At 34.4% G+C, this 65,559-nt stretch overlaps 1 protein-coding gene across 1 annotated transcript; it reads left to right on the top strand.

The window, feature by feature from the left end:
- Positions 1-22,379: 22,379 nt before the first annotated feature.
- Positions 22,380-48,713, top strand: LOC136040776 (glutathione peroxidase 7-like). Its single transcript, XM_065725101.1, has 4 exons — positions 22,380-22,407; positions 40,384-40,542; positions 43,259-43,523; positions 47,803-48,713. Exons 2-4 carry the CDS (start codon positions 40,405-40,407, stop codon positions 48,090-48,092), a joined length of 693 nt encoding a protein of 230 aa, XP_065581173.1. The 5' UTR covers positions 22,380-22,407; positions 40,384-40,404; the 3' UTR covers positions 48,093-48,713.
- The last annotated feature ends 16,846 nt before the right edge of the window (positions 48,714-65,559 follow it).

Below are 65,559 nucleotides of genomic sequence, written 5' to 3'. Positions count from 1 at the left end.
CTTCTGGCAAAACAATTCTATGGACTTTTAGGGCGTGTTTCCCCCTTTTTTCCAAAATAAGACAAATTTTCTCAGGCTCTTATCTTCTGATGGGTAGGACTAAATTTAATTAAAATCCGATTCTTTTGACGTATTTATTAGTATCAAAATTTCGTTTTTAGACTTTCGTTTACTATTGAGCCGGGTCGCTGTTTTGTTTTTCTATGGTTCTTTTCATTTTTTTTTAGAAAGGTGCTGCTTGGAGAACAAGATAAAGATAATTTGTCAAATGGATCGAAAATTTCAGAAGAATTTTCAGCAAATCCTCTCATAGACGATTCAAATAAATTGGGAAACGGTAGTGGTTCTTACGGTGTTGATTGCCCCGATACGAATACTGAGATAGACTTATCTGGAATTCCAGATGGAAACTGCATTGTGAATCTAAAGTATTTCCTTGCTGAAGTAATTTCAGCATTCAGACACAAAATCAGTTGCGATCACGGAAAATTGATTATAAAGCAATTAGAAAAGAAAGGCCTGAAAACTGAACTGAAAGTTAAGTGTAATAAGTGTAACTGGGAAAAGAGGATTAAAGGTGAACCAGAATGTCCAGCAACAAGCGTAAAAGAATATCTTTCAAGTTTTACGGACCAGACACAGGTTGCTTTTTCCGAAAAAAAATCAAGTCTTAAAGGCTGCTTGAATTCGAAGGCTGTTTGGGGAGCCATGGGTAGTGGAGGGAGGGTATTCTACACTGTGTGAATTCTTCGGGGTGCTTGGAGTGAAACCAATGTCACGAATAGTTTATTCCCGTATTGAAAGGCAGCTTGGTAATGCTTGGATGAATAGTTTATCGGAAATTTTGCTAGAAAATGGACGAGAGGCCTTAAAATCAGCCATTCATGATGATAGGTATAAGGAGGACTCATACTGGACAAAAGTGATATGTGATGGAGGCTGGAATAAGCGTAGCAAAGGACACGATTATTCGGCCAAAGGATGTGTTGCAGTTATCATAGATGCATTTACGAAAAAAACTGTTATATGTTGGCATAAAAAATAAATACTGTTATATATGTTTTTCTTCTGCAAACGCCAAAGTAATTCCAAAGATCATTTCTGCTTTCTGAATTATAACGGAAATTCAAGGAGCATGGAAACAGATATTCTAGTTGAAGGCTTTCGTTCCAGTGAGGAGATGCACGGATTACAGTTTTTAGAGTTTATCGGTGACGGTGATTCCAGTGTTTTTTATAAGCTAAAACAAAGTGTTTCCTACGGTTCCAACATACGGAAACATGAATGTGCAAATCACGTCACAAAAAACTATACAGCCCATCTATATAATTTGTGCAAAAATAAAAAAGGTTTGTACACAAAATGTCTTCCCCGAGGAATTATCCAGCAACTGACAAAAAATTTAAGGGGTGCGATAAAAATAAATTCTGAAAATAATGGAACAGCAGAAGAATTGAAAATCTTGTTAAAAAGAGGTCCGTACCATGTTTTCGGAAACCACACAAAATGTGATTCTGGATGTCCTAAGATAGCTGAATTGACCGTGAATAGTAAAATAGAAGATCGGTGGCATAATTTTCCCCTGCACGTGTTTGAAGATGTTATGACAGAGGTCGATATTGTGTGTCGAAAAGCAGAGCAGCTTCGAAATGACGCAACTACAAACTTAGCTGAAAGCTACATGTCAGTTGTTGCTAAATTCATCGGAGGAAAGCAAATAAGCCGGTCTAAACGAGGTTCATATCATGCAAGAGTTCATGGAGCAAGTCTTGCTTATAATTCAGGTCCAAAATGGCATCAATTAGCTTGGAAAAATATTTTTGGGCTTAGTCCTTCTAGCGTAACAAAAAAATATTGTAATAAAACGGCTAAACTCCGTGTAATATCTAAACGTAATTTGACCAGTTATTATAGTGCTCTTGGAGGAAAACACGTTGCTAAGTTAAAAATAGAAACTATAACTTTGGTAATCGTGACTATGGACCAAATTGCAATAAGCCAGACATGACTTCTGATGAAATGAATTTGGCCATACAAAAATATACTGACGAGAATTTAAAATTGGATTTTGCCAGTATAGCTTTTTGTTCAACATTACCAAGGGCCAATCCAAAAATGACACTTGGGTTGAAGAAAGATCTAAGAGAATAACTAGTAGTTACTTCCACAGAATTGCAACCAGAAAAAACAGCACCAGAGTTGCCCCAATTGTTAAGCAAATTCGAAACTTGGGACCTAGATTCTGCTCTGCCCTAATGAAAAAGGGCTTAGATTTAGAAGTAGTGGCACTAGAAGCATATGAAAACAAATTCAACTTAAAAGTCGTAAAGGGAGATCAAATAGGACTCAGTGTGCATCCACAGTATCAGTATCTTGCTGCATCTGTAGATGGGCTGCTCCCTAATGGCACACCTATAGAGATAAAAACGGTGCATAATATACCAGAGTTCAAAACCATTTATGATGTGGCCCAGTCAAAAAATTTAGTTAAAGCATTTTTTCTTGAATTATCCAGTGAAGGTCTTCAGCTAAAAAAAAATCACAGGTATTTCGCCCAGATACAAGGCCAACTCGAGATACTGGATAAAATGGTATGCCACTTAATAGTTTATAACTCTATTGAGGATTGGGAAATAATTACAGTTCACCGATCGAAAGACTACTGGGAAAAAATATTTCCGAAGCTTGAAGCCTTCTGGAATGAATCCTTACTTCCTGAAATTTTAGACTCAAGGGTTGCAAGGAATATGGAAATCAGAGAACCTGTGTCTGTAAAATGTACAACAGCCCACCAACCGAAGGACTCAAGCTTGTCTCAAGAAATAAAAAGAGGAAAAAAAAGAAGGTTGAGTCGAGTTGAAGTGAACAGCAAGAAAAAAAACGCACAGAAGGGATCGGGGGAGAACAGTGAATTTACCAGGAACTCAATGCATGAAAACAGTGATTTTGAAGAAATAATTTGGTCTGATTTGGAATAGATAAATCTTCGTGTTTGATAAAAAAAAATGTGTTAAAAAATATTGGCAAGGAAAATTATTTTTTCCTCCATAAATTTCTGTCTCATTCTTCGTCAATGTCCAAAAATAATGAAGTTTCTTATCTGGTCTGAAGTATATTAAATACATTTAATACAAACAATTTTAGTTTTTTTCTTATAAATTTCTTGTATGTTACTTGGGCTTAGTATTTGTGATTTTTATAGTTTTTCCTACAATTATTACGTTTTCTGTACAATTCGTTCATTTTTGGTATTTAATTAAAGCGTCTTTAAGTTTCTTTCCGAAATCTTGTGCATCTCGCCCTAACACAAAATAACGTTAATGCCCTAATCTTATTACAAGGAAAATAGCTTTCATCTTATTAATTCCAAAATACTGACAAAAAAAAAAACACTATAAAAATCAAGGTGACTGGAAAGATATTGAAAATGAACTGAATGTGTAATGTATAATTATTTAGTGTTTAATATACTAATTACAGGAAACATCAACAATTAAGGTTTACAGATTCTATTTAGCGACAATTTTTTATTTTGGTTTACGGTTAGAACGGAACTCTAGTCGAACTCCTATGGGCAGTAATTTGTGTCCTTTTTGGTTTAACTTTAGCACTCATTTTAATTTTTAATCGTTTAGGATTTAATTATTTGTATATAGCAGTACCCATTTCTTTTATGTTTGGTATAATTATTTATTTTTATTTCTCTTCATTTTCAGTCAATTATGCATAGACAGTAATGTTTGACCGTTTCACATTTAGATCATTGAAGGATTTTATTTTCTGTCCGTCTGTTTCAAATGGCTCTTTAATTTTCAATTACTTAACTCACTAGCTTAATTGTATAATGTACATTCCCAGATTGCTATGAAATCACGATCTTGTATCAGACTTAGCAGACATCTGCCATGCTTGGGATACTTATGTCATGCTTGGCACAGATCCTTCACTCTTAGTACTGTTCTCACAGTTCCGCTATGCTTGGCACACTTCTGCCATGCTTGGTACTAGCCACCTGAGGTATATGATTTCTGAGAGTGAAAAACCTCTCAAACATTCATCCTTTTTCTTTGGGTAGTTTACTTTTGCATGTGCGGACTGTTTGTTTTCGTTGTTGTATTTTAATGGGGGCAGATACGATGGACAAGGGTTTTTAAATTCCTTTTGGGAAATCCCAAACTTTTTACTGTTATCGCTTTTCTTCTATTTCAATAAAAATTCTTTTTTATGTGCTTTAACCCGTATGCGCCTGAGAGGCTATATTTCTTCCAAAATAAGTTCATTAGTACGGGTATGCATTGAGTTTTTCGTTTTACACAAACTTTTCCTCTTGTTATCTTCCCAATAAATTAGTTTTATTTCCATCAATTCTGTTTATGTGCTACTTTTTCATAGTAAATTTATGATGGAATGGCGGATTAGTCTTCTTAGTTATTTAGCAGGATGAGATTGAGGAGCACAAAAACACAAACGTACGCAAACACAGGAACAAGTCTACACACACACATCAAATTACCAATTACGCACTTATTGTTTGATGCAAGCTGTGCTAGAGTTTTGTTCGCAGGAATTCTTCAATTCAATTCAATCATATATATTTAAATAAAAACACATAATTCCATGTACATAATCGGCCAGGAAAGCACAAAAGTGCTTGACTAGGGCAGAAACTTCACTAAAGAATAATTAAACAATCAACTAACAGAAACAACGAATCAACTGGATTTATCAAAAAAGAAAAAAAAAGAGAAAAAAGGGGAGTGACGAAGAGAAAGAAAAGAAAAAAAAGAAAATAAAAGAAAAGATCGAAAAGAGGAGGACCGCATGATATTCAAATCTAAACAGTATTTCTGGAACGACCCTTCACTGCTCGCTTGAAGGTAGTAAGGTTATTTGAGTTCCGGATTTCCAAGGGGATTGAATTCCAGATAGCTGGTGCATATCCGTAGAAAGTCCTTTGCGAAAGCCAAGTTGGGTATCGCACAGAAGATTCTACTCCTGGAGGTAATCATACATTCTTTCATGGACTACTTTCTCATAAATCTTCGAAAAAAAGGTAAAATAGAAATGGATCGGTAATTACTCGGTTCATTTTTTGACTTCCCTTTGTGAAGGGGTAGCACTCAGGCTAATTTAAGTCTTTCTGGAAAAGTTCCCTCTTCAAGTGATAAATTAATCAGATGAGTCAAAATAGAAATAACAATTGTTTTTGTTGCTTTAACGATACTTCATCTACTCCACAGGATTGTTATTTCATACACATAATTATTTCATTTTCATCACAATTTGTAAAAAGGAATTCAGAAGTAACATGGCGAGGTTTAAGTTTGGGGGCTGGTGGACTTCGAGAACTGAAGATTAAAAGAAAATAGCCAGGTGGGTGTTTCACCCACCTGGCTAACTGCTTGCAATTCTCAATACCCAAGGGTTCTCCCAATAGCCAAACAATTTTCATTTCCAAACGGACTCGGTCTCGGTTGAGGTTTGGGAGAGTTCACGCTTTACATTTCAAAACAGACACCCATCTCGAAAATAAAAGATTTGTCTACTTTTCGTACAAGTTCTACCATTTGCATTCAATGCACATCGAATCAAAATCTCTGAGCGAAAAAATATAGGATTACCCTTTAAATTGATGTGCAAAAGAAAACACTATTTTTAGCTCAGCAGTGGGTATATTTTCTTTTACATAACCTGTTCATTTAAATTAATCTCCGTAGAATCTAACGTGCTTTTGCTAAACAAACATCTTTTGTTTTTTTCTCCCACTTGTTTATGTTTTTGTCAAGTCTCATAAACGAGTTTGCTATCGAATAGATACTAGCAGTGGCGTTATTAAGATTCTTAGAATCTGTTTCAGAAATTGGGCGGGAACAAAAAAGACCATTAGCCTTAAGATTACATGACCTGCAAAGGGGGGACGAGGGAACTTCGCCACTTGAATTAGGAATCTGATATGAAAATGCCTGAAAATTTAGCCCATTTGAACCTGACCGAATCCTACGATAAATCTTGGAAAGGTGCTTACTTGGGAAAGGTGATGGGGTAGGATTCTTATTAATTATCAGTACCTCTGTAAATCTCCAGCGGTAAATATCTCTAATGGGGATTGGTCTCCCACTTGGCTGGTCAATATTTAAAGCATTTTTGGCTATTTCATCTGCCTTATGGTTACCTATTATACCTGAGTGGCTTGGAATATACTGTATATGAGTTAAAATACCTTTTGAAGCAAAAATATCAATAATCCTAAGACAAAGAAATGTGTCAATATCCATCTTATTTTGAGAAGCTGACGAAAGAAGCTCTAGGCTTGACAAAGAATCAGAATATATTATAATATTATTAATATTAACTTTCATATATTCATTAACCATGAGGAAATCTAGTGCCATGATTATGGCGTTTAGCTCGGCAGACATTACAGATGAATTATCTTGTAATCTCTCTCCTAAAGCGATATTATGGGTTGGGAAGAAAGCTCCGCTTGCCACTTTCTCATTCATTTTGGACCCATCTACAAAAATTTGGAAATAGTTTTTATAAGCAACATTATTTATTTCGGCAATTTTTTTCTGAATAAAAGAAATGGGGGTAAGTTCTTTGGTCCACTTTGAGAAGTCAGTCTTTATTATGGGGGTTGACCAACTCCAAGGGGGGGTTTGGGGGAATGTGGGTGCAATAGATTTTACTGGCACTGGGAACTTCTTCTGGATATTTGCATATTCATTTGCAACGCCTCTAAACATAGATGGATTTCTTAACCAGTTATGCAGGGTATGAGAATCATTGGCTTCAATTTTTGTAAGGTACTTAATTAGTAGAGATCTTCTTCTTTCATTTATTGGTGATAATCCACTCTCAGTAAGCAGAAACTTAGTTTTTGTTGGTTTCCTAAGACCAAATATAAGACGAATTATATCATTTTGTGTCGTTTCGATTTTTTGCATGTGGGTCTTAGCACAAGCACCATACACTATGAGGCCATAATCAATATGGGGTCTTATATATGATTTATAAAATTGGATTAGTGTTTTCTCATTACAGCCCCAAGGTGTGGCTAGTAGCCTTTTAATTATTCTTGTTTTTCTATAGCACTTTTTTATTGTATTTGTGATGTGGAGGTGGAAATTTAGTTTTTGGTCAAGTATGAGCCCTAGGTAATTAATTTGATTGTCCTCTGGGATAAGTATTCCATTTAATGTTAGCCTAGCATCATAATGATTTCGCTTATGGTGGAATTGGATAATTTTTGACTTTGTGGGTGCAGTAGGTAAAATGGACTTTTGGGAGAACTTTTCAAATTAGAAAAGTGCATTTTGCAACTTTGAATGCGTAATCTCGAAGGTATTGCCAGTTGCCCATAATACCAGATCGTCAGCGTACTGTAGATTGGTATGTGGGAGGTTCATGTCCCACAGAAAAAGTGAAAATAGGAGGCAGCTCAGTACTGCACCCTGTGGAAGGCCTTTGGTTATTGAAGTTTTGGGTGAAGAGGCTGAACCTACACAAACAATGAAACTTCGGTTTTCTATAAAGGATTTTATGAAGGATACAAGTTTGGGGGGTAGTCCAAGGTTTGTAAGTTTAACTAATAGAATCTGGTGGTCAACATTATCATAAGCTCCTTCAAAATCTAGGAATGCAGCAGTTAAGACATTATTTTTTGATAGGGATTCATTTATTGCATTTGTTAACACTATGAAAGCATCTGTTGATGAGTGGTGTTTCCTGAAGCCAGTTTGAGTATGAGGTATCAGATTATTCTTCTCAACAAACCAAAGCAGCCGATGGTAAATCATTTTCTCCATTAATTTTCCCAGCACTGGGGTAATCATTATGGGTCTATATGACTGAGGGTCATGTTTAGGTTTATTTTTCTTTAAAATTGGTATGAGAGATGAACATTTCCAGATATTAGGGAATGTGGATGTAGCCCATGCATGGTTATAGCAATTTAGGAGCTCCTGTTTGTACAAAGGGGAAAGATTCTTTATCCATATAGGGTGTATATTATCATAGCTACTTGTAGCATTGGCCTTGATATGCTGAATTGCATTATTCAATTCATGTATCGAGAAGGGATGGTTTATATATTCTGAACCTGGTCGGGGCTGGTAAATAGGATTTGTCATGATTTGTGTGGTGATATTTTGGTTTTTTGATGTTAGCTTTTTTGAGAAAAGGGAGGCAAATAATTTTGCCTTATCAGTGTCGTTATCATAGTGGGAATTCTCATGTATTAGTTCATACATAAGAGGGTTGGAGGATGTTTTTTTCCCACAGATTTTGCTTATAAGTCTATGTATTCTTGGCTCAGATGTTTCTCTGGAAAGATTATTTGCAAAATTATTCCAATAATTATATTTGGCATTAGTTATTGTTCTCTTGAGGTTAGCCTCTGCTTGTAATTTACTTAAATATGTGTCAGGGGATGGTTTTCTTAGGTATGCTCTCCTAGTTGCATTTTTTATTCTCCACATAATTTGGCAATCTTTTGTCCACCATGGTTTAGGGGTGTGTTTAGGGATGGTTTTCCTAGGTGAAGTTCTGGGGATAGCTTGATTAGCTGCATTTGTTAATATTGATGTCATAGCTTCAGCACACGTGTCAGCAGTTACAACTGAGGTATGAGATTTCTGGGTTAAACTTAGGACTTCTTCATTAAGCTTATTTCTAAACATGGTCCAATTTGCTTTGGTGTTGACATATTTAGGGATATGTGGGAGAATGTTGGCTGGTTCATTTAAAGAGGATACTATTGCAAAATGGTCAGTGCATAGATTTTCAATTTTCTTAATATAAATTTTGTTTAGTATATTTATTGAAACAATTTGTAGGTCAATAGTTGAAAATTTACCACTTTTGGGGTTAAAATATGTATTTAGATTAGGAGGGGTAGCAATTGCTAAATCGGCATTATTTGAAATCAATCTTTCAATGAGCTTACCAGCTTTATTTGCTGGCTTATCCCCCCACAGAAGACTGTGGGCATTAAAATCCCCGCAGATGATTATGTTTTTTAGCATATTAGAATTAGTAATATAAGTGAAAAAATCCACGGCATCTGTAGTCTGGCCATTGGGGTTATAAAGACTTAATATGTATGTTTTTGTATTATTTATCCAAACATTGATGCCAATAACATCAACATCATTTGAAAAATCTGGGAAATTAATACCGCAGAATTTAATATTATTATTTAAAATTATAGCTACGCCACCTCCTTTTCTCTGAGAAGACCTATCCTTTCTCAGGATAGTATATCCTGGAAACTTTGTTTGTTGGTTATTAGTCAAATGGGTTTCTTGAAGGCAAGCAATATCAATGGAATTTTTATTCATAAAAGATAAAAGTTCATTTAACTTATTTTCTGAAAGTGATCTTACATTCCACTGAAGTATTGAAATATGCTGCTTTGTTGTTTTAATTTTCATTTTGCTGTGTATCAATCTTTAGCTTTGCTAGGAGCAGAGCAAGATCTTTTTTTGCTTGGATATGCATGTGATTGGGTAGGTACAACTTTGCCAATTCGCTTATTATTTTTGCTTTTTGTGGTTGTTTTAGGTTCATTGACTGTACTGCATTAGAATTTAGTATAAATAGGCACATGTTAGGTGTTAATTCATTTGGATATTCATCTGGCTTACAGAAGCCACACATAAGGTCAGTGACATAGAAGCCACTTCTTCAGCCAAAGAATCATCAATATGTGGAACCAGCTCTCTGAAGAAACAGTTTCTGCTACTTCAACTGACATGTTCAAGTCCCACCTTGATAGGGAATGGCTCTGCCAGGAGTTCCTTTACAATTGGGAAGCTGCAGAGTCCTCCACAAGAGTCTAATCTAACAGCCACAATCTACACCAAACAAATTCTTTTTTCTCATGGAGCATCACAAGGATGGATAATCCTTATATCACTCCAAGCTGCAATTTAAGGTAATTTAAGGTAAAAGGTAAAAAACATCCTCAACTTCTCTGGGGCCTTGGCCATTATTCCACATATAGGTGAAACCACTTTCATCTAGCAGTTTTTTGATCTGGAATGGCTACAAAAGTTTTATATTCAGCTTTACCAATCCATTATATGCAGCACTAACTGGCCTGTGTTCAGGACAAGACAATAAACTGAGAAAGAATTTTACCTTCTGCAATCTTTTCTCAATGGAAGTCATCCAAGGTCCCCATTTATGAGAAGATTAGGTATTGTTTTCTACAGTCCATAAATCTGTTTAAAATGCTAGAACTGAAATCTCCATTGGTTTAGCTCAGTCTTTCCTCCAGATCTCAGCACCATAATGAATGATTGGCATCAGTTTGGATTTGAACACCTGTTTTAGTGTCTTTTGGCTATGAGCTTCCTTTAAATCACTATTTTCATATGCAGTAGTGTTTACATGGCTATTCTGCCTTTTGCAAATTTATGTAGTATATTTTTCCAGGGGCCATTAGTGGGAAAATGAAAATCCAAATAACTTGCTTCTTGTACTCTTCAGATCTCTTTCTCTTTAAAATAAAAATTATGAACCTCTTCATTCATACTTTCTTGTTTACTAAAAACCACAATTTCCATTAATAATGCCAATCCTTCATTGCAGTGCTGAGATCTGGAGGACAGACCTGGCTAAAAAAGTGTTAGGGAAGAGGCCAGTTCCCTAATGTATCCTTTCAAGACAAAAATAAATCCTAGAAGGATTTAAAATGAAAACCAAGGCTCTTGTTTTCAGAAAAGACATACTTTTTATATCTTAGTCCCTTGGATTTTTAAGTCCCATGTCTGACACTCTGGTAGAATTCCTTTAAGAATAAGCCACATAAGTTTTGTTGATAAGAGAAACAGAAATATCACAAAAAAAAGTTTACTCTTAAAAAATATTAAAGGGTTTATTGGAAGTTGCAGAGTGCTTTTATTTATGTAATAACCCAACAAATTGAATTTATAAGGAATAATTAAGTATCAAATCTTTCTCTAGGTGTATCCTATGTTTGAATTGACATGAATGAAAACTTTTTGTAGAAGTGCAGAACTTCCTTTCTTGAGTTTTTTTTTTGGAACACTCTCCCTTCTGAACAAGATAAAAAATCTTAAATAAGTGTGTATGTTTGATATCCTAGTCTATCATTCTTATACAACCTTAAAAAAGTTATTCCGGCTATGCCACTCTCAAGACCATCTTTCTGGGTTTTACTCTATTTAACAATGGCTCTAGATTTTCATACACTTCCATCAAGTTGATTTTAATTCAAAAAGGAAGTAAGCACCTGGAGTTGTTTTTTAACATTGGGAGGTGTATTTTACAAAGGGTTGTGAGCTGTGAATGTAGTGGTTAATGATGTTAATAGTTTTCTCATACCCTTATGTTGCTTCTGTTCTGTTATCTTACCTGGTGGTTCTTCTTCATCATGTGGCATATAAGCTAAAAAAATGCTAAATGTCTATGACCAATTAGGTTTTTCAGAATTATGGCAACTACATCTTTTGAACAGTACTTGGAAAATTTCCAAATATATACATTTTGGAATAATAAATGCCTGCCTTTGAAGTGGTACTTATCTCATAATGGAGATGCAGTTCTGTTCCTCTGGGATTTCCCTTGACTGTTCTGGTAATTGTATATGGCTTCTATGCCAATCATATGTAGGCTATATCTTTGTCTCTGCCAGAACCTGCCCAAGATTATAGGAGGCTGCTTCAAAATGATGCTAATGGAAGCCCCAAGCATGAAATTGCCACATGTATTGCATATGCAGGAAGCTCCTTTGACAAGTTAAGAAATGTTTAGAGAAGTGCCACTTTCTCTTTGAAGCTGAAATTGAGGTTCTCCAGTAGTAATGTCCTGTCAGTACTAATTTATGGTTCTAAAAGCTGGGCACTGACAAGACAGCTAGAGAAAGAGATCCAGAGTTCTGAAAATAATTGTCTTAAACAGATTCTTGGTACCAACTTATTCATTAGAGAGAAGACTAAACAGCCACTCATTATTGATAAACTCATAAGCAGTTGGTGGTGGTATTTGGGAAACAGGGTTAGAGTGAGCAGAAATTGTATGCCTCATGATGTTTGTTGTCCTCCAGGTGTTTAACAGTGGGGGTGACAGAAGGTTACACTTGGACAATGCCTAGAAAAAGATGCAGCACTCAAGAACATCCCTTGATGAGCTTTGGTAAAAGATGCTGGAGATGCATTGTCACCACCATATGTGTGTACTGGTGTAGGAAGTCCTAAGTCTAATCTGCCAATATTCTGGTCCTCTTGGCATATTTGCTGACAATATTATGAAATATTTTTCTTTTTTGAATATCCTACTTTGTTCTTCTGGGGGGAGACTCTTCAGCCCCCTTTAAAAGGTTTTAACAGTGTATGTCCCCTCAACCAGGAAACAGTAGTCCCACCCTTCTATTTTCCAAATCAGATCTGCATCAGTTGCCACATGTTTGTGATTTTTCCCTCTTTAATATGAGTCTTTCTTGGGCCAGTTTTTTCCTTGAAAAATGAAATTCATTTCAAGCCACCAACAAGCCACCTGACATAGAATTTGTTTACTCAGGCAGGAAGGATGGGGTACATAGACAGGGAGTAGGGCTCATGATGAATAAGGAAGCTGCTAAGTCTTGTTTAGGCTGGGAAGGTATTAATAATAGAATTCTAATTGCTCATTTTATGACTAAAAAGTTTAGGGTATCAGTTATAGTAGTATATGCCCCCATTAAACCAACTGATGTGATACTAGTGACTGAGATGAATTTTACTTACAGTTACAGGAGCAAATAGACAGGGTACCAGGTAGAAATATGGTGTTTTTGCTAGGAAATTTTAATGCCCAGGCTGGTAGAAATAGGGATAGATGGTATCCTAGCCTATGTAAATGTGGTGTAGGAAAAGAAAACAGTAATGGCTATAGGCTTTTGCAATTTTGTAGGTATAACAACCTAGTTATAACCAATACAGTGTTTGGTCACAAAATGGCCCATAAGTTGACATGGTATTCATGTGATGGTAAGACAGCAAATGCTTATTGATTATGTTATTGTAAACAGAAGACTAGCAGGATCAATACAAGATACTAGGGTGTATAGGAGTGCTGTTATTGATGTTAAAAGTAAAGATCACCATCTAGTAGTGTCTAAGGTTAATTTAAAGCTGAAATTTCGGAAGGGTAACTCCCTCCCAGAAAGTTATGATGTTGGTAGACTTCAGGATGAAAATTTGAGAAAAAAATTCCAGGAACAGTTGAGTACTAAACTTGAGGGTTTAAAATTTGACAATGTGGAAGATGGATGGAATAATTTCAGAAAAACAATTTGTGAAGTTGCTGATGGTGTCCTAGGGAAGAGTGCTAAGACAGCAACTAGGAATATTAGTGAAAAAGCTTTAGGTTTAATAGAGAGTAGAAGGGGTTTGTATAAGAATTATCTGAGTGATAGGTCGTATGAAAACAAAAGGAATGTAAAGAAAGTGGAGAAAGCATTAAAATATGAACTAAGAAGATGTGAAATGGAGGCGATGGATAAAATTGCTGAGGATCTGGAAGATGCTGCTAGACGGCATAATAGTAAAATATTATACCGGCATGTTAATAAATTGAAAGGGAGTAGCCAATCCGGACTAGTCCCAGTTAAGGATAGAAATGGGGCCACAATTAGTGATAAGGAAAAAGTTAAAGAAAGATGGGTGGAACATTTTGAGAATGTGCTAAACTGAGATACAGTTGCAGGAAAAGATATAGATGAAAATGAAAAAGTTTGTGATACCTTGGATGTGAAGGAAGATTAGTTTAGTGAGGAAGAATTAGCAACAGTACTAGAAGGATTAAAAAATAATAAGGCCCCAGGTGCTGATAGTATGATTAATGAGTTCCTTAAATATGGTGGCTCTGAGGTTAGGAATAAGCTACTGAAGATTATGAACATAATTTTTGAAAAAGGGGAAGTACCCAATGATTTTAGGAAAACCTTAATTAAACCACTGTATAAGAAAGGTGACAAGAGTGAGTGTCGTAATTATCAAGGCATTAGTCTGGTCTCGGTAGGTAGCAAATTACTGAGTAATATGATACTTTTTAGACTGAGACATGCTGTAGACAAAGTTTTAAGGGAAGAACAATGCGGTTTTAGAAAAGGTAGAAGATGTGTCTACCATGTTTTCACTCTTAGGTTAATAATTGAGAAGTCCCTTTGTTATCAAACACTTTTGGTCCTTAGTTTTATCAATTATGAGCAAGCTTTCGATTCTGTTGATAGAACAGCGTTAACAAAGGTCTTATCATTATATGGTATACCAGAAAAATACATTTAAGTGATTTGCGCTATGTACGAGAATAATATTGCTGCGGCTAAGGTAGGAAATGAGGTTAGCAACTGGTTTTGTATTAAATCAGGAGTTAAGCAGGGTTGTGTTCTATCCCCCTTTATATGGATTATTTTGATGGACTTCGTCTTAAGGAGCACAGGAAAGGCAATTGGAGACCATGGAATCAAATGGGGAGGAAGAACGCTCCTGGACTTAGATTATGCTGATGATTTAAGCATATTAGATGAAAGTGTGAGCAAAATGAATGAACTTTTAGAGGTTTTACGAGTTCAGGGTGCTAAAATAGGCTTGAAAATTAATGTTAAGAAGACTAAGTCACTAAGGCTAGGAATAAGTGAAGATGAACAGGTGACATTAGGTAATGAAAAGATTGATCAGGTTGGGAGCTTCAGCTACCTTGGTAGTATTATTAGTAAAGATGGTGGGAGCAGTGAAGATGTTAAAAGTAGAATAGCTAAAGCTCAGGGTGTTTTTTTCACAGTTAAAAAAAGTTTGGAAGAATAGAACGATAAGCCTACAAGCCAAGATTAGAATATTGGAAGCTACAGTGATGACAGTGGTCAAATATGGCTCTGAAGCATGGGCACTCCGAAAAGTAGATGAAAATTTACTAGATGTTTTCCAGAGAAATAGCCTACGGATTGTTCTGGGTACCCGGCTGACTGACCGTATTTCAAACAGTAGGCTGTACAAAAAGTGTGGTTCAATCCCGCTTTCTGGGGTCATAATGAAAGAAAGGTTGAGATGGCTAGGCCATGTTCTATGGATGAAGGATGACAGATTACCAAAGATTGTCCTTTTTGGCCAACCGTCTGGGGCTACACGGAAAGCAGGTCGTCTTTGTCTGGGTTGGGAGGATGTCATAAATAAAGATTTAAAGGAAATGGGAACTTCCTGGGAGGGTGTAAAGAGGGAGGCTTTAAATAGATTAGGTTGGAGGAGGAGCGTGCGTAGCTGTGTTGGCCTCAGGCGGCTTGGTGCTGCAGTGAGTTATTAGCAGTAGTAGTAGTAGAATGTCTCCCAGGGCTAGAGCTAAGTATCTCTCTCCTGGGTTATTTACCACCTCCTTGACCAAGATTTTTTGATTGGTTACTTCTATCTCTTTTTGTGCCTTTTGATTGAGTCGAGTTACCTGCTGGTGATCCCTTCCTGAAACCCACTTTTGGGACCCCCTTTTCCAGAAGTCTCAGTATGAGCTTGCCCCCTTCTGTTCTTCTCATACTACACTGGCTCTGCATGATGTTTAATAAAAATGGAATAAAGACAAAGAAGAAATATTTGTATATATTTTTTAAGTACTGAGGACATCCTTGTCAAAATATCTGCTTTGTTTCTCTGGTGAAAATCACCTTTGTTTTGTTGATTATCTTACAAAGAAGAAATATTTGTATATATTTTTTAAAATTGTTAGTATTTAATTTTGTCTCAAAAAATTGTTAGTATTTAAAATTGTTAATATTTTTTTTAATATATTAGAAAAGCAAGCACAGCAATGAAAGCAACACAGGCATATGATTTCATTGACACAAACACTCCCTTCCATCTCAAGGGACTCGCATTTTATAAAAAAAAAAGTGGCCCAAAGGCTGTAAAAACTTGGTACTTTCCTAGTTTGAATAGTTTTTTTTTTCATTTTGCTAAATAATTTACAGCTTTACACTTATTGTTTGTTCATTCGTTATGCATTTTTGTTTAACTTTCCTGTTGCTTTGAAAATTCTTACCCCCCCCCCTTCTATATGAAATATTATTATGTATATATTATATACATAAACTAACCATTGCTGTTTTTTTTTTTTTTTTAATGTGTTTATGCACATCAAATTTTAGTGAGAAGAGAAATCACCAGTGCAACAGCACACACATAAGAAAAAATTCCAGCAATGGTTAGTTTACATATTTAATATATGCTATACTTTACTCCACCCCCTGATGTGCAAATATATAGCCCAAATTTGTTTCTCAACTATTACAGATTTGTAATGATCCCATATATAGGTCATTTTTAAGAGGTCAAAAAGTGCTTAAATCTGAATTTGCGGTAGAAGTGATTATTATATTTGTAAACAGCATTAAAAGAGGCATCAAGTGGTATATTCACTCGATATGAAAGCCAGTAATACTGTTTGTACCAGTTTTACCCAATTTTTTGGCCACCTTGAGCCAGTATCCAGTTCCTGATTGCATTTACACTAAAACGCTCATTCCATGTCAAAATTTGGGTCATCCAAAAGTCATTCCATTCAAGATGCTTTGGATATTTTTTATTGTGATAAATTGTCTTAATGCTCTGAAAAGGGAAAACTATTTCAATTGCATTGGATAGGAAAATTTTGGTAGGCTAATTAATTCAAAGTCCTAAATTAGCCAGGGAAGTGTTTTTTTTTTTTTTTCACTAAAAAATCACCACGTTCTTTGAACTCCAATTATATAGCCCTGTTTTTGGCCACCTTGAGCCAGTATCCAGTTCCTGATTGCATTTACACTAAATTTCACTTTCTGTTACCTATATATGATTGTACCAGTTTTACCATTGGGTAAAACTGGTACAAACAGTATTACTGGCTTTCATATCGAGTGAATATACCACTTGATGCCTCTTTTAATGCTGTTTACAAATATAATAATCACTTCTACCGCAAATTCAGATTTAAGCACTTTTTGACCTCTTAAAAATGACCTATATATGGGAAAATTACAAATCTGTAATAGTTGAGAAACAAATTTGGGCTATATATTTGCACATCAGGGGGTGGGGTAAAGTATAGCATATATTAAATATGTAAACTAACCATTGCTGGAATTTTTTCATATGTGTGTGCTGTTGCACTGGTGATTTCTCTTCTCACTAAAATTTGATGTGCATAAACACATTAAAAAAAAAAAAACAGCAATGGTTAGTTTATGTATATAATATATGCTATGCTTTACCTCCACCCCCGATGTGCAAATATATAGCCCAAATTTGTTTCTAAACTAGGCTATTACGGATTTGTAATGACCTCATTTATAGGTCATTTTGAAGAGGTCAAGATGTGAAAAAGTGCTTAAATCTGAATTTGCAGTAGAAGCAATTATTATATTTGTAAAGAGCATAAAAGAAGGTATCAGGTGGTATATTCACTTTATATGAAAGCCAGTAAGACTGTTTGCACCAGTTTTACCCTCATTTCTTGCTAATATTACTAAGGGGTCATAGTTAAGCACTAGAGAAGTCATTGTTAAATAACATGTGCTTATGTATATATAGCTTTTTGCTACTTATTCTTCTCTGGTTATATAATGCTTGATGTGGCATAAGCAAGAGAAGGACCTGTAGACCTATAGAAGAAAACCTGTTAAAAAAAGATGATTCTTTGTAATTTACATAATAATTATAGCTTTCTACATGCAGCCCTGCTCTACTTTAGCCCCAACCCTCCTAATATGGAAGCTGAAATTAGATATTTTCTATTGATTCTGCCAATCTATCCCTCAACCCTAGTACCTGTTAATTGAGGCAACTGTGGCAAAACAAGAACTGGAAAAACAAGTAAAAGGTGGCAGAAAACATTGGAAATATATAATTTGGGCTATATATTTGCAAATTAGGCATGTTAGGGGTGAATTTCTTGTTGTTCATATTTTGATTTACAAATAAAGTGAATATACCACTTGATGCCTTTTTGTATGTTCTTTACAAATATAATAATTGCTTGTTTTGCTAGTTTAAGTTTAAGCACTTTTTGACCTTACTTAACCTAACAAATTTTGGCAGTGAAAAACATACATTATTTTGTCAAAAATGACCAAAAACACGCACCTTAATTGAAAATTTGGCATCAAAGAAGAAGAAATACAGCATAATATTGTAAAATTTATTAATTCAACTTAATTGTGGAAAATCAGTGCTCATAGATTATACAACATGTAAAAAATGGATTAATAATGAAACAGTAAGTTTGAGACCAATGTTTTAAGCTTTTTTATACCTAAAAACTATTCGAGTATACTTTGGTCATTTTCAAGAGCTCAAAAACTTGTACTTGAAGCACTTATTATGTTTGTAAAAACATAAAAAGGCATCAAGGAGTATGTTCACTTTATTTATAAATCAAACATATGAACAACAAAAAAATTGCCAATTATTAGTGTAGCTGCACAATTTTCCCCTGGCTATGTAGGCTTAGTGGAAGGTCACTTATACCTAATCATGTCCCTACTGTTTTTACTTGGTTGAAAAAAATCCAAAGAAAGTTCCTATTGAAAAGGAAAGAGATCAAAAGTGAGATTGAATTTGTCATAGCTTGGAGGTTTGCCCCTTCAGTCTGTTTAAAGAAAACAGATTCATAATTGAAGCTTTGTTCATTTCAATCTTAGGCATGATCTACATTTGTTACACTTAATTAAATGGTTGTAAAGGGATACTTTTATTTATTTGTCTTGTTTGTTTTCTACATAATTTTTTAAATCTTTAAATTGATATACATATCTTACAAATTAATTAGTCATATCATAGTTCCACTTGCAAGTTTTGACCTACTTCGTAACCCTGGTCTCAAAATTGCATATAAATTTATTGAAGCTAGGAAACATAGAACTCCTCTCTGTTTAAAAGAAAATGCATGGACATAAGTAGGTTTTAATACACTAAAGTCCTAGGGCCACGGAAATTAAAACAAAACAATGAAGATTAACTTTAAAATTCTGGACATGACATAAATATAACATTCACAAAGAAAAACCATTCACAAAATTTTACTTTTGTGCTCAGTTGCCAACTTGAGCAATTGCCCTAAATTTTTAAACCTTGCAAAACATTCACCAGCCTCCTCTTATGACCTACACTCTTGTCTGTACATCAAAAATTCATTAAAAAGGAAGGACCACCTTACTGGCATTTCTTCCTTTGTACTTATGTTTAATGGGTTTAAAAGAAAGCTTCTATGGCTAAGTCAGAAGCCCAGTAAAGGACCAGGTGATCCTTTAGCCAGGAAGTGCAATAGGAAGCTAGGGGCCAGTCATCCTATACTTTTGCGTGCCTTTCCTGCTTACTGACCCCAGATTTCTCTAGGTAACCTGTTAAGTTTGGGCCAATTCTGGCTGAACTTACAGAATTACATCACTGACCTTTGTCCCAAACCAAATAAACTGCTAATGCCAGGAATTAAACCTGTGCCCTTTGGATAAAGGATTCTCAACCTAGAGTGCCAGCCACTTAGGAAGGAACACAAATGTCACCAGAGAACAAAAATTATTTGGAAAAAGAAAATATTGAAAAAAAAAACCCACTCAAGTCATAGTTGCTCATTGCTGTCCCACAAACAATATGTATTTTATTAAGACAAATAAATTTTTAAACAGGTATCAACAAAACTCCATCAGGGATTGTATTTACTTAAGGTACAATCCAGCAATATGAATGCTTAGTTTTGTGATATTCTAGTCTTGAAATAATAAAAAAAGAGAAATTATATGTTCTATTTGTTTTCCACAAACCCATTTGAAAAAAATCATTTGTGACAACAATATACCCATGGTTGGCTCAGAATCTCTCTAAAATGCTTTAAACCGAAGGAATTTTAAAAACAATTATACTCATCAGCAAGAAAAATATTAACATAACTCTCTAAACTTGGCACTTTTTAAGACAATTTTTAACAAAGCAAATGCAAAACTTTAATGGTGTCCTGTGTCATCTAAAAAAAACCATTAAAATGTGTCAAATGAATTTTGATGTAAGATGCCTCAAATACTTTTAGTTGAATCTGTGAAATGAAGGGCCAGGTATTCCTTTACATTTTATACAACATGTAAAAAGAAAAACAGTTGAAATTTTTTCACAAAAGAAGAAGCTTGATGTAAAAAAATAAATATATTTTTAACAGAAAGCAACTGACATCAATGAAATCAAATAAAACAAAAATTCATGGAGAATAAATAATATAAGCCATATATTTAACCTATTATGAGGTGGCATAAAAGATTATTTCTAGAATTAGAAAAAAACAGTGTTATGGCTTAAAGTTCTGCTCAATCAACAGGAGTTATCTAAGGCCAGAGAAAAAGAAACTGATAACCAAAAAATAAGGCACCCAAAAATTTCAGGACCCTTTAGAGGGAAAAGAAGGAGAGGTAGGTACTTCAAAATACCTTCCTGGGACATACTTTAGCCTGTAGACACATCCCTGAAAGTTTCATTTTCCTAACCTAAACCCTTTCTGAGATAAGAAGAAGTCAGTTTTTTTTTTTTTTTTTTTTTTTTTTTTTTTTTTTTTTTTTTTTTTTTTTTTTGTGTGTTTGTGCTGTAGCATCGGCGATTTATCTTTTCATAATATATATATATATATATATATATATATATATATATATATATATATATATATATATATATATATATATATATATATATATATACATATATATATATATATATATATATGTATATATATATATATATATATATATATATATATATATATATATATATATATAAAATATATATATATATATATATATATATATATATATATATATATATATATATATATATATATATATATATATATATATATATATGTATATATATATATATATATATATATATATATATATATATATATATATATATATAGATTAGGGGGGAATAGTTGAAGTTCTCTGATACAAACAAATTATAGGTCTATATTAGGATTCAGGATGAAATTAATTCTAAATGTAGGTCTACATCTAGGCTATTTCATAGATGTCCCATTAGTGATTTAGTCATAAAATTTTAGCTCAGAATTCTACTCAAATAACAGGGATTGCATTTTCAGAACTAAAGGCAGAGAAAAAGCAACTGGTAACTGAAAATTAAGGTGAAATTTTTTTTTGTCAAAATTTCAATAGGTATAGACCTGTCATGTAGGCAAATATTCAGGGCCCTCTAGAGGGAGGAGGAGTGGAGGTGGGTACTTTAAAATATCTTCCTGGGATATGCTTCAGCCTGTAGACCCATCCCAGAATGTTTCATTTTCCTAACCTAATCTAACCCCTTTTCAAGATAGCAAAGTCATCACACAACTAGAATTTTACCACATAGGCTATATATATCTATATATATATATATATATATATATATATATATATATATATATATATATATATATATATATATATATATATATATATACATATATATATATATATATATTATATATATATAATATATATATATCTATATATATATATATAGATTAGGGGGGAGCAGTTTAAGTTCTCTGATACAATCAAATGATAGGTCTATGTTAGGATTCAGGATGAAATTAATTCTAAATGTAGGTCTATGTCTAGGCTATTTCTTAGCTGTCCCATTAGTGATTTGATCATAAAATTTTAAATAGCGTAAACTATAAGAAAAGCTACTTTTTGTTATCTTAGAGAGAGATTAGGAAAAGGAATGAGTAGAGGGAAAGATACATCTAAAATTGAGATTGTTTAAATTGAAAATTTAGGGTAAAATAAGAAACAATGGTAATAGGAAATGTGCATTCCCAAGCTCTATTCCTAATAACATACATTTCTAACTGATAAAAAACCTTTGTTCTGTGCATCAGAGCCTAGCCTACTAGCCTTTGAAAGCTAGGCCTAGCTCTCCAGAAAACCTTAATATTTTATAAGCACAGACAAGATTATGCTACTTACAAACTCCTAAATCTGAAGTAATATCCAATATAACTGTATTAGTATGCTCTCTGCATATAATTTTATAAGTCTTGTCAGTATGCCTATATTCCATCTAAAAATTTCTGAACTGAACTTACAAACTCAATAGACAGTTCAACTGCAAATAGAAATTGAATCCCACCCTCTTCCCAAGGGATTTGATAGGCTTCCTTAGAAATATTAATCATACTACTCCACTATAAACATAGCTTATCTACAAAACCCATCTCAGGTGAGTCACATGCACGTGGTCGTCTGACGTCACGATGCGTTTGAGGGGATAATCCGACTAACCTCTGACGTCATATGTGTCTCAAAAAACGCTTAGATTAATCAGATTAGTAATCGGACAAGTAAACAAACGCACCCAGGTTGTGATTGTTTTCTTAATTTTAGAAAAAATTCCTGTCTTTGTAGTCTATGTTATGTTACACATTCTATTAAAATGCTGGGTGACTTTGAAAGGCAACGCTTAGTTCTATCTAGTATGATATACAAGGCTGACGAATATTGTATGGCAGAGACCAGATATAAAAATCTTACTTAGGCTACCATTAGCCTATATTCTTCTCTTGGGCTATGACTAATGCTGATTCCAAATATAGCCTAGCTCAAAAGTCTAATATACACTTTTATTTTAAAAGCCACAACACATTTTCAGTAGCAAAATTCTTGTTCCTTATAGCCTATATGGTAAAATTTTAGTTTGACTACTTTTTGCTATCTTGAAAGGGGTTTGGTAAGGAAAATGAACCTTTCAGTTATGAATCCAAGGCCAGAGAAATACTCTAGGAAGAAATTACCAAACTTTTATGTTAACCCTCTTTTGATTTTTAAGTCTTAGAAATTTGACTAATTGACAGGTCAAGTTAGTTTTGCAAATTTTACATCATTTTACCTTAATTTTCAGTTAGCCTATCAGTTTCTTTTTCTCTGGTTTTAGGTCTGAAAATTCAATTCCTGTTACTTGAGTAGAATTTTAAGCTTTAGCAATAGTTTTTTTTTCTAAATTTAGGAAATGTTGGCTGTTTGCAGATCTGTAAAATTCTGTAAATCTTGATTAAGCAAATTTTTGAAGGTGAAAACAGTATTCTTGTTGGCTACTTCATTTAAGAAAAGAGATCTGTTTGGCAAGGTTTCACTCTCATAACAAAAGATCTTTAAAGGTCATCCAAGGTCACTGCCCTCTCAAGGGATTTTGAGTAGAGGTGGGTAGTTTAAAGACCCATCCATGGAAATTTCATTTCCTTAACCTAGCCCCTTTCCAAGATAGGCTAGTAAAATGTAGTTAAAATAGGCTAGAACCTCACCCCTGATGCTTATTTAATGATTTAATTAAATTAATAAAAAAGGTTAAGTTGTAAGAATAGTGGCTTTCAAGAAGTAGACATGCTAGAACAAAAAGATAGACTTTTTATAATGCTAATTTTATGCTATTTTTCATGATTTTGTTTGCATTTTTGACAGTTGTCAATCAGGCACAGATCCAGGGAACCCTTGGGCCCTCCCAAGATTTTTCTGCTACCGTCATTTGCATTCTGTTCATTGTTCTTCTTTACTCTTTTTTTAAGTATACTTGTCAATATGATGAATTATTTGTGGTGATTTACCCAATTAACAACAAAAAGCAAAGCTTTCCTATGAATGTAAAGGGCAAAGTAAAAACTTAAAACAAAAAAAAATATTTATCTTCAGCTGGTTCAGAATATATCTGCCAAATTTGCATAAAAATCTTTGATTGCTGCAAAAATTTTTCAACAAACATGGAACTTTCCCCTATTTCATGAAAACCTGTTGAAAATAAGAGGGATATCTTTTAAGATGTTTCCTAAACATAGTAGCACAGTTATATAGATATTTGTCTGTTCACAATGACATATTGAATTGTAGCCTTTTAGCTAAAAGTTCAAAATGGATAAAAATAAAAACATCTGGACATGAGCATAAAATGGATAGGAGATGAAGACTGATGGCTGAATGTGCAAGGGGATTGAAGGATATTTCCAGATATTTTGGTAAAATATCCAAAAATACCTAGAAATCAAATGGTAAGTTTTGACTAATAATAAACCCCCTCCTCCCTAAAAAAAATGCTTAATTTTAGTTTTGTGACAAATTGAATAGTGAGTGGCCCAATAGGGCTATTGTCTGAATAAATTCATCTGTCTATTCACTTTAACTATAGGCTATAGCTAATTTGGTTGAAATTAGATGAATGAAACAATTAAAAGCAATTTAGGCCAGGAACAGATACATAAGGTCAGAGGGGGCAACCCTCATCCTAAGACACTTTTGGCACACTTATTCTGTTCTTTTTTCTTTTTTTTAATCTTTTTTAAAATAAACTTTTAATTTGGTGCCCACCTTGAGTCACATTGGCACCCTTGGTTCAGCAGCCCCCTTACCTAAGATTTTGCTCTTGATCTGTTAGAGATTCAGACATGAAACTGCTTGCATGATCTGTTTATAAATGATTTTGTCATAAAATTCTAAGACAACCTCATTTTCATAAAAAATGAATCTCATAATTACTTTTGCTTGCTAGATCTTCATCTTCATGTGTTTTTTTTTTCTTTGTTTGGCAAATTTGTTTTATTCTCTTTCCTCTGAGCCTGTTGATTTAGGGTATGTTGTCTTGGCTTCAATGATGGGGATATGACAAGGCAACTTACAACATTAATTTATGTTAAGGAGTAATTTTTTTGGAACTGCCCCTGTACACTCCCCATTCAAAAATTTCTTAATTTTGGTTTTGTGACTAATTGAATAACAAATGGGTCAATAGGGCTTTTGTGTGATAAATCTATATCTATTTATTTTAACTATATAGCTAATTTGGCTTAAATTAAATGAATGAAAGAGTTAAAAGCAATTTTGGTCAGGAAAAGATCCATGGAGTTGTGAGGTGACTCTTCCCTCATGATATTTCTGGTGCCCTTATTCTGTTCTTTTTTCTTTCTTTCTTTTATCTTTTTTTAAAATAAACTTCAAAATTTGGTGCCCAACTCAGGTCATATTGGAACCCTTGGTCCAATGGCCCCTTTACCCAAGATTTTGCCCTTGATCTGCTTGAGATTCAAACATGAAACTGCTCTCTCAATCAGATCAGGAAAATCTCTCAATCCTCGTTTCAGAAAAAATTATTCATATAATTAAACTTGCATGCTAGATCTTCATCTTTGAATAGTTTTCTTTTTTTGGCAGATTTTTTTATTCTTTTTCTTAAGAGCCCGTCAATTTAGGGTATGGTTTCTGGGATTCATTAATAGGGGTATGACAATGATGGGTCACTGGAAGGGAGACACATTATAAAGGGGGTTTTGTGAAATGTTTTGGACATTTGAGTTTGCCAAATGGGATTTGGGATAGCTAATTCACATGCCCTATCTTATTGAGCTGCCTGACTGTAGTAAGATGTAGGGTAGAATACTATCTTCCTAATACTAAGTCTTAGTGGAATGTCATCTTTGTTATCAAAATATAATTGGGAAGTTAGAAACTACCCAGATTGATAAGGTCAATGTAGGCTGGCTGATTCACAAGTATCAAGTATCTCAAGCTCTATTGTCCCTGCAAGACAACTCAGAAGACTATTAAATTTTTTTATTGTCCCTGTCTTCCTCCCTTTTGTCATTGGCTACCCCAATATTACCCCAATTTTTTTGTTTATTATTACCCCAAAATTATGGTAGATAAATAGATAATGACCATATCATTGTCTATCTCATTGTATATTAATTTGTCTACCATAGATAGAAATTAGAGGTTTCCTCATTAATTAATTTTTTTTATATCCAACTCTAAGAAAAAAAATAGTCTGGTCTACTCATTCAGAAAGTCTCAAAGAAGCCATAGTAATTTATCTATCAAAGACTCTGCTCATGTCTGTTGTAAATATGCATTTTACTGCTATAGGAAAACATTATTGGCTTTCAAAGAGGTTTCTTTGTTATTTTACATCAGCACTAACCAGATTTACACAAACAAACTGGTCAGATGAAAGCATTATCTATACCCCCTTTTAACATTACTCTTGAATCATATTGGCACCCTTGGTCTAGCCACACCCCCCCCACGATTTTTCTCTAGATCTGTCCCTGTTGTCAATGGCAACTATATTTGACCATTGACAGTTGCCATTGGGGTCAAAGCATTTTGATATCATTAGATTCCTTATTTTGTGCTCCATTTCAACTTAAAAGTTATTTCTAATGAGCAATTTTATTTTTTGAATGTTAAATTTTAAGAAGTCAACACTTCTAACAAAATTACTGAAAACATAGTCTACTACTTTTAACAAAAAGTGTTAAAAACCACTATTTTCATAGAAAGTATTCAAAATAACTGTTTTGATTAAAATTTGTTAAAATAGGACTACTTTGATGAAAAAGTAAAAAATAGCACTACTTTGGTAGGGTGAAAAATCAGTATCTGATTGAACAAAATTACTTAAAACTAAAACTCTCACATCTCACATCTTGATATCAAAGAGGAATTGAAAAGAATTAAATATATCAATTAGTAGCTAAGAATCGAAGCTATGCATCAATATAGTTATTACCAAAATTATTCAAGATTAAGCACTTGAAATCAATAGTTCATTGACTTACATCCAAGAACCTATTTTCAGAAATACCAATTATCCTATTCTGATGTATATATCCTTTCAGTGTTTCAGGTTTTTTCACATGTTAATAGAAAGCTGGTTGTTTACTGATTCTGAAAATATAACTTTTATTGCTTGATATTTATTCTAAAAATCACAAATATGAATTACAATTTTCTTTTCAATTGCTTGTCAAAACAGAGATGGCATTTTGAATCTATGACAACAAATTACTCCCACTAGGGTGAATCAAGTGGGTGGCTGGCTATGTCCACCTTACAGACAGTAAAATTGTATATATCTGTCCTGTAAACTGTAAATAGTACAAGTCCCTGAAGATGAAAGTTGAATTGAATTAACTAGCCAGGCTATAATAAAAAGAATGGTAGAAGATATATTTATCAAACAGTTTGTGGTAATGAACTGTAGCAAGACCTGGCTGAATAGTAACCAAAACTCTAAAAAATGGAATTTTTATACCAATAGCTACATCAAAAGAATCACATTTTAATGTTGATTTTGAATATATAAGTTTCATCAAGTTTAGTCTTACCCATCAAAAGTTACGAGCCTGAGAAAATTAGCTTTCTTTTAGAAAATACGAGGAAATACCCCCTAAAAGTCTTAGAATTTTAATAAAAATTACACCATCAGATTCAGCGTATTAGAGAACCCTGTTGTAGAAGTTTCAAGCTCCTATCTACAAAAATGTGGAATTTTGTATTTTTTGCCAGAAGGCAGATCCTGGATACGTGTTTATTTGTTGTTTTTTTTAGTTTAGTTTTTTTTTCAGGGGTGATCGTATCCACCCAGTGGTCCTAGACTGTTGCAAGAGGGCTCATTCTAACGGAAATAAAACGTTTTAGTGCACTTTTTAAGTTGCCAAAAAAATTGGAGGGCACCTTGGCCCCCTCCCATGCTAATTATTTTTCCAAAGTCAACGGATCAAAATTCTGAGATATCCATTTTATTCAGCGTAGTCGAAAAACCTTATAACTATGTTTTTGGGGACGACTTATTCCCCCACAGTCCCCATGGTAGGGGCTACAAGTTACAAACTTTGACCAGTGCTTACGTATAGTAATGGTTATTGGGAAGTGTAGAGACGTTTCCAGGAAGATTTTTGGTTGGGGGAGGGGTTGAGAAGAAGGGGATATGTAGGGGAACTTTCCGTCTAGGAATTTGTCATGGGAGAAGAAAATTTCCATGAAGGGATACAGGATTTTCTAGCATTATTTAAAAAAAAACACAATGAAAAAATAAATATGAAAAAGTTTTTTCAACTGGAAGTAAGGAATAGCATTAAAACTTAAAACGAACAGAAATTATTACGCATATGAGGGGCTCACCTCCTCCTAATACCACGCTCTTTACGCTAAAGTATTTTTAGTAGTTTCAACTATTTATTCTACAGCTTTTGTGATTCAGGGGTCATTTTTAATGAATTGGGACAAAATTTAAGCTTTAGTGTAAATCGCGAGGTACTGACGTGGGGATGAACCCCTATATATATGTAATAAAAATATGAGAATATAAAAGTTCGTTACGTAAGCTAATTTATAATTTACGTATATCTTTTGCTAATAAAAACATTCGTAAAAAATTAAAAGTTCTAGTTGTCTTTTTAAGTAACCAAAAAATCGGAAGGCAACTCCGATAAATAAACATGCAAATTTCGTTTTAATTATCCCTCTGCGGAGAGCCAAAATCAAAACATGCATTGATTCAAAAACGTTCAGAAATTAAATAAAAAAACAGGTTTTTTAACTGAAAGTAAAGAGCAATATTAAAACCTAAAACGAACAGAAATTACTTCGTATATGAAAGGGCCTGGTTCCTCATCAACGCCCCGCTCTTTACCCTAAAGTTTTTTACTATTTTATAAAGAAGAATTGAGAGAAAGAGTTAAACTTTAGCGTAAAGAGCGGGGCGTTGATGAGGAAGCAGCCCCTTTCATATACAAAGTAATTTCTGTTCGTTTTAAGTTTTAATGCTGCTCCTTACTTTCAGTTAAAAAAACCTGTTATTTTTATTTAATCAACAATCAAGGGAAGAACAGCTATCTTTTTGATTTTCAGTAAACATAGTTCTTAAAAATGCATTCTTCAATGGAAAGAATGCATTTCATTTGGAGGGAGGGTAGGGATACCCCATCTAGAAATGGAAAATGCAAATTATTCTACTGATTTTTTTTTTTTTTACTATAAACTAGCTATCCAAAAGATATATAAAAATTGACACCCCTCCCCATTTTTGTAATATTTTAGTTGAGTGAAAAATAAGCCATATACTACCATCAACGTAAAAGTTGCCCCCAATCCCATAGCAAATTAAATCCCTACTTTTTATGGGTAATGTAGGCTTAGGGGATTTGCTAGAATTCCTATACAAAACTCTTTTTATATGTCTTTGCTAACTAAATTTAATATGTGCAAATGTTCCAGGGGAAGTTTCTGACAGGGTTAGGATTGTCTTGAGGTTTTTTTTTTAATGGGGGGTGACAGTTTCCTATTGGGGAATTCTCTGCTGGAGCAACTTTCCACTGGGGTTGAGGGATTCCTAGGAATCTATCTGAATCCAGGGTAGATTTCCAACATGATTTGAAAAACCTTCAGAATTTAGTCGTTTTCAAAGACAACATTTCCTGGGAGATTTCAGCACTGATGGAATTGTCTGGAAAGAATTTTGGAACTTAAATCTTAGAAATTTTCTGTGAGTGAGGAGAATTTTTCATGAAGAGGAGCTGGATTTCTGTCATCAGTTGAAAAACGATATTAAATTAGATAAAAAAATAAGGTTTTTTTTCACTGAAAGCGAAGTGCAAAATAAAAACTTAAACAAACAGTAAATATTCTGTGCATGAGATGGGTTTTTTCCTCCTCAATACTTTGGTCTTTACACTAAAGATGAGCTTTCCAATTCCTTAAGAACAACTTTTGCAACTCAACAGTCATTTATTTACAATAAGAAGTATTTTTTTTTTTAAGTTCTGAAGTATGTTAGCATCAAGGGTAAGGTATTGAGGAAGGGGCAACCCCCTAAATATGCGATAATCCGTTTTGCAGTTATTGCAGGTTGCTTTGGACCTAGGTTGCAGCTGTTGCTGCAACTTTGATTAGCCTAATTTTTCTGCAATATGTTAGGTTAATAATAACTTTGCATTGACTTAGTAATGCTTTGGCCCAACTACCTATGGCAACCCGGCTTGGAGGCATTCAGTTTAACTTGAGTGATTTTGCTCACCAACAATACTTTAAATCTAGCACCCATTAGCACTAAAAGCACCCAAATTCATAAATACTTTAATACCCAGATCCCATAGCTACCAACTTGAAAGGTAAATACAGACATACCTAAATTATAAATTCGTAAGACTAAATATTAAGTTAGTTTACCTCTAATACAGTGAATTTTATCCATTTCTTCTTTAAATAGCAATTACAAAAAACTAGTGTAACTTTTGTTTTTAAAATGCTGATAGCCTGGACATACACAAAAGCAGTATAGTTTCATGTCAACTCTTAGGATATGCCAGTGAGTGCACTTTCACAAGACATTATATCAAGTTACAGGAGGGAGAGACTAGGTTCTCTGGGAAATAGTATTTGGTATTTTTTCAGAAAGACATATAATGTGGTAAATGTTATTTGACACTTGAATAAGACAGAAGCAAAAGCTTTAGTTGGGCAATGGAATTTGACTCTTTTATTGTAAGTTATAAGATAAATTAAATTTGAAAATTCCAAGATAAGAAAACAGTAGTGGTTTTAGGCCTCATAATCTGGGGGGGGGGTAGGTATACAATAAGAGTATAAAATAAACTTTAATGTTAGATTTTAGAAGAACTTGTGGTATTTCCCCCTCCCCCATTTCTGCCCAGGACTAGAACTGCTGCTGGAGAGGAGCCTAAGGTTTTTAAACAGACAACACTATAGCATTGTCTATAGTAAAGACCATAAGGCTTTATTGTTTTATTATTTGTTATTATTTTTTTTGCCAGAGGCACTTCATGGGGAAGGTGTAGCTGCAGAAACTTTAGAAGGGATCATTAGATTGTAAATTGGAAGTTCTATTGCTGTTTTTAAGAGTCAAAAGTGATTGAAGGGTAACCAGCTACCCTGCCCCTTTTCACCCAAATGCTTCTGATAAAGTTTGAGATAGCCATTTTTTAGAAATAGTCCAAAGATCAAATAACAAAAAAATTCCAGGGCTAATACAATCCCCTAGAGCCCAGGTGGAGGTACTGTAAGTTATGCCTTGGGGACATATAAGGTTTTATGGAAGGGTTTTCAAATAATATATCTATATTTGAATTTATTCCTATGAGTTCATTTAGCTCTTCACCTGTCTTTGAAATATTAAAGAATGTTTGGTACTTTTATGATATACGCCCTATCTAACATTCTTCTATTATGTTTCTCTGATGCTCAATTTTAATGAAATTACTTTTACCAAAGTAAGATAAAAATACAATATTTTTGAAACAAATTTGGGCTATATATTTGCACATTAGGGGGTGGGGGTAAAGTATAGTGGTTTGCATGCCTAATGTGTTAGGCACAATTATTATGCATATCATGTAATAACAATTGTTTTCTAACTTCCAACTGTCAGAATAGTTTACCCCCAAGCCCCCTAATTTGCAAATATATAGCCCAAATTATATATTTTCCATCTATTTTATCACTTCTCTGTGTCTTGTCTCATGTTAAGCTGAAAGGAACTGACAAAAAAGCTCTATAATGCATTGCTGAATGAACAAATTAAGCAGTAGGGGGTTTGCTGTGAGATTACCAAAAGTTCATGATAACCTCTGATTTGTTATTTCCATTGGTTTTAGTGAATTAATAGATAGAAAGAGTGCTCCAAAACTAGAGAAAGCGGTGTGGTTTGTAAAGAATGACCTGTCTTGACTGGAATTCTGTTATATCAGCTTTGAGTAAATATTAAGTCATCATATCAATAGAGGGAAGTACTGCCTGGAAAATTTATCGAAAGGTGCAGAATAAGTATTCTTAGGAAAACTCAAATCCTGCCTAAAGTAGGCCTACCTTTGCCTGAATTACTGCTATTGTGAATTCTGATTATTTTGAATAATAAAATCCCAGGCTTGTAGTTTGAACATAAAGATGCTTACCACTTTAGGAAAAATTTAAGAAAAGAAATTTAGACTAACGAAATTTTTGTAACCATTAGATTGTTAAATCAATACAATTCAATTCAATTTATTCAAAAAGAAAAAATCACATAACAACAATAATAATAATGATCCTAGAAGCGAACTTGTTAAGGACCAAAACAACAACATAAATTGAAAATGAAGAAGAGAGAAAAAAAAAGAAAAGAGAAAACAAGGGTAATTAAAGCTAATTGAATAAACATTTAGAGAAATATAATATCAAGATTTTAGTTCATTATTATATAGCGTCCGAAAACTTGTGGATAGCTCGACACTTGGGGTTTGCTGGGCAGAATTAGAGATACACCTGGGGACAATGAAGGAATGGTTGGATGAACGAGACAGTGGCCTTCAGAATTATTACTATTAAAATAAGATATTAAGTGGGGATTCATGAAAAGGCATACTTAGAGTAGTTTTGAACATCTCTACTTAGGAATTTAAGCTTAACCTATATCAGCCCGAACTGCTGCTTTGCTAGACAACGATTATCATAGGCAGTGCTATATTGCTGCCTAATTAAAGACTGATGTGAGCACAATATATTATTATTTTTATTTTGTTTAGACCAGGGCACTCTGTATCAAAGGAGTCGTCATAGAAACTTCAAAAAGGGCTCATTCAATTTGAAATTGAAGTTGAAAGTGCAGGTGCCCTATTTAACAGTCAAAAGCGATTGGAGGGCTACTAACCCCCCTCCTACGCCCACCATTTCCCCAAACACATTCAGTCAAAATTTTGAGATAGTCATTTTGTTCAAAATAGTTGAAATATCCAGAAATTATGTCTTAGAGAATGACATCCCCCCACAACCCTCAGGGGAAGAGCTGTAAGTTATGCCCTGGGGACATTTAAGGTTTATATAGAAAGAGTGATCATTAAAAATCCAGAATGGACTTATTTCATTGAAAATCAGTTGTTCCAGTGCCTTTTTAAAGATTCAGAGTGATCAGAGGGTGGATACCCCACCCCCACATCTTATTTTTTCTGAAAATGCTTCTGATAGAAGTTTTGAGATGCCCATTTGTTGGCGTAGAAACTTTAAAAAAAGCTCATTGGTTTGGAAATTGAAATGCCTAGTTCTTTTTTTAATAGTCAGAAGTGATTGGAGTGCCACGAAACACCCTCGCACGCCCACTATTTCCTTAAGCACATCCAATCAAAATTTTGAGAGAGCCATGCGGTTCAACATAGTTGAAAGGTCTGGGAATTATGTCTTTGAGGATGACAGCCCTCAGGGCAAGGGTTCTAAGTTATTTCCTGGGGGTATATAAGGTGTACTTAAAACGGGCAATCATATAAACTTCGCAGAGGGATCATTGGACTGGTAATCAAAAGTTTAAATGTCCTTTTTAAGATTCAGACTGATTGGAGGGTGAATACTCCCCCCCCACACACACACACACCTCATGTCTTCCCAAAATGCATCTGATAGAAATTTTGAGATGACCTTTTGTTGTCTTAGAAACTTTGGAAAGGGCTCATACGATTTGAAATTGAAAGAGCAAGTGCCCTTTTTAATAGTCAAAAGTGATTGGAGGGTAACCAACACCCCTCCCCTCCTATGGCCACCATTTCCCCAAAACCATCCAATCCAAATTGTTAGATAGCCATTTTGATCACGGTAATGGAAAGGTCCGGAAATTATATATTTGAGGATTAGAACCCCCCCCCCCAGACCCTTCAGGGCAAGGGTTGTAATTTATAAGCTATATATAGAAAGGGTGATTGTATAAACTTTAGATGGTGCTCATTGAATTCATAATCAGAAGCTCTAGTGCCCTTGTTAAGATTCAAAGCGATCAGAGGGTGAATATCCCCCCCTCCAACACAAACACCTCATACTTTCTTGAAATGTATCTGCTAGAAATTTTGAGATGGCCATTTGTTGTCAAAGAAATTTCGAAAACAGCTCATTCATTTTGAAGTTCAAAGGGCCAGTGCCCTCTTTAATGGTCAAAACTAAGTTGAGAGCAACTAACCCCCCTCCCACGCTTATCATCGCCTCAAACACATCCAATCAAAATTTTGAGATAGTCATTTTGTTCAACGTAATTGAAAGGACTGGATATCAGTTGTTCTAGTGCCCTCTGAAAGATTCAGAGTGATGAGAGGGTGGATACCACACCCCACAAATTATATTCTCCTGAAATGTATTTGATAGAAATTTTGAGATGGCCATTTGTTGGCGTAGAAACTCCAAAAAGACCTCATTCGATTGGAAATTGAAAGGGTTAGTGCTTTTTCTAATGCTCAAAAGTGATTGGAGTGCCACAAAACCACCTTGCATGCCCACTATTTCCTCAGACACATCCAATCAAAATTTTGAGATAGACATGTGTTTCAACATAGTTGAAAGGTTTGGAAATTATGTCTTTGAGGATGACAGCCCACCTTCAGCCCTCAAGACAAGGGTTTTAAGTTATGTCCTGAGGGCATATAAGGTATATATAGAAAGGGTGATCGTATGAACTTTGGGGGATCATCGGATTGGTAATCAAAATTTCAAATGCCCTTTTTAAGATTCAGAGTGATCAGAGGGTGGATACCCCTCCCACACACACACACACACACACCTCATTTTTTTCAAAATGTGTCTGATAGAAATTTTGAAATGGCCTTTTGTTGTCTTAGAAACTTCGAAAAGAGCTAATACAATTTGAAATTGGAAGGGCAAGTGCCCTTTTTAATAGTCGAAAGTGATTGGAGGGCAACTAAACCCCCCCTCCATGCCCACCACTTCCCCAAACCCATTCAATCCAAATTTTGTAGATAGCCATTTTGATTAACGTAATGGGAAAGTCCGGGAATTATGTATTTGAGGATTAGAACCCCCCTCCCTCAGATCCCTCAGGGTATGAGTTTTAAGTTATAAGGTATATATAGAAAGAGTGATCGGATAAACTTTAGAGAGGGCTCATTGGATTGGTAATAAGAAGTTCTACTGCCCTTGTTTAGATTCAAAGTGATCAGAGGGCGAATATCCCCCCACCACCACCACTAACGCCTCATATTTTCCTGAAATACATCTGCTAGAAATTTTGAGATGGCCATTAGTTGCCAAAGAAACTTCGAAAAAACCTCATTCAATTGGAAATTGAAAGATCCAGTGCCCTTTTTAGTAGCCAAAAGCAAGTTGAAGGCAACTAACTGTCCTCCCATGTCCATCATTTCCCCAAACACACCCAATATAAATTTTGAGATAGCCATTTTGTTGAACGTAATTCAAAGGTCTGGAAATTATGTTTTGGAGGATGAAAACCACCCACAGCCCACAGGGCAAGGGTTGTAAGTTATACCCTGGGGGCATATAATGTATATATTGAATGGGCGATCAGTATAAACTTCGAAGCGGTCTTATCTATGCGCCTGTACAAAAATGTGGAATTTTGCAGTTTTTGCCAGAAGAAAGATCATGTTGTTTTTTTTATTGTTTGTTTCTCTCCCTGGGGGTGATCTTATTGAACCGATGATCCTAGAATATCAGGAGAGGCCTCATTTGACCAAAAGTTCTATTACCCTTTTAAGTGGCCTAAAATATTAGTATGATATCTGTTTGATTCAGCATATTTTGAAAGTCCAATTATTATGCCTTTGGGTATGACATGACCTCATTAGTCCCCAAGGAAAGGGCTGTAAGTTATGCAATTTTTCCATTGTTTACATGCAGTATTTATTATTAGAAAATGCAGAGACATTTTTTGGGGGTATTTTCTGTGGCAGAATGTTTTTGGTGGAAATATTACATGGGGTGGAGGGAGAGGGTACTTCCTGGCTTGATTTTAAGAGAGGTTGAGAAATTACATTTAACCGAAAGTCTTTTCAGTAGAAAGTAAGGAGCCACATTAGAACTTGAAACAAACAGAAATTATTCTGTATATGTTGAGGGTGCTTTCCTTTCCTCAATCCTCGTTCTTTATGCAGAAGTTTGACTTTTTGTCACAGTTCTTTAAGAAAGGCTGCTCAAATGTAAGGCCTTTCGAATTTGAATGAAAAGTGTTTTTTTTTAAACTACAAAACTTTGGAGTAAAGAGTGGGGCTAGAGGAATGGACCCTCCCCCCTAATACACATAATAATTTCTGTTCATTTAAAGTTTTAATTTTGACCCTTACTTTCAGACAGAAAAGACTTTTTTTAAGTGTAATTTTCTACCTTTTTTGTCCTAATCCTGTGCATTTCTTCCATTTGGAAAAAAACATGTCCTTTTTATTTAATCTACTAGAACAATCTAGGCAGAAATGCCTTGGCAAGTCTTGCTCCTTTGGAAATCCCTCCAATCAAGAGCTTCTTCAACATTTATAACAAAGAGCATAGGTAAAAAGTTGAATTGGACCTAACAACTTTTGATTTAGAGATGTTCACCCAATGTTGATCTAAAGTGATCTAAACTCTGTTTGTCAAGGAATTTCTAGTTTGTCATACTAGAAAAGAGCAGAGGTGTCTCATGACCGCATAGTTATTCTTACAAATTACAGAAAGAAGTACATGTTAAAAGTTTGTAGGATAATATAGAGCATTGCTCTAGTCCTAGACAATGCAGTATCCAATAATCAGAAAGTGAAACAGTAAGTGTACCTAAAGTCAGTGAATAGAGCACAAACCAGACATAGCCAAATGCTTCCCAAAAATAAAGTGCCATGTACCTTAATATATTGATATACTTGTGTGTATATTATATACTAATCAGCATGTGTATTATTTACAATGAATGTCTTCGCACAATATGGATAGGGTGCTAAAATGTCTTGAGAACCTCATGCATATATCATGTTCCGAATTTAGCTGCAGTGAGTGGTGCACATCCTACTTAAATAGAAGAATACATCTCTGACTAATCCTGTTTGACCTAGGATGCAAAGCTTGGGAGGGCCTAATGTATTTTCAATAGTTTCTATACTGGTCTTTCGGTGGATATCTTAAAGACAAGGTACTGCAACAGTACACACGTCATAAAACAGGACAAGGTTCAATAATTTCTTCATTTACAGACAATCATAGAGCAAGTTAGAAAGAAAGGCTCTGAAAGCTTTAGTAACCTAGCTCAAGCGTTTTCTTTAAAATATTACACAAAAAATATCTGACAAGCGATTGATTACCCTATCATGGATAGGGAAAAATTCTAAATATTATTTGTTTAAACACATTGGAACACTGACTACTATTGTTTATTAATATAAGAGAGAACTTGTGTGCTGAAAGAAAAATAAAACAAAGATTGTTTAATGAAAGTAAATCTAGAATGGAATTGCCTACCTTACTGTTATCTAATTATCCACTATAATTTTGAATTAATTCATTGTATCTTGGTATTCCAAATTCCAGACTTGGAACATTTTCAAATAATTCCTAGTGCTCAATTTCTAGATCATTTACTGGTCTGAACATACCGCTTATTGATATACAGGAGAGCTTAACGTCTGAAAGAATCATCCTTATCTACCTCAGTGTAAACCAGTTGGATGGATCTCAAGAAGCCAAAAATGATTTATACCCTAAAATTTTTATTAATTTACTTACATTAATATAAATAGCAACTTTGAAGCAAACTTCCTTTTTACTATGTCAAAGAAGGTTGCTGGACTGTATAAATTAAATTTTTAAAAATCAATTCAAAGGTTACTCCCTGACAATACATGAAATTGTTATTCATATAGATCAAGTACTTTCTTCAGAAGATTAACAAGTATGTTTTCACGGGGTTATTTCCTACCTTATTATATATCCCTACTATGCAATTCCTAAAATATTGACTCAACTTAGCAGCGATGCCATATATATTACCTTTGGAGCTATTTAGTCCATTAAATAGAGTACTTCCATCTAGATCAGTGGTTCTCAACTGATTTTGGGCCATGTCCGATCTAGCAATTTTTAAAATCCTGATGCCCCTTACATGATATTTCAATTTTGCTCTGAAAAATGTTTCTTATATTCATTTGGAGGAAACTTGAATAGCCATCACCTTGGTACCTTTTTTGTGTTGTCCCCTAGGCGTATTTTATACTAATGAAAAATACTGTCTGAATACAATGCCTTTTATAGAATGTATAATGAAATTGGAATGCTATCATTTTTCTTTTTTGCTATTTAAATGCATCTAAATAGGACGTCAATCCCATATATTTTTTTTTAGAAAATTAAACCCCAAAGGGTGCGTATCCTGCCAATTACACTCCGACACCGCGCCGATTCATTGGCGGTGTGCCAATATAAAAGACGTGCCAACAACGAGAAAAATTTGATGGCGTGCCGGTGTCCTGTCCGTGCCATTGGCACGGCGATGTGCCACCTGTCTGTTCATATGTAACCTAATGTTTTTGCGGTTGTTTGTTGATTTCGATGTGCCAAGATAGCTAGCGTGCTAAGTAACTTTTTAAAAGTCTATCAATATTGATTTCTAACCAGAAAATAGAAATCAAAGCTTATAGATAAAGCAGGCAGTGATGGTATCTAAGGGGTTTTGGAGCCTGCCCCCCCCCCCAGAAATTTCACAATATTTTCTTAAAGAGCTTAATCCCCCACTTGCAGCAGTTCTTTTGACTTTCCTAAAAATAGTTCAATAATTTATACGAAGCGACTCACAACAGTAAAAATATTCCCCTTTGCGGCTCTTATTTTGCTTTTATATATCTATTAAGACTTGTTTCAATTTTAAGATCTATCACATGCCATGAGCCGTAATTTGTCATTCTCTTGGTCATTCTATCCCTGTGTTTTAGTTACCAGCTTGTTTTATTACATATCTTTCTTTTGTTTGTTTTAATCATGGGATTAAGGATTATCAGTTTCCGTCTTTCAAGTGACTCAGTATGCCGCGAAGCGACAAAATATTCTGAATTCAGGGGATTACTAAGTGCCTTTTCCATAAAACTGTTCTTCCTCCACAAAACGACCTTTCTATTTCTTGTATTAGCAAAAGATTTGACCTGCTTCAATCTATGATAGTATTGGAAAACTCACAACATTTTGATTTTGTTTCGAATTTTGCGTACTGAAAATTGGGAGGATAATTTTCAATCGTTACTTTTGTTTTAAAAGGAAGAAGAAAACTACGATTCTAAGTTAAGAATATTTCTAAGAAGCCGTGACTTGAAAGTACATTCTTGAATTCTCGGAACCGAGGTCGAAATTCAACCGAATCCTCAACCTTTTTTTTCAAATTTGCGGAACGATTTTAGATCTTGATTCGGTTTTAACTATGCTTAATAACTAGCCATATCACTAAAAGACTTCCTTCGTAGAATTTATAAATTACACCACTGAATTTTGGACCTTCTCTACCGGATCTTGGAATTAGTATTGAATTGAAATTGAAATTGTTGATTCTATGCTTCCATTATAACTACTCCGTTTGTTCCTTGGATTCAGTATAATTTTGGAGTTTTAGTCCAAAGTTTACTGACTATCAGAAACTTTGGGTTGCTGCCACCCCCATCCGTTGTGACGCCCCCACCTGCTAAAATGGAGACAGAAAGCAAAATCCGCTTACTTTCACATGCATTGCGGCTTCCGTTGCTCAAATTTTGTCTTCCACCGGGTCATCAACCAGGCCATCAACCCATCAACATCAGGCCATCAACCGGGTTCTAATTTAATTGCTATAAAGTATTTGGAAGACGTTGTTGTTTGTTTTCTTCCTCTTCCTCCAAACAAACTGAGTCCTTAGCTTCTTCTATGTTCTGCCGTACATGAAGAACAAGAGCTGCTTAACTATTGAGACACATATTTAGTTGAAAGGCATGATACTCTGATTGCTGAAATTCGTTGAGTACAACGATAGGTATCATGAAAACACTCTTTGTTGTGTTTGATAATAACAGTTTAGCTTATTCAAAGCACTCCTAGTTCCAAAGGCCTAAAATGTAGCTATAATTACTCCATCTTTAAAAATCCTTGCTTTCATTCTATTTCAAAGTAAAAATAGCAAAGAAATACTATTTTAATTGACTCCCGACAGCAAGTTTTCATGAGGCTAGTGGTTAGAATTTGAGACCAGTTGTTCAATTGCTAAAACTAATTGGTCGGGTTATAAGTAGTGAAAATGGTGCGTTCCATTTTTAAAATCTCTGTGAGACCGGCTGACCATGTTTGCCACCCTGAATTGCACTTTCAAGTCTCTAATATTGGAATGTTCTTATATAAGTAGTGTACCTCAATGTGCGCTTAATTTGAATAAAAACTAAAATCACCAGTGTATCTATTATGAAGAAATTTGCAAGTTCTCCCAAGAGGTGTAGATTATGTTAAAAAATGTAAAGTATCATAACTAGAAAGGCATAAGGGCATAAAAAGATGATGAAAGTAATTTCTCTGCCTTAGATTTGTTTATACCAAGAAAACTTGCAGCATAATAATGCACTTTTTCTAGCAACGCCCATACCCCCTCTTTGAAACAGTTTTCTTCCCCCTCTTCCAAGGCTTAAAAGTTGTCTTCACTTATAATAAGTCATGTATCCTCATTTTATTTTTTGGTCTTGAGTTGAAATGCTTGACTTATAAATAATAATATAAAATAACGAATACATAATTAAATAGACTAGTCCGCTATTATTGCCATTTAATCCTTCATTTATTATAATGTTTGGTGTTATTTCTTATTTCAGGAACCTTGTTATCACAGAAAAATGAGGCCATTTTTTATTTTCGTTGTTGCTGTTTTTGGGTTAGTTTTATCTGATATATCTCAAGATGTGGACTTTTATTCATTTCAAGTCAATGACTTGGATGGCAACCCATTGTCGCTTGAGAAATATCGAGGAACTGTAAGGATTTTTTCGTTTTTCTTTTTAACATGTTAATGATACCTCTATATTATTGTGCATTCTTTTTATCGTGGGTATAATATTATACCCTCCCCCTCTCAAAGCTCTGTGTAGTCATATTTATATAGGTGAAAATTGTTAGTAAAATATTTATTTAGGATATTGAATAGGCACGTCTTTTTTTCTTAAGCGTCAGAAAATGATATTACAGGTTGAAAATGAAGTCAGATGTTGACAGATGATAGAGCTCTTAACCTAGACTCTTCTCTTTACTACCCTTTTTGTCTTTTTTAACCCCTTCTGTAAAGATAAATTAGCTGAGAGTAGCTGGGGCTATGAATTAATCCATCTGCTGATAGTAAATTTCAATAAGTGTTTTTTGAAAGTAATTCACCTGTATAAGTGAAAACCTATCGTATTAATTTTGTAGAAAAACCTGCCTTCCCCATGCTCAACTCCTCAACCCTCTATGGTCTCCTATTTTTATTTTATAAAATCCTGACGAATTTAATTCCCAGTGGAAACTATTATTTGTTTTGCTAACAACTCAAGAAGTGGTTTCACAAATACAAATATGCCTAAAACTGCAAAGCTGTATTAAAAACGGCTATATATATGTATATATATATATATATATATATATATATATATATATATATATATATATATATATATATATATATATATATATATATATGTATATATATATGTATATATATATATGTACTAAACTAGTTTAAATAGATTAAATATGTAAATTATCTATGAAATTATAGATAATTAATATTGACTCTTTTAAGTAAATAGTATTTTATGTTAAATTTTGTTATATCAATCAATCCATAGGTAAAATTAAATGTTTGAAACTTGTGATTAAGTTTTAAGCTGAGTACCTGTAGACGAATTCTTAAGAGAAGAACACTGGTTTGGGTAGGAAAGAGGAAACAGTAACTAATTTTTCACAATGAGATTAATAATTGAGAAGTTTGGGAACCAACAGACCCCTTTAGTCCCAAGTTTTATAGATTATGACCGGGCGTATGATTCCCATGATTGGAAAGCCTTATTAAAGGTCATTTTCTTGTATGGTACACCAAATAAGTACTTAGTACTGAAGTGATATGCAATATACACAAGGATAATATTTCTGTGGCGAAGATGAGAAGTGTGGTTTGTAGTTGGTTTGGTTTCGGAATAGGAAGTAATGCTGGGGTGTTTACTTATTGACATTCAAGGGGAATATTTTGTAGGACTTTGTCCTAAATAAAGTTTAAGGCAGGAGAATGAGGCTTTGAGAGCTTGGGGTAGAATAGGTTTATCAGTTAGTTCTTATCAAATTAAGTTACTTAAATCTATGCTATATGAGGAAAAAGTGACTTTAAACAGCGGATCGACCTAGAAGCAGCGTAGCCAGCGCTTCGGAAGAAAAAGTACCGTAAAACGCCCTAAAATTGTACCACTGATCAAAAAATTGTACCCATATTTATGTTTTTGCGTGTTGAGCCATGGGCACGATGAAATTTTTTTTTTCCCCCCTGCAGAGACCATTTTGGTGTCACTCCTCCAAATAGCTGCTCACCTATTTCGTACTTACTGTACAGATGGCTCTACTGCTTCGTGCTATATCATGACCGCAAGAGGCCAACAAAAGGCACCTAAATAAATGTGTAAAAAAAACTTAATTTTCTAGAAGAGAAACAAATAAGAACTACAATTCCCTCCGCTCGCTGCGTCCTGACGCCCAGTCAAACCTTATTGTACCTTTAGATGTAAAATGTACCAAAATGGTACAATTGTACCACTGTTGGCAACCCTGCCTAGAGGGTAGCTACACTTACCTTTGTAGCATTTTTAGGAAGGATGACAGATGCAGTGAAAGGTAGAGGACGTAAAAGATAGTGGAGGAGTGACCATGGTGTGAGATAATTTTGTAGTGGAAAAACAGTTTAGAAGAATAAGAAGATGAAATAAGGTTAGAATTCTAAAATCCATGGTATTCACAGTAGTCTTGTATGGCTCTGAAACGTGGATGCTTCGAAAAGTTAAGGAAGACACGCTAAATGTTTTCCAGAGCAATTGTCTAAGGCTAACTTCTGGTAATTGTTGGAACGACTGTATATCAAACAATAAGCAGTAGAAAAACGTAGTATGATCCTGTTCTCTAGGGCTATTGTTGTAGAAAGTCTTTTATGACTAGATAAAGTTTTGCGAGTTAAGGATTATAGATTACCAAACATCGTGCTTTTTCGGCAATCCATTTAAATCTAAACCAAAGACGAGGTTATAAGAAAGAATTTAAATAAAATAGGAATTTTATGAGTGGGACTTGTAAGGTGGAGCTCTGAGAAGATCATTTGGAAAATGAGCGTACGTGGCTGTGTTGACTCCAAGCTGCTTAGTGCTGGAAGAAGTTATCGGTCGTACAAGTAAGCTGTTGTTTTTTGGGGTTTGAAGCGTTTTAACAACAGGTCATATGCGTCCGCATCACTCAATTATTCTATGCCTTATGTAATTACTAGCTTGCTTGGGTGTCACTTTGGTCAATATTCACTGAACTTGATCATATATTACTTATCTTGCTACTGGCAGGGGGTTATTTACCTGCAGTAAGTAGAAGTATTAATGTTTGACGTTTCCTCTTCTTTTTCTTCCAGTTTTAATGGTTCCGTTTTAAAGTTTGCTTGTTATATTTCTTTGTCAATAATCCTTTTTTTAGGTGTCGCTGGTCGTCAACGTTGCTAGTCAATGTGGATTCACAGATTCTCATTATAAAGCTTTAAAACGAATGCAAGATATACTTGGCTTCGAATATAAATTTCAAGTTTTGGCTTTTCCTTGTAATCAGTTTGGAGAACAGGAGCCAGGTACCAACTATGACATCAAGAATTTTGTGTACGGAAATTATCGTGTTGAGTTTCCTGTGTTTTCGAAGATAGATGTCATTGGTGATAATTCGCATCCGGCGTTTAGAAACCTTGTTGGTAAGTAATTAGAATAAGAAAATTGAACTGTTCATTGTAAAATCATAGCATATCCATAAAATTAATGGAATGATGCCTAAAATTGTTCCTTTTTTTTCTTCGATCAAACAGCCCTGATTCTGATCCATAGGGTTAAACTGAGTTTGGTTCGTTATTTATATGTTTTATATAGTGAAAAAAGAAATCACCAATGCAATAGCACCAACACAGAAACAAACGCACACCACACAACCGAACATAAAAATTATTAAAAATAATGATAAATATAAAATAATAAATAACAAATAATATATAGTGAATAATAAATATGCACTTAGATAGAGTGTTGTGATATTTCTCCTCTAATTACTCTAAATTCTTGGGTATTTTAACTATACCACTTTATTTTTAGTCTAAAAATCTTGAATGTTTCTATTTAATTGCTGGTTTAATCCTTTCCTCATGCTTCGTCAGAGCATGATGCTTTGTCAACTTTTATTTTATTTATTTTTATTTATTTTAATGTTTATTTATTAATAGCATTTAAAAATACTGTCAGTCGTAGTTGAAGCAATGAATGGCTGAAATGCGGAAACCATCCGGCATATCAAAGTAAGGATTCAGCGAATCAAAAGTTAGCGAGAGAGAAATCGATGTAGGTAAGGGAATCGGACGAACTTTGGGGAAAGAGATAGGAAAGAAGAGGAGACTGAGAAATAGGAGGAAATGATGGGCTGACTGAGAAACGGAAGAGTATCAAAAGACTAGGCTAATTTAGCTGAACGACCTCATTTGCTGAGTGGAATTTCACAATAAGATAGATTTTACAACGATCAAACCGCTACCCTTAGAATCAAACCGCTACCGCTACCCTTAGAAAACCGCTATCCTTACAACGATCAAACTGTTTACCCTTAGAATGACAAGAAATAGCTACCCGAGTAGGACATAATATAATTGTTGATATATAACCGTCAAGAATTAGCTCCCTGTAGCTTCTTTATAGCATAACTTCAAATTCAATTTTTATGAACTCACTATAGATGGCCCAAGATAGATGTGTTAAGATACAAAAAAGCGATGTTTTTGCACAAAATTTCGAAAGCACGACTGCTGAAACAAAGGGGTCTTTGCATTGGTATAGTAAGCTTCTCTTATTTCTTTCTTTACTTTTCTTTCTTTTCTCTACTTATTTTCTTACTTCTTACGTTTATTTACTTATTTCTTTCTTTATTTTAAAGACTAAACTTTCTTTCCTTAAACTATTTGGCTTTCTTATTTGGAATAATTAGTTCTGTCAATTTATAATTTACTTGGTTCTAACTTAGAGTTTGACTCCATGTTATTTAAATTTTATTTTTTTTTTTTTTATTCCCTTAAAGATACTTCAGAGGTACAGTACCTTCTGATGTGTGCCCAGTGGACGCGCTCACGATGATAAGGGGTGAAGTGGCATCATGTACTATAGTTCTCTGTACCAGGCCAAGTCCATGGGAAGTAATTGCTAGCACTTCTTAGTCCCAGCCTGTTACCTTTGTGCACTTCTATCACAAGAATTTTTTCGGTTTGGGATTTGCCGCGGGGCCTACTAAATCTTATTCTTCTGTTTCTCTATTTATTGGAGTACTTGAATATTTTTGCTGTTCATATAACAAATTTAAGGCAAAGGAATTGGTAGTGAAAAAATAGCCTGTTTGACATACTCTCTCTCTTACCTATGCCTGATTGAGAATGCAACAAAGTGCAGCAACTAGCTTTTCAAAAATATAAGATAAAAGTTCTGCAAGTCTCATCTCCAAACAATGGTACAAAGAACTGATCTGAATGAACTAGCATCTGAATGGTGGCTAACCTTAATACTTGAGCATGGAACATGAGAAATACAATATTTTTCTGATAAGGCTGGCTTTTTGAAGACTGGGTTTTATGGGGCTATAGGGACGAAACATTGTTTTTTTTTTGTATTTATTGATTTTGTGACATGCATAATATATGCATGAATTAATTTTACGAATAAAAAACAGACAGAAACTAAGTTGTTAAAAAGAAAGTATTGCAACAAAATGTGAAGACTGACATTCAAACTTAAAACAAGCATAAGTTAATTCGTATAAGAAGTCAAACTTAAAATGAACTGAAATTTCTGCGAATGAAGAAGTGAAACCAAACATTTACACCAAACGAGGAGCTGTTTTGAATAGTTTTATTTTTAATTGTAAGTTGTGTAAAGAAATACAACTTTCTTGAAAATATATTACTATAATATAATAATACTATCAAATTACTTTCTATAGTCTACCATTGTACCAATTTTGATTAGTTTTCATCTCTTCTTTCCTATTAAATCTATTCCATCCACTTTTATAGAAGATATATTAGCTAAGTAAAGCTTTCAGTTTGACAAATTTCGGTAAAGCGCAAATGACAGTCTAGACCTTGGGGTGGGAAGGGTACCAACAGCGCACCCATTTATGGTAATTTGTGTTTGTTGTAAGTTGGACTTCAATTATTACTTAGTTTCTGTTCGCTCTAAGTTTTACTGCTGCCCGTTTCATTCTGTTTATTTTTTTTTTTCATCCGTACAAACACCAACTTGTTCAAGAGCTTGTAGGAAAAAAGATTTAGTTTTTTGTACTAACTCTAAATATGTATTTGATTCAAATATCGTATTAAGATTGCTGTTAGATGTGAAAATAATTTACATCTTTTCAGTAAAGCGCAAATGACAGTCTAGACTTTTAGGTGGAGAGGCTACCAACAGCGCACCCCCATTTATGGTAATTTTTGTTTGCCTTAAGTTGGACTTTATTTATGGCTTAGTTTCTGTTCGCTCTAAGATTCAGTGCCGCCATTTCCATTCGGTTCAATTTTTTTCATCCCTAGAAACACCAACTTGTGTAAGAGCTTATAGGAGAAATTATTTTGTTTTTGTACTGACTCCAAATATGTGTTTGATTCAAATATCGGATTAAGATTGGAGTTAGATGTGAAAATAATTTACATGTTTTCAGTAACAGAATGGAAACTTAGATCTTTATGAGAATTTGAGAAACACAATAAAAACCTCACTAACCTTAATATATTTGCAGTTCATCAAAAAAGGATTCTTCATTTACCATGCCCACACGGACAAATTCACCCACAGTCTTAAAATTCTCAAAGTTTCTACTTGAAAATTTTTCAAGCCAATTGGACAGGCTTATTTTTTCTCTCCAACGCTTGTTGTATAAGAAGTTAAACAAGAAGCTATACAAATAAAAACATTAGTCCATCCCCTTATTCCTGGTACCGTTAAGATATAAATAAAAAAAGAACACCAAGGCTTGGGTACGTTTTATAAATGAATCCTGTTTTCCTGGTAACGTAAAGATAAATAAAAAAAAGAACGTCAATATGGCTTGAGTACATCTTATAAATGAATCCCATTGTCCTGGTAACATTAAGATATAAATGAAAAAAGCACGTCAAGATAGCTTGGGTTCGTTTTGTAAATGAATCCTGTTTTCCTGGTAACGTAAAGATATAAATGAAAAAAGAACGTCAATATGGCTTGAGTACATCTTATAAATGAATCCTATTGTCCTGGTAACATTAAGATATAAATGAAAAAAGCACGTCAAGATAGCTTGGGTACGTTTTATAAATGAATCCTGTTTTCCTGGTAACGTAAAGATATAAATGAAAAAAAGAACGTCAATATGGCTTGAGTACATCTTATAAATGAATCCCATTGTCCTGGTAACATTAAGATATAAATGAAAAAAGCACGTCAAGATAGCTTGGGTACGTTTTGTAAATGAATCCTGTTTTCCTGGTAACGTAAAGATATAAATGAAAAAAAGAACGTCAATATGGCTTGAGTACATCTTATAATGTATCCCATTGTCCTAGTAACATTAAGATATAAATGAAAAAAGCACGTCAAGATAGCTTGGGTACGTTTTATAAATGAATCCCGTTTCCCTGGTAACGTTAAGATATAAATGAAAAAAGAAGGTCAAGAATGCTTGGGTACGTTTTATAAATGAAGAATTATATGCAACCAAAAGTTCTGCTTTTTGTTAATCCAGCTGGAGCAAAACGCAAAGCAAGATGCCCTTGAAGGCCTCTAGTAGGAAGAGATAATAAGTAAAGATTTCGCGAGAATACCGATATGTTCAAATGTATTGGCCTTGGGCGATTTTTGCCGTACTGAGTTGTTAGTAGTAGTAGTAGAATATAAAAAATCTTTTTCTTACGACTACATTCGTTAGAAATGGTAACCGATCATTTCTAATATTAACTTCCGTTTTTATTCTAGCCCAATCATCTATACATCCGGAATGGAATTTCTACAAATATTTGGTTAATCCTGAAGGGAGGGTGATCAAAGCTTGGAGCACTAAAGTAACAATTGATGAGATATTCAGCGACGTTAAACGTGCTGTAGAAGAAGCAGGAAAAGACAATACTACGAAATTTCAAATCAAAGAAGAAGTTTTTAGTGAAGAAAGAAATAGAAGTAGTGACGAAGTTCTATTGAATGCTGAAGAAGATTCAAAAATTCCTAAGCCTGTAGTAGTCAATGAAAGTGTAAAGGATGAATTATAATTTCATAGGATAGTTCTTTCATAATTCCTGGGTTGTAGTGCTGCTGTGTCTTCAGTATCAAAATTTCCTTGAAGTATTTTTATTTCTATTGTTTTCAAAAGCAACTTAACTTTTTCAGTGTTAGTAAAAATTGATATTCGGTGACAATACCTGTAAATATAAAGTTTGTGGCTTTAAAACGGATTACTTTATGGAGTTTTCTGCTATATATTGAAATTTTGGTCTTATGCTTAAGAAAATTAATAAAAAATTCGTAAAATTTTACGAATTTTACGAAAAGCCGAAATGGCTTTTCATGGTGCTTAAAATTTAATTAATAGTTAAGTAAAGAGGTAATAAGTCAAAGAAGTTTGTTACCTTCTATTTTATTCTTCGTGAGTTGACGAGAACAAAGCAAAGAGAAATTTACGCGGATTTTTTTTTTTTTTTTTTATTATGTTTGATTAAATATTGCATGAAATGCCTATGGTTTTAGATCTTTTATTAGCTCTATTTTTTAATGTCTTATATTTAAGATATAACCTACCTTAAAGGTGATGGTCTATGATGTTATATTTCTGGTTCCGTTATTATTATTTTTTTTAACTTGTATTTGGAATTTCGTAATAAAATGGTGTTAGATAAAGTTATAACTAATATATAGATAGATAAATTTTTTTGATCTGAAGATTCGTAGCAAAAATCGACATCTTGAAAAAGTAATGGACTGAAAGACGAAATAAAATAAAGGACAAATTGAATGCTCAAAGAAAATATCGTAAACAGTATCAGGGGTTATGCCTTAAGTTGTCCACTGTTTGAATTTTTCATATAACAAGGGCTTTATTAACAATTTCTCCTATCACATTTGCGGGATTTTCCAAAAAAATCATAAGTCATGTTTACCTATAAATCAATGTAAATGGTGCTAAGATCAATCAGACTAATTGGCACATTCACATGTATTTTTTTAATAGCATTGTAGAAAAGGTTTAGATAATAAGACATTAGAAATCTTTTTTCCAAGAAATATCAGGACCTCAAGTTTTTGAGATGTAGTTGGGGCTTGAGCAAAAATTTTATAGCATGGATTTGTTCTTCCTCCATTCAAATCTAATGACTCCAACATGATGTATTATAAGCTGAAAATTGGAGCTATTATACTTAATGCTGATATTTTGATTGGGGTATCTACCATTCTTCTCTTTGAAGAAATTGCATTCTGACTTCTGAAAACTCTCACCATATTTTCTTTGGTTGTAATTCCGTTGATCATTGACCAAGATTCTAAAAGACTGAACATTTTTAGCCATCAACTGAAATTACGTATATTGTTTGGTCAACTGTTCCCTATCTTCTCGTTTGGAAGTAACTCTGCATAGCTCAGTGATAAAAATCCTAAAGAAACGTTGTTATTACTAGCATCATAGTTTTCATGTAGATATTACTTAAACCCTAATAGGGACCGTAAGAATGTGTGCAAGAAGGTGAGAGAAAAAAAAGAGGTGAAATCGACAACACGCTCAGAGTCTTTCTTATTCATGTTGAAATATTTTATTAAAGAAGACATTAGATCTTATTCTATCTTTTTTATTTTCATAAAATATATGAAAATTAGTTTTTCTTTTTAGCGCAATCAGAGGCGATGCTATGGCATTGCTTATAGCAAAGGCCATACGGCTCTAATGTTTCATTATTTTTTTCCCAAAGGCATTTCATATGGAAGGGGTCATCGCATAAACTTCAGAAGGGACTCATTTGGTTTGAATCAGAAGTTCTGGTGGCCTTTTCAAGAGTCAAAAGAGATCGGAGGGCTACTAGCCACCCCCAACGCCCTTTTCTCCCCAAATGCATCGTATAAAAATTTTGAGATATCTATCTTGTTAAAAATTGTTAAAAGATCATTCAACAAAAACTCCTGGGTCGACACAAACCTCAGGGCCTGGGGGTGTGTTTTTTTAAGTTGTCCTGGGGGCATATATGGTTCTTATAGAACGTTGCTCGTATAAACCTCAGAGAGGGCTCATTTCATTGGAAATTGAAAGTTCCAATTCACTTTTTAAGAGTCAAATGAGATCAGAGGGCGACTAGCCCTCCCACGCTCTTCTTTCCCATATACATCGGATAAGAATTTTGAGATAGCCATTTTTTAAAGTTGTTTGAAGATCCTATAACAAAAACTTCAGGGTCTGCACAACCCATATGGCCTGGGGGCAGGCGTTGTAAGTTATATCCTGGGAGCATATATGGTTGTTATAAAAGGAATGCTCCAATAAACTTAAGAGGGCTCATTGATTGGAAATTGAAATTTCTATTTCACTTTTTAAGAGTCAAAAGAGATCATCTGGCAACTAGCCCCTCCCCCTCTCCCAAGCCCTTTTTCCCCAAACCCATCCGACAAAAATTTTGAGATAACTATTTTGTTAAAAATAGTCGAAACATCAGATAATAATACTCAGGGTCGGCACAACTCCCCAGGGTCCGGGAGTGAGCTTTATAAGTTATTCTCTGGGGGCATATATGGTTCTTAAAGAAGGGATGCTCGTATAAACATTATAGAGGGCTCATTTGATTGGAAATTCAAAGCTCTAGTTCACTTTTAAAGAGTCAAAAGAGACCAAAGAACAACAACCCTACCCCCACCACGTCCTTTTTTAAACCCATGTGGTCAAAATTTTGAGTCAGCCATTTTGTTAAAAATAGCTCGAAAATGCAATAATGAAAACTCCGGAGTCGACACGAACCCCTAGAGCACTGGAGCAACAGTTATAAGCTATCTTCCTAGGCCATATAAGGTTTTTATATAGGAGGGGGGGTCGTAGGGACTTCAGAGGTGACTCATTGAAAGTTCTAGTTACATTTTTATGAGTCAAAAGGGATCAGAAGATATCTAACCCCTCCCCAAACATACCCTCTTTTCCGCAAATGTATCGGAACAAAATTTTGACATTGCCAGTTTGTTCAAAAGAGGCCAACGATCAGATAGAAAAATATTCAGGGTCAACATAACCTCCCCCCTCTCTAGATCCTGGGGAAGAGTTGTAATTTATACCGTGGGGGCATATAAAGTCTTATGGAATACGTGGTCGTATACACCTCGGGGGAACTCAAATGATTAGGAATAGAAAGTTCTAATTCCCTTTTTAAGAGTCAAAAGTGATCTGGTTTCCAATAACCCCTCCTCGCTTCCTCCACCAGCCCTCTTTTCCCCAAAAGGGTCCGATTGAATTTCATTATAGCCATTTTGCTAAAAATTTACCGAAGATCATCAAATACTACAGGAATAACACAGCCCACCAGAACCTTCGGGTAATTGTTATACATTGAATTAACTTCGGAGATGACATATTGTCATCTCCTTCTTATTCTTATATGCCCCAGGGCATATAAAGTGTTTACAGAAAAGGTCGTATTAACTTCGAAGGGAACTCAAATGATTAGAAATTGCAGTTTAAATAGGAAGCTCTAGATCAATTTTTAAAAGTCAAGAGTAATCAGACTGTATGCAACCCCCCCCCCCCACTTCTTTTTTCTAAATACTTTCTATCAAAATTTTCAGTTAGCTAATTGCTATGCTCACGGGTTTGATAGTCCGAAATACAAGAGCTGAATGAACATTATTCATATTTGTTTATTTTATTGCATTTTAGTGGTTTTTTAGTGTCGACTGAAATCCCATAGTTTTGGGTACTTCGGACAAACAATAATGTCATAAATATTAGCCATGGAACTATATGAATCAGGATACGAGGTTTGTCAAAAATGTAATTATTTCTAATATTGAATGTGCTTCGACCTGGTTTTTCGGTTATTTTAAAGTGTTTGGAGGTTATATGCTATTGTATATACCCTTAGCTCTTTTAAAACATTTCTCTTGTGACCTCTTGACAACCATCCTGCACACAGTGTGCTTTCATTTTATTTTACACCCATTCAACATTTTCAATTTCAACATAATATTCTTTGCCTTTTTGGAAACTCAGGATCAAACATGTCTTATTTTCCCAACAAACAACCCTTTATATAAACAATTGACGAATTATATAGCTTAAAATACTTACCCCAGGGGGTCTGGGGGTTACGTCATCCCTGGAGATATAGTTATTAGACTTTTCGACTATTTTGAACGAGATATTCCAAAATTTTGATCAAATGTCTTTGGAGGAAGGGCTGCTAAAAAGAGAATGTTAGGGAGATCGATTGCCCTCCGACCACTTTTTAACATCCTCCTCAACATTACAATCAAATAAGCCTTTTCCAAATATAGGCAACACTAGTGCATTCTTTACGACAAACAGCCAACTCGTTTTGTGCATCTTATTTAAAGGTCTTCAATTTTTCCTTATTTTTGATTAAATTTAAACTTAATACCCTCTTCTATTAATGTGATATTGCATATACACATTTTTGATAACAGGATGCACATAGTATCTTTAAATTTGGTTTAACATACTCCACATCATTCCCCAAAGTTTCACCTTAACACCCTTACCCTTTTCGAACACACCTAGAATATAGATCTCTTTATATATCTCTTTAAGATAAATCCTGCATGTAAAAGAGGGCAAATTGCAAAATCTGTAAACCTTGTCCTGGGGAAGGTGGGGAGGAGAGCGATTGCATCTGCGGAGGAACAGTTACTGGAGTGTTACTGTTTTGAACAAAAAAGGTTTTCCAAACTTTTTATTAGTGATGGGAGAAGGGAGCATCTAAAAGAAGCAAGGCGGCTTGCTGCCCTCCAAAAACTTTTCGACGTCCCCTAAAATTTTCAACTTAATACCCTCAGACATTCCATATATATTGATGGTACGTCCTTCTGAAAACCAGCACGTACACAGTGTGTTTTAATGTGTTCGGTGTCGTTTTTCAAAGTTGTGGGGGGCTATGTCATCCCCATATTATTAGTCGTTGAAGCTTATGACTATCTTGAACAAAATGTCTATTACTAAATAATATGGAATATTTTTGAAAGAAAGGCAGCTAAAAAGGTCCTTAGAGAGGGCTGGTGGCCCTCCAACCACTTTTCAACATCCTCTTCAACATGTCCTTTAAGTTTCAACTTAATACCCTCAGCCGTTTTTAAAATACCCTCTTATTTGATAAACTGAATGGTAGTGCCTTTTGATTTAGCATAACAAACCATTCAACATCCTCCATAATTTAAGCTTTATACCCTTAGCCTTTTCGGATACACCCAGAATCAAATATTTCTCCTTCTCCTAATGATAAATTCTGCGCGTTAACAATGGGCAAATTCAATCATTTAAATCCTTTCCCGGGGATTTGGGAGGGGGGCATTGCATCTCTGGAAGTATAGCTATTAGACCTTCTGACCAGTATGAGCAAACCGACGATCCCAAAATTTTGATCAGTGTGAGGAGAGGGGGCACTTAAAATTGCCAAAGGGTGGGGCTGGGTAGTTGTCCTCTAATCTTATAAGAGAATTCACACTTAATTGAAATGGTAGGAAAACAATTTATATTTGAGTGGCCTAGTAAAAAAGGTTTGAATTGTTCTTGGACTAAAGAAATTAGCATATCTTCAGTTTCCTGATTCCACATTTCCAAATCCTTTTATAAGTTTTCTCTGGAATCCTTTCCATATTGGTTATCTTTATGAACTTTTCGAAAAAGTTAACTAAAGTTTAACTTTAATGCTTGCCCACGTAAAGGTTTAAGGAAGGTTAACGAAGCAACTTTTCGAGCTTTGCGGATAACTTTCCAAACTTTACGAACGCCATCTGAGCCATCTTTAAAGCTTTTTCTTATCCCGTTTCATTTTAATCATTTAAAAACAGCAACATAAACAGCAACTTTAAAAGAAATATTGGTTGATTCCGGGGTGGGTGGGAAGTATCTGTTTCAATCATTTGTAAGTTGAACGTTTGTATCCTCTTGTAATTTAGATTTTAGTATTTCTTGTAAGGGAAACATGGGGAAATCATTAGGTGGCTAATTTAAATGGTTGTAAATAGACAACTTTGGTGTCATTATTGCCAACTGTTATTTAGAAAATGATTTTAAAACTTAGTTGGATGTTAGTATATAAGTACGCCTGCTCTAAATAAACACCACACTGTATTGTAAAATGATTTGTTAATTCATTCCTTGATGTCCATTAATTCAAGAATGGCTAATAAATTGTCAGAATGTTAGTATTTTTTCTACAGTTGGAGTAGGTCCAACTGTAAACTAGAATCAAGAATAGGAAGCTTACCATTATAATAGCTTTTCTAAAATTCGCTTTGGGTTCCTTATGTTAGCTTCATAGTTTTATCCTGAAGGGAGAGTTGGGAATGTATGCAGGATTTTTTTTACAAAGTTACCTGTACAGAAGTTGAATGGATGGGTGTATTGCTCAGAAATAGGTTTTACCTTATTTTACCCTTTCCCATATGAAAATTTTTAAGACAATGACCCTAAAAATCAGTTTAGTTATTTCAGACAGTTATTTCACTTGGTGAATCTTGCAATCTCTTGTATACTAGGCCCTATTGAAAGGAGAAGGATTTATTGATTTAACTCATAATATGCCAAAAAAATATTGCTATCTTCCTAAAAAAGCAAAGTCTTTCCACAGCAGAGGTAGAGAAAACAAAATCCTTTAATCAAAAAGAATACTTGGCCACTGACATAACTAATATAATCACACTAAACAATAAATATTAAAAAAATCATTTATTTACTTTGCCTCCAGGAACATCATATCAACATAACCCAACAGTAAATATATTAATCAGTCACACCTCATATTCTACAAAAAGCAGTTACTGAATGATTTTTCTAAATACATGGGGTCTCCAATAATTTTAATATCACTAGTTAAACTATTCTATTTCTAATATATTCTCTGATGCCAACCTGCCTTTTTTACTAGCTTAGGTAAGCTTATTACCACCTATCATTATTGTTCTATTTCTGTACTATTTACCCATTTTTTTTTTTTTTTTTTTTTACTTTGGAAGTTTGAGTTGTTTATTAAGCAGTTCAAGTCTTCTATGGTTAAACAAAATTTCATGATATAACATTTTATGCTATCCCAAATGAAGCAGCATAACCAATTGTTCTGATAGGCTCATCAACTATCATTGTCTGACTGATAATGTGTCTTCACACAGTAAAAAAAATATGAGTAAGGAATTTCATGAAGACTTAAAGTGTAAATAATGGTCCTCAAATCGGGTCAAAAAACAAAATAACAAATGAATCACAAAAGTTGAAATACCCATTATGTTCTATCCTAGTTGCTTAATTAATGACCATCATCACAGTGATATATCTAAGGATAAGAAATGTGATATCTTTTATGTGCGTAGGGATGCATCAGTTTATTTTGTGGTGGACAGTGGGTCATTCCATGTCAAGTCCACCAGGTCATGACAGCCACCTCTTTAGATTTTGATGAAACTTGGCACAATTGTTGCATTTGCAATCCTATTGATAAATACCAAATTTTATTTCTCTATCTCTTATATTTTTTTTCTACAAATTTTTTTATTTTCTTAATTTAATGCAATTTTGCATCTTGCAATGTAACTTGTAGCTTATTAAAATATTATCTTGAAAACTATTTTAGATATCACCATGAAACTTTGCATCATATTTGATCAAAATATTTAAAATCAAGAAAAAATACATTCACTAACCTTTCTCAACTCCAAAAAATAATAAAAATACTATAATCAGAATATATTTTTTATTTGTAAACCACTGCTAGGATTTACTAAAATTGCAACATCTCAGGTCTCAGACCTGGTAAAGTGTTCATTTTTTTTTACATACTCCTAGATACATAGGCTAACATATGAACAAAAAAGATGTATGGCTTTTTCACATGTTTAGTTAATATTCCAAAAAGTAGATCTTTTACAGTAATTATTAGTTCTGCTTGTTATATTTTTTCCACTTCATCCAACACTCTTCTGTTTTTCTGATACTCTTTTTGAAGTAGTCCATTCTGCCAGTGCTACTTGATTACAGTGCTTGATCAACTGTACTGACTGATAATGTGCTCCAAAGGTATTATGCACAAGTCTTCTCCTTGAGGCCAGTAAAACCTGGCAGCAGGCCATGGAGGGTGAAGAAAAAGAATTTCAGCATTTTCTTCTTCATGAAACACAGTTCTAACAAGTCCAAAGTACCACTTTCCATTGTAGTTTGCAGCCACATAATGGTTTAAAGATGGTTGAATGCAGACCCAATCCATAGCAGAATAAAAAAAACATTAGAGTAGGATTAGGACTATCAGTAGTCCTTCTTATTTCAATTTGATTTGTATTTAGTGGTTTGAAATAATTGAAAAATTTTAAAACCATCATTTAAAAATTGTGACGCTAACTCCAATCTAAAAGCTTCAGCATTTTTTTGTCAATAAAGTGAAAGTTTATTTTTTCTATGTTGACTTTACAGAAATCATAAACTGCAGTTGCTGTCTTGATTTGATTTTCATCTGAAAGTTGATGGCTGGCTAATTCTCTTTATAGTTCCCCTCAAGCCATCACATATTGATTTCCTGTGGCTTGTTGCAAAGAATGAATGTTTGGCTTTCATTCTAAAGTCTTCATGATGGTTTGTTAGGTTTTTGAAACTATTTCTATTTTTGTATTGACCAGCACAGCCGTCAGTGAAATAATGAACTGGATTAAAATTGGTTTATTTTGGGATGATTTTCTTTCAGCTACTTTGAAATTTCTTTTTGTATGTAATTCACAAAACAAGTGTCATGTTGTATATCATCACTTAAGAAACAATGGTTGGAAATTAAAACTTTATCATCCTTTTCAAACAGTTTGTGGTAACAAACTGTAGTAAGGAGTGACCCTGCTCAATAGTAACCAAAACTCTAAAAAATGGAATTTTGATACCAATAGCTACATCAAAAGAATCACATTTTAATGCTGATTTTAAATATATTCAAGTTGAGTCCAACTGGAGGGAATTGTGTTCTAGTGGTAACTTTGGTTCTGTGATAACTCTCTCTCTCTCTGCTTCTGGGCATGCTAATTGCTTGATTAGGACAGCTAAGACACCAATGCTAGGCTTGATATATATATATATATATAAAGTTTATGTATGAATGAAGTACACATATGTTTGTTTGTTTCCTGTGACCATACATTAAAACAGCTAAAGAAAAAAACGTTGGACTTTGGTACAACTATATTGAAACCATGTAAATGGTTACAAACAAACATATATTGAAAAATGTCATAGAAAAGAAGTGTCCTAAGGTGTGAAAATTCCATGAAAGAGAAAGAAGTCCTTGCAAGATGCAAGCAAGGCCATATCCAGAGGGTAGGTCTGCCCCCCCCCCTGAAATGTTTGTTTGACTCATAAAAACGTAAAAATTGAAGATAAAAAAAATTTTTGATACGTTTTTTGAAGTTTTTGTATATATTGATTATATAATCATGTGCTGGCGATGGCTGTCGTCTGTACCGAGTTGTCTCACCAACCAAAGTGCCGAACTTGGGAACACCGACCATCAATTTCTTGCAGCCAAAATAGGGCTTTGCCTAAAAGCTACTAAAACCAACCAGTACATTTGAGTGACCTTATCCTGAGGTTTAGCAAAATGCTGCTGTCTAACATCTGGATAACATCATTGGTTCTGTGATAACTCTCCACCTCTGTTTCAATGATAACTTTGGAACTCATTTTGAATGGTGTAAGAATAATTTTCACTGAATTCCATTATTACAATTGCTGTATTCAAAGTCGGATCTTCTTTCAGTTTTTTGAATGTATTAGACTGTGATTTTGTAATATATGAATATGGGATTAGGTTTTCTACTGATTTGCTCAGTAAAGAAATAAAGCTTTCAATGCTGATTGATTGGTTAACCATTTCTGTCCTGTGAGTATTAACCCATTGGCTTATAATTATTTCTTCTTCTGAATCATAATCTTCACTCAATTTTGCAGTTAAATATTCAATCAGGGCATCATCAGACAGACAGTTGTCACAATGGCATAGCATACACTCACTGTTTCCAACATTACAAACCAACATCTTGATCAAATCTTTGTAACTTTCTTCAATTTTTACAACATCTAGTAACAATTTCATATTCTGGTGCATGCTCCATACACATACTGTATGGGTACCTGCTGACCCAGCAAGGACACACCACTTTGGTCTTATACTGCACAATTTCGGGAATCCTATTTTCAAGTTGGGGCATTCCCATTTAAAACAAGAGTAAAGCTCTCTCAAATTACTGAGAATAAGTCTTTTTTGCATATAAATATTTTTTTAATGCTCACTTTATCTTTTGCTCTGGGTAAAACTCTTGAATTCTCATCACTTTGCTAAAAGTCTGTCACAAGTTTAACTGTGTTTTTGGAGTGTGTTACCTTTTTTAGGGTCAGGGATAGCTAGGATACCTTTTTCTCATTTAAGTTTTCTTGCTTGTTCTTCCATATATTCGGTCACCTGAAATTCTGTAGCAACTTTTTTTCAGGCACCAAAGTCAGAATCTTGACTTTTTGGGATCTCCCAACAGACATAAGTTTTTCTTTTAAAAGGCCCACAAGCTTATCAAAATCTTCTGCTTTTTTGATAAAATTTATTTTTTCTTCTGACATTTCAATGTCATAATCTAGAGCTTTGGAGATTTTTTCTTTACTTCTTTTGTTACTTTTTCAATTTTTTTTTGTAATGCAATCCCTTACTATGTGATGACAAATTATCAAGTTTAATTAGAGCTAAACCCAAATCATCTAAGGCTGCATTTTTTTGTGAAAGGGAGACATTTCTAGATTCAAATGAATCCGATTCAATCATTAGTTCATCATCAGATTCATTTTAAGTGATTTTAGTTTTTTCTTCACAGAAGTTTTGACATGACTGACATTCAACATTATTTATGAGTAACAAAATTACAGACCAACTTGTCTTTTTGTCTAGGTTAATTAAAAATATTTTTTTCACACAATTGTTTTGAAAAACTTAAAGATACACTTCTTAGTCACTTTTTTATTGGCTTGTTGTGTTTTTTAATGAATCTATGCATACTGTTTGATATTTTTCAAACACATTGAGAAAGTAGTAGCTATGATGGGAACAAACATTTTTAAATTGAATTAAATTGATTCCAGACATTAAATTGATTCCTACAAGCTTGAGGATTTGTCATTTTGATTTCCACTTACCCCATCTTAAAACTTTAATTTACTTTCAAACCAAATGTTTCAAGTTGCATATTCTTTTAGTTGGTCTGTAATTTTGTTACTCATAAATAATGTTGAATATCAGTCAAATATTTGAAAAAGCCATGTATCTTTTTTGTTTATCTGTTAGCCTATGTATCTAGGAGTATGTAAAAAAAATATGAACACTACCAGGTCTGAGACCTGAGATATTTTATATTTAGGGAAATTTTATATTTAGAAGGATCTGGTTCTTCAGAGCTGTTATTTTAAATCCCGACCAGATCTGGTGACATTGGGGGGAGTTGGAGGGGGAAACCAGAAATCTTGGAAAATGTGAAAATTGGGGTATCTTTATCTTACGAATGGATGTTCGGATCTTAATGAAACTTGATATATAAAAAGATCCTGTGTCAAATGTTCTATTTTCAATTATAATGGGATCCAGGGACATAGGGGGCTGGAGGGGGAAAACAGAAATCTAGGATAACGCTTAGAGTGGAGAGATCGGGATGAAACTTGATGAGAAGAATAAGCACAAGTTCTAGTTACATATATTGACATAACTGAACGGATCCAGTCTCTTTGGGGGAGTTTGGGGGGATATGTTAATTCGGGAAAAATAGAAAAATTGAGGTATTTTCAACTTAAGAACTGATGACCTGATATTAATGAAATTTTATATTTAGAGGGAACTCATGTCTCAGAGCTCTTATTTTGAATCCCGACTAGATTTGGGGACACTGGAGGGAATTGAAGAGGGAAACCGAAATCTTGGAAAACGCTTAGATTTTAGAAATCGGGATGAAACGTAATGGATAGAATAAGCAAATGTTATAGATATATTACTAACGTAACCGGACTGAATCTGATCTCTTTGGGGGAGTGGGGGGGGGGGTCTTGGGCTTTGGCGAGTTTGTTGCTTCTGGACGGGCTTGGATGATCAAAATTGGTAGGCGTGTCAGGGACCCGTATAAATTGTCTTGATAAAGTTGTTTCTCCCAATTCGACCATCTGAAGGGGGGGCTGAAGGGAGTGGTAAAATTTAGAAAAAATGAGGTATTTTAACTTACCAGTGGGTGATCAGATCTTAATGAATTTTGATATTTAAGAGATTGTTGTGTTGTCTCATAGCTCTTATTTTAAATCCTGACCGGCATTAATCTTCTGATTTTACTTTTAAACCAATCTATTGATTCTTAGAATTTTGATTCTATTGATTCTAGAGCTCATACCATATGAGCTCTTGGCTCTTAGCTCTTCTTGCCTCGTCACATGTGCCATATGAGCTCTTAGCTCTTGTTTTTTCAGTAAAGTTAGAATTATGTTCTGCCCTTGAGAAGGTATGGGGTTTGCCAAAGACTTATATTTCCTTTCAAGACCTTTCAACTACACTGCGCAAAATGGCCATCTAAAAATTTTTATCGGATGTGTTTTGGTAAAGAGTGTGTTTGGGAGGTGGAGGGGTTAGTGGCCCTCTAATCACCTTCGACTATTAAAAGGGCACTGATTCATTCAATTGCTTATCGAATCAGCTGTTTTCTAAGTTTTTATGACAACAAATAGCCATCTAAAAATTTCTATCAGATGTATTTCGGAAAAATAGGAGGTTTGGGGAGGGGGTATCCATCCTACAATCACTGAGTCTTAAAAAGGGCACTAGAACTTCGGATTATGAATCCAATGAGCCCCCTCCGAAGTTTATAAGATCACCTTTTCTAAATATACGTTATGTCCCCAAGGGCATAACTTACAACTTTTGCCCTGAAGATTGTGGTGTGTGGGGGAGGGGTTGCCATCTTCAAAGACATAATTTCTGAACGTTTAAATTAAGTTGAGAAAATGTATATCGCAAAATGTTTCTTGGATGCTTCTGGGGAAATGTTAGGCGTGGGAGGGGGGTTAGTTTCCCTTCAATCATTTTGACTATCAAAGGGGCACTGACCCTTTCAGTTTCCAATCGAATGAGCTGTTTTCAAAGTTTGTATGACAGCAAATGGCCATCTTAAATTTTCATCAGATGCATTTCGGGAAAGTACGAGGAGTGGGGAGGGGTATCCGCTCTCTGGTCACTCTGAATCTAAAAAGAGTAATAAAACTTTTGATTAAGATTCCAATGTTCCCCTGTCAAAGGGCTATATGATCACCATTTCTATATATATATATATATATATATATATATATATATATATATATATATATATATATATATATATATATATATATATATATATATATATATATATATATATAACCCCAGGGCATAACCTACAACCCTTGCCCTGAGTGCTCTGGGGGTTTGTCATCCCCAAAGACATAATTTCCAGACCTTCCAGTTACATTGAACAAAATGGCTAACTCAAAATTTTTACTGGATATGTTCGGGGAAATGGTGGGCTTGGGAGAGGGGTTAGTTGCCCTCCAAGTGTTTTCGACTATTAAAAAGGGCACTGGCTCTCTCCATTTCCAATCAAATGAGCTGTTTTTTAAGTCCTTTGGACAACGAATGACCATCTCAAAATTCTCAAAACAACCATCAGATGCATTTCAGAAAAATACGAGATTTTTTTGGGGGGTGGGGAATCCACCCAACTGATCACTTTTAATTAAAAAAAGGGTGCTAGAACTCTTGATTACCAATCCAATTAGCCAATCCTTGATTACCAAAAGTTTATACGATCACCCTTTCTATGTTTAAGTTACATCCCCCCTGGACATAGCTTACGAACCCTTCTCCTGAGGGCTCTTGGGGGGGGTCATCCTCAAAGACATAATGTTGGAGTTTTCAACTACATTGAACAAAATGGCTATCTCAAAATTTTGATTGAATGTGCTTGAGGAAATGGTGGATGTGTTGGGGGTTGGTTGTCCTCCAATCACTTTCAACCACTAAATAGAGCACTAGCCATTTCAATTTTCAATCGAGTGAGTTCTTTTGAAGTTTCTACGACAACAAATGACCATCTCAAAATTTCTATCAGATGCATTTCGGGAAAATACTAGTTATGGGGGTCTGATCCACTGTCTGGTACTATGAATCTGAAATAGGGCAGTAGAACATATTATTTCCAATCAAATGAGCCCATTCCAGAGTTTTACATCCTTTCTATATATACCTTATTTTTCCCCAGGGCATAACTTATATCTCCTGCCCTGAGGGCTTTGGGGGGGGGGCTTCATCCTCGAAAACATGACTTCCAGACCTTTTAATTACCTTAAACAAAATTGCTATCTTAAAATTTTGATTAGATCTGTTTGGGAAAATGGTGGGCGTAGAAGGGGGTTAGTTGCCCTCCAATCACTTTTGACTATTAAAAGGGCACTCTCCGTTTCAATTTTCAATCGAGTGAGCTCTTTTCGAAGTTTCTACGACAACAAATGGCCATCTCAAAATTTTCATCAGACGCATTTCGGGAAAATACAAGGTTTGGGGGGGGGGCATCCATCCTCCAATCACTCTGAATCTGAAAAAGGGTACTAAAACTTTAGACTAGCAATAAAACTTCCGAATTCTGCTAATCCGTCCACAGGGATCAGATAAGGGGCCGGTCATGAAAAGACAAAACTTTGAATCTAAGTCTTGGGTTGCTTTCTTTGGACTGTTGCCTTAACTAACGTTTCGTTGAGATCCACCAACCTCATTTGGCAGATCCCCTGGTGTCTAGAATCAAATGTTGTTAAAAATTTAGAGTGAATAAGCCCAAAACCATGAGTCCAGTCCACCTGAAAGGCTTCCTCCTCCTTATCATCAATAAGGTTTTATTGTGCAAGCTTCTATCAACTAATAGTCTTGCAAGACTCTTTGGCTTCTGAGAGCACGCTTGATTGTTATAAAAGACTCTCCGATCTAAGCTCTATCCCCGTAATGTAGGATGTCCAACCTCCTTCAATAAGATTAATAAATGTATTCACACCTCAAATCTGGTTAAGTTGTACCACTCTGCACCAGAGCGGTAATAAAAATGGTTTGCCGAGTCTCCCTTACTCGTGATCACTATCAAGGCCTTAGTTATTCAAATAAAGTACGATCTTAAAAGGAAGGGAAGAACTGTTCGTTCGAAAATTTTAGTGACTGTTGCAGGACCGTAAGCACAAGAAATGTATCAAGATTTATGATAATTTTCGCTATCTGTGAAATAGTAACCAACCAATAGTGTTAATAGTAGACACAAATGCAATTAAGATGATTCTTGTGATACCAATGATTTTACTTCTTTATTTAGTTTAAGCGATTTTCGAGAATTTTTACTAGAATCCCTGCAAAACATACCCCCTGAATATGATAAGAATGACGCTACTGTTATAACGTTGCATGCTACCTAGGATTTGTACATAAAGTTCTTTTTATTGTCTTGATATTACCCATGAAGCCTTCAATTTCATTTCAATCTTCTCCTTCAATTTTAACCGCTTTTTGCCTTGAGAAAGATTAATGTCTTCTTATATACTGTAAATATTTGTGGACTCTTTAAAAATTATAAGGTTTTATACATTCACAATTCTTAATTCAGAAAATTAGAAAAAATGAGGTATTTGTAACTTACGTGCGGGTGATCAGATCTTCATGAAATTTTATATTTAGAAGGATCTTGTGCTTCAGAGCTCTTATTTTAAATCCTGACGAGATCTGGTGGCATTGGGGGGAGTTGGGAGGGGAAACCGGAAATCTTGGAAAATGTGAAAATTGAGGTATCTTTATCTTACGAATGGATGATCGGATCTTAATGAAACTTGATATATAAAAAGATCCTATGTCTCATATGTTCTATTTTCAATTAGAATGGGATCCAGGGACATAGGGGGCTGGAGGGGGAAACCAGAAATCTAGGAAAACGCTTAGAGTGGAGAGATCGGGATGAAACTTGATGAGAAGAATAAGCACAAGTTCTAGTTATGTATATTGACATAACTGAACGGATTCAGTCTCTTTGGGGGAGTTTGGGGGGATATTTTAATATAAAAAAAAATAGAAAAATTGAGGTATTTTCAACTTAAGAACTGTTGACCTGATATTAATGAAATTTTATATTTAGAGGGAACTCGTGTCTCAGAGCTCTTATTTGGAACCCTGACCAGATTTGGTGACACTGGAGGGAATTGGAGAGGAAAACCGAAATCATGGAAAACGCTTAGATTGGAGAGATCGGGATGAAACGTAATGGATAGAATAAGCAAATGTTGTAGATATATTACTGACATAACCGGACTGAATCCGCTCTCTTTGGGGGAGTTGGGGGGGGGTCCAGTGCTTTGGCGAGTTTGGTGCTTCTGGACGTGCTAGTCTCAAATTTGGTAGGCGTGGTCAAATTTGGTAGTTGCTCAAAATTGGTAGGCGTGTCAGGGACCCGTACAAATTGTCTTGATAAAGTTGTTTCTCCCGATTTGACCATCTTTGGGGGGGGCTGAAGGGAGAGGTAAAATTTAGAAAAAATGAGGTATTTTTAACTTACCAGTGGGTGATCGGATCTTAATGAATTTTGATATTTAAGAGGTTGTCGTGTCTCAGAGCTCTTCTTTCAAATCCCGACCGGCATTAAGCCTCTGATTTTACTTTTAAATCAATCTATTGATTCTTAAAATTTTGTTAAAGCTCATACCATATGAGCTCTTGGCTCTTTCGACCTCGTCACAAGTGCCATATGAGCTCTTAAGCTTTTGTTTCAAAACAAGTGTTTAATATTAAAAATAGAGGTATATTTGAATCGTGAAATATACATATATTTCTGGGAAGGGGCTAGGTTGGAAGGCTACCCTCATTCCATATGTACCTGAATTCCAAGTGAAATGTATGAATGTTGTCTGAATCAAGGTGACAGAAAAAAATTATACATTTTATCCGGTATTTTGAAACTTTCTCTCTAGGAGATTGGTCTAGCTCAACAGATGTTTGGATCAGAGTGATTCCCTGGGTTTCAAACCCAATCGCTCTGAACCTGCCATCAGTTTATAGTGTTATAGTCTCAATCTCCACCTTTTCCTAAATTTAGACCCCTTTGTCCAAAAGGAAATCTAGGGACTTCTGATATCTTACATCTAAATAAAAAATCATATGTAAAATAGTGCTTGTAATTTTTCAACCTCAGACTTTTTTCGAATCTGAACTATAGTGCTTTGTGTAAGATGTGTTTTTGTGAGAAACGAACTCTGGTCTAGTTTAAGTCTCGACACTCTTTATTATAGGTTCCTCCTCCAGACAAACTTGGTAAAGAGCTTGGCATCTCAGTCAATCTCTGCAGAAAAGGAAAAATTCCATTGTCAGAATTTTGTAATAAGAACTTGAGTGATATCGTAAACGTGGAAAAGGAATTTGAATATTTTACGAAAATTAGAAATGCTCA

This window comes from Artemia franciscana, chromosome 21, assembly GCF_032884065.1.
Source record: "Artemia franciscana chromosome 21, ASM3288406v1, whole genome shotgun sequence".
In the NCBI taxonomy this organism is placed as follows: Eukaryota; Metazoa; Arthropoda; class Branchiopoda; order Anostraca; family Artemiidae; genus Artemia; species Artemia franciscana.
Note: the sequence above shows the minus strand (reverse complement) of the source record. Positions and strands in the feature narration are given on the sequence as shown.

Coding starts and splice junctions, on each gene's coding strand:
- LOC136040776 (XM_065725101.1), top strand. CDS start 40,405: ATGAGGCCATTTTTTATTTTCGTTGTTGCTGTTTTTGGGTTAGTTTTA. Junction 40,543..43,258: donor TTGAGAAATATCGAGGAACT/GTAAGGATTTTT, acceptor TCCTTTTTTTAG/GTGTCGCTGGTCGTCAACGT. Junction 43,524..47,802: donor GGCGTTTAGAAACCTTGTTG/GTAAGTAATTAG, acceptor TTTTTATTCTAG/CCCAATCATCTATACATCCG.